A 55086-nucleotide genomic window follows, 5' to 3' on the forward strand; every position below is an offset into this window, starting at 1 on the left:
TGGGTTTGAGTTCGGTTCCTCCGGCTCTGAGTCTCCGTGGTTAAGATGAGGTCCCAAAGCGGGCTCTTTCCTGTCGCAGGCCCATCTCTTGTCAGGTGAGAATCACAAGATTACATTCAGGTTTAGCTGCGACAGGAAATTTTAATGAGGGCCAGGGGGTCAGTGGAGGCATATGAATGCCTTTTACCAGGGTGCATGCCAACCACACTACACCGCTGACTACCACTCGACCACACCTCGACCCAGACTACCCAGTGGTGTAGTTACTGTCGAGTGTGCAGGTGTTGCTACTGCACCACGCTACGCGACTTCCATCGCCCTCTGACGAGTTCAAACCCATGCCTCGTGCCCTTTAGTGGCAACACGACTCAAGAGTGGAGGGGGGGGGTGAGCGTGCTGTAGATACCGAAGACTTGCTCAAATAAAAACTCATTCAATAATTACCAACAAATAATTAGATTTTGAAGACTGCAGCTGCTTAGGTTTGGTGGCCCCTATTAAAGAAACGACGACCGTGACAAAAATAAAATTTGTCTGGAGAGCGGAGGTTCCCTAACCTGGGATGTGAACACATTGTTGCTGGCGGTGATGATTATGTGAATTGCTATCATTGTAATGATACGATTGTTTTGTTTGTATAATTACCATTCACTTCGATGGGTTGTTGTTGAGGCTCCGAGGCATTGCTAAAGAGCTACCTTTGATGTTGAATCTTTTTTGACAGCCCAAGTTGCGCGGCAGCTAAACTTAATAATCATCGTCGTAATGGTGGGGTGTGGGTTTGTGTGTGCGTATTGATGTGGTCGTGGTGCCCACATTGCCCCACTGTCCCGACCACCTGAGTTCAACTCCTGGCCGTGACAACCACCACCACCCATCATCAAATACTACGATCCCTCGTATAGCCTTAACAGACTGTTGGCCACCCACCCCCTCGTATACCGTGCTGGCCTTCATAGCTAACAGCACCAACCATCATCATTACCGCCACCATTGTCACCACCACCCTCATCGCCACCACCAGCAGCATTACCATTACCACCACTGGTCAATTAGCATCTGTCCTATGGATAACCTGGGTCCTACCATGGGAATGTGGAATTTCCACTACTGCTGGAATTTGACCAAGAAAGATGAGCATCACCAAAGGCTCATTTGTGCATAGACTCTTTGACTTAGATTTACCTGACCTGGGCCTCGCCTTGGTCGACTCGGCCCTAAATGAGTATCACCTCTTGTGGCGGTGGTGTTGGCGGCTTTGGTGTGGATACAAATTAACTACGATTAGTGGGAGTGAGACAAAGGCGGCTGGGCGTGGGGGACGTGCGGCTGTGCGTGGTGCTGGCTCACACGTGTCCCGTGAAGGCCTCAAACAGGCACCTTGCAGGCTGTGATGACATAACGTGTCCGTGTGTACGTGTCCGCGTTGATCATTGTATTAACACCCAGTGTAACGTGTTTTTGACCTAGTGTTAACATTAGCCTTTTACAAGAAAAATAAACGAATACGTATAAAAAACACAACCCCTCCCCCCCCCGCTTCAACGACGCGTGCCTTCGTGTGCAACGCAAGCCCCACCACACGTCCCAGTAAACTGCAACGCTGGGCCAAACGTTCCAACGTTACTTGGACAGAGGTCAGGGCTAATTGCGAGTAGTGGGCAGAGCGAGCGGGACCAATGTGGGCCAAAAACCCAAGTTCACCTCCCCCCCCCCCCCCCCCCGCTGGTCTCTGTGTATGGGTGGCCGTGTAAAACTGGCCAGGGCTGTGAGCTCACCACGTGTGCTGGTTAAGTCTCTCAGACATCTGCCTGCTTTCAGAAAGAAGGTTCTAGGTAGAGAAATGCTCAAGTTTAGTTTTTTGTTTTAACGGCACCCGTCGGGATATGCTCTCCTCCCCTTTGGACTGTCGAACCGGTACTTTTGCCCAGGAAAAGCCAAAGCAGCCTTGTCCATACATTCATGGAACGACGTGGATCAGCCACTGCTTCTCATACAGGTCGACCAAACCTGCAATTGTACGTACAAATGTACAGCGCTTTGTCAAGCCACTACTGGATGAGGGCCTCCCCACGCCGTATGGGTTGTGGAGGTTATCTTGCTGTACATTACCACGCTTGTCAGTGCGGGTTTGTGTGCAGCCATAACTGTACAGCACAAGCACAGATTGTACTGCAATACCCACAGCGGAGCCCTGCAGCAGCGTACAGCAACATGGGTGAAAGTGATGGCACATGCGCAGATATCTACCCGTCACTCTGGTGGTTTTCTTAAATCGTTTATTTAAATTGAGCGATGCTGTGATTGTCATGCGCCGAACACTCTTTGCATAGTATACGAGGTGGTGCTGCCCACTCGCGTGGGGGATGCGACGCAACTGAAGTGACCGACTTCAGATGTCTAGCCCCTCCCATGTGTTTTTTTTGTATGGCTGTTCCCGCACGTCATTGGGCATTGAACGAACTGAAATCTGGACGCTTTTTCAGGAACCGAATTCAAATTGCCAACAACGACGGCCTCTGCATTTGCAACTGCAAATTGCTGCGCGTTCCTCTCAAAACGGCAACCGAATTTGCCTCCTGAAGGAGCTCCCAGCGCAAAACGTCGGCACGTCGAACGGCTCGTGGGCCACAGCCACCAAACACGCGGGAGAGCTGTACGATAACGGGCACGAAAGCTGACGCGGTAGTTCGTAAGTACAGTAAAACCTTGGATTGCGAGTAACTTGGTCTGCGAGTGTTTTGCAAGATGAGCAATTTATTTGATAAACGAGCGAGGTCTTGCAATACGAGTAGTAGGTGTGTACGCTTTGTCTGCCGAGCGTCACGTGATCACAACTGATGTACGAGTGCTTTGATATACGAGTGCTTTGGATTACAAACACGTTTCCGGAACGAATTATGCTCGCAATCCAAGGCTTTACTGTAGTTCCCACGACGTCATCTTCAGCAGCCATCCTCCCCGGATGTTCAACCGCTCTCGGCGAGAGTTGCCAAACAAACCTTTTTTTCCCCCTTCATCTCAAGACGGTAATGGCGATAGGGAGGAAAAAAACAAAAATAATTTAGAAAAAAACATAACAGTAACATACAAAAGTCCGGAAACACGAGTTTCCAGAACTGTCAGCTCCAACACGGGCACGCGGGTGTATACACAGGTCAAGTTTGCGTACGAGATACCGCATACGGACTGCGACACACACATACCTCACGCGTGTAATGCATCACGCTTAACCATTCACGCGTTGCGCCAATAGCGCCTATCAAACGTGTCCAGCTTTCTCCCGACGGATGGACAGAAGGAACGATTGTGTACGGTTTCCCCTCCCCTCTCCACACCCCCACACGTTCATCCGTCTGTCACATACACAAAGGGCTGCGATTGTGATGGAACAATGCTTGGAGCTGTTGTAGCCTTACACGAGATTAACCGGGCATTATAGCCCAGGCTCTCAGCCTTGCCCTCAGCCTCACCTACTACGATGAGCTGTGGACCGAGTAGAGATACTGCCAGAACACGGTTCAAGGTTCAAACTGACCAAGGGGATGGCACTTCCCCCAGATATCCTTGGAGAGGATTGCATTCCCTGATCGTCCTGCCCTCAAATGCCATGGAAGCTGGTGGTCGAGGGTTGTAGGAAAAATAAGTGCATGTTGGTGGAGTGGCAATGACGTGGATTGTGGAGGAGGAGGAGGGAGTTTCTTGTCACCGTCAGCTCTGTGTGCTGAGGCCGCTAATTTCGCCGGCGAGTTCCGCGGCCGCCAGGATGTCGTCTTCATCGTCGATGTCTTCGTCGGACGTCCTGGAAGGGGTTGTTCAAAATGAGAATAATAAAAAAAACATTTTACTACCAGGTAAGGCCCACTGAGCTCTATATTTAGTTCTTATTCAGAAATAACCTGGCCACAAATGATAGCTCAACAATGTGGCTTACGTGGACATTTTTAGCAGCCAAAATGTTTACGTGGAGGGAAAAGCCACGACCACAAGGAGAACATGCAGACTCCAAATATACAGGCGTCGGGGTCGGGATCAAACCCATGACCGCCTGAACACCAAGCGAGGTAGTTAACATCTCGCCACCACGGCAACCCAACATAGTCGCAACCACTAACAGCACAATTACTAACGTCACAACCACTGATGATCTCGCAGTGAGTGACAACACAATCGCGAATGTGCCAACTACTGACACAGTCGCAGTGAGAAACATCACCGTCGCAAACGCAACATCCGCACCCCTTGGTGAGCTGATCCGCCTCGGACTCTTTGGCAACCAGCATCTCGTACTCCTCCATGGCGTAACGCTCCCAGTCGGACAGTTCGGGTGCGTCTCCATCCAAATCCTGCGCACGCACGGCCGCCAGCACGGAGAACGCTGACTTAAACGCTCGCTCACTCAACTGCATGCTCACTCACTAACACTGTTGGGACGAGAGATGTTAGCGAGCACCTATTAAGGCCGGCCACAGCGTGTGCACACGTAGCTCTCGTACAAGTACAATGGCACTCGTACACTCGTTCGCTCACTAACTCACTCGATCGCTCACCAACTCAATCATTGTCTCGATCGCTCATTCGCTCGATCGCTCACCGTCTCAATTGCTCACCCTCTCGATCACTCAATTACTCTTACTCCATCATTCTCTCACTCATCCGATCACTCACTTTGCATCACTTCTCACTCAATCACACTCTCGTTTTCATGCACAGGCTCTCTCGCACGATCAAAACTCGCACACTTGCTTGGTCACTCATTCCTTCTCTCACAATCGCTTGTTGGCCAGTGTGTGTACGCGTACGTGGGGGAGCAGTCGTGAAGTGGTTTAGCGAATTGCGTTACAAGCCCGGTGACCCGAGTTCGATTCCCGCGCATGACCAATAACAGTGGCGCATATTGAAACCGGTCCTGGGCTTTCCCAAGGCTGACTTGGGGAGACCAAGGCGTCCAGGGCAGGGTGTTGGCCACACATCCCTTCGTGTGCAGTGCCGGCCTTCATCGGTGCTCACTAACAGCCCTTGCCCCAGCAGTCTGGTAAAGGCTGCATGGGGAATCTTTGTGTGTGTTGACGTACCCGGGTGATGGCGAACGGCTCCCTCTGCTCGCGGTCGAGGTATTTCTCCAGGTTGAAGAATGTGTCCAGGAAAATGTGCGACATTTTACAACGTTTGAGGTCTCCCAACGTCACGCACGCTGCACGCACGCAGGCAGGTGCACGCACGCGCACACAAACATGCGTCGATAATCGCTGGTGAGTATGCAAGTGAGAGTGCACTAGTGAGTGTGTGGGTAAAATAGTGCGCTAGTGAGTGTGCAGCTGAGATAGTGTGCTAGTAAGTGTGTGGGTGAGCTAGTGCACTAGTGAGTGTGTGGGTAAAATAGTGCGCTAGTGAGTGTGCAGCTGAGATAGTGTGCTAGTAAGTGTGTGGGTGAGCTAGTGCACTAGTGAGTGTGTGGGTAAAATAGTGCGCTAGTGAGTGTGCAGCTGAGATAGTGTGCTAGTAAGTGTGTGGGTGAGCTAGTGCACTAGTGAGTGTGTGGGTAAAATAGTGCGCTAGTGAGTGTGCAGCTGAGATAGTGTGCTAGTAAGTGTGTGGGTGAGCTAGTGCACTAGTGAGTGTGTGGGTAAAATAGTGCGCTAGTGAGTGTGCAGCTGAGATAGTGTGCTAGTAAGTGTGTGGGTGAGCTAGTGCACTAGTGAGTGCAGAGTGCCGGGTGGCTAAAATGCAGCAATTTGGTACAGTTGGAGGCACAGCTGGTGTATCTGCCAGTCATCTTAGTCAACTCATGGCACCTTTATCCCATGACCTGTCAACGAGCCATCGACACTTCACGTGGCCTCCAAGTGCACCTGGCCTGACCCAGGCACTGTGGTGACAATCACTGTCACTTTGTGGCGAATGGCGGGTGTTGTTCTGGTGAGTGTGTGGGTGAGATGGAAAGCATAACAGTTTGTGTGCAAACGTATTAGAGATACATGCACCAGTGAGTAAGCGAGCTGCTGTGCACATGAGCACACTCGAGTGTGCACAAGTGAACAAGTGGGCGAGTCTACTGGGAAGTGCACGTCAGACGCCGAGCTCTTGAGCTATGAACGCGCTAGTGAGTGCAAAAGTGAGCGAGCAAGTGGGTAATTGGACAACCGTGCACATAGGATACAGCGAGTGCCCGAGACGGTGAGCAAGCCAAACACATTGTCCTGCGGAGGGAGCTGGTAGGAACGTTGGGTTGCGCGGACAATGGCCAGGGTCAACGGCGGCGTGGTGTATTCCGCTAATATGCCCGACTGTGAGGGCGGGCACAAGCCGGCGTGAGTAGGTCAAACGTTGAGTTTTATAAGGGCACCACGGGGTGACCAGCCCCTCCCCACCCAGCCCCACCCAGCCCCACCCTCCCCACCCAGCCCCTCCCCACCCTCCCCACCCTCCCCACTCAGCCCCTCCCCACCCTCCCCTCTCCACCCACCCCCACCCCTCCCATTTTTGGATGCACGACGGACGTACAGACACAATAATCCCCTGTGGGCTGGTGTAACCAGGAGGTTCCTACCAGTATAAGCATACAAGTGCAACGAGTGAGTGCGAGTGAGTGAGCGAGTGTAACACCTGGCCGAACGGGCTTGACGAGGTCGAGCATCTGGCAGACGCAGTCGCAGAAGGGCAGCGGCTCGATGCCCAGCACTTCCATGCGCTGCGCCTGCTCACTGTAGAAGTGCTCGAGCTCGTAGAGAGACAGCACGCCGTCCCCATCCAGGTCCAGGCACCGAAACCAGTACTCGATGCTGGGGGAGCCGAGAGAGCAGAGGGAATGAGGGAGGGGGATGATGCGCGTATGGAGGAAGGGGGAGTGCGAGGAAGAGACGAGGGGTTAACGTGAAGGGAGTTGGGGGAGACGATAAGAGCGACCGAGTGCCACGGGTACACGCCGTACAGTGGACGTGTGCGTTCATGCGCATGCGTGTACCTGGTGGGTGTCCGTTTGTCCTCCTCCGACAACAGGAACCACACGAAATCAGCATAGCTCATGCGTCCGGCCTGCTGTGCCATGGAGCCACTAATACCACACATATACACACACACACACGCACATGCATACTTATACGCAAAGACAAAGATCCCCAGTACAGCCTATGCAGGCTGTTGGGGCAAATGCTATTAGCGAGCATCTCTGAAGGCCAGCAGATGCAAACCTCCACAGCCGTGTACAAAAACAAACAAAGCACAATACACACGATACATAGGTTTACATGTGTATACACATGCGCATACATAGATGCACATACACAACAGTTGTATACCCTTAACTTTATACTCCATGGGGTTAAGTTTTATCAGGGAAGACCTGATAGGGAAGGCCAACAAGGCAAATACAACAACAACCGCCATTCGTCACTAAGTGGTGGTGACGTCACCACGACGCTTGTGCCAGGCCATGTGCACCTTGAGGGCACGTGAAGTGTCGAACGCCCGCTGGCAGGTCACGGGGCAGACCCAGTTGCCACGGGTCGACTGACTGAGATGACTGAGATGACTGGCTGATGCACCACCTGTGCCCCCTACTGTGCCAACTTGCTGTGCTTTAGCCACCCGGCGCTCCGCTCGTTGTTGTGAGCGTCGCTCACATACATACACACAAACACATATGTAAGAACAGTACAGCTCCTCATGGCCGTGGTTACTAATTGACGCGACGGGCACGCGTAAGGATAGCACGGGACCCAAGTGGTCGTAAATAATAATTGAGACAGGGACAGACAGGCCCAAATGAGGTGAGAGAGTGTCCGGGGAAAGGGACGTGGCCGGGACAAGGAGTGGATCAAAGCCGGCGTGGAACAGGGCTCTGGGCTGCTGCTGCTGTGGGGGAACCAAGAAACTGTCATCGCCACCGTCGTCATCTTGGAGCGGGTCGTCTTCATCACCTTGGATTGGGCACCTTGTAGTCTTGGAAGGCTAGAGTTACATATTGTCTCCGTGACGATTGTACGTCCGCTCCTGTGTAGCAAGCCAACTACGTGGGGAGCGTCGCGTAGAGTCACAGAAGTTACCCAGCTGTATATAGTCAACTCACGGTTATTCGTTTAATTATCAGTGAATCGTCGGACTTTATTCATAATAAACATATACATATAACTGAACAAGATAGTGTCTCTGAGAGCTACATTACACATACATGAACACACTCATACACACTCATATACAGACAAGATTACAACAGACAAATGCATGCACACAAATAAGTCTATTTAGAGCGGTGTAGTGTGGAGAGGCTCGCTGGCAGGAGGTTACAGGACAGTCACAGATGTTATGGAGTAACAGACTAGGGTGAATGGCATCACTCTACAATGCCAGCTCACTTAGTTATATAGGAGCATTGGAACACACACACGTACATTTCAAGACAAAGATGCCCCGTGTTTCCTATATCGACCGTTGGGCAAGTGGGTGCTATTCGCAAGCACCTATGAAAGCTGCCATGGTACATGAGGGGGTGGTGTGGCCAGAACCATGCCTAGCCGCCTCTATCTCCTCAATGCCGATGTTTACACACCACATCAAATATCCAATCAAGACCACGGTGACTTAGGGGAGGCACATAATCGGATCTGATGTTATCCGTGGCTGGGAAAATAACTCGGGTGGTTGGGTTTGCTGCTTCGTGGGCTAACCACTACCCACTACTCCCCTGATGTGTGTGCATCTACACACAGACACAAAGACAGATTCATAACACAAACTGACACAGATAACGCACGCCAAGACATCTTTGTTGAGCGGTTACGTACAGATATATAAACACACACACACAAAGTCCCACACATGCAAAGACACAACACTCAAGACACACTAAAACCTTTCCCCATTGCGGGAGTTACATTCTTGAAAACATCAGCAGTTGGCATATCCTCGATCCGCAAACTCGAAAGGCACCACCCCCCCCCCCCTCTATTGTATTTTATGTAACCCTACATTAACCCAAACGTGAAACGTGAAGTTTTTCTTTCAAGTAAAACATTATTATAATTCTCCCCAGTGTTAAATATAATTTGTACAGTCAACGTATAGAATGAAAATAAAAGAATGGCGTGTACAGTCCTGGACACGTAAATTTGAAAATAAACATGTTAATGACCTGTACAGTAAATATTACGCAGTTTAATAAAATAACTAAACATTTTAAATTACGATGGATGATGATGATGGCATGTGTATTCTTCTGCAGCAGCATTATTGTGAGCAGAGTGCAGTTAGAGCACCTGTAGAGTAACTCTTTACCATGTGTACTGTACAGAAATCTAACGTCAAAATCGTCGAGCAAAAAGGGAGCGATTGTGAACTGTACCTCAAAAATTTTGTGCAAATGGTCAAATCCACAATGGGAAAACCTTCCATGGGCAAAGTTTTGTTATAGTCAGACACACACTCAGGCAGACTCACTTACCGTGTAACCGCCCCAGAGAAGATCCTGTGAATCATGCAACTGGAAATAGCTGAAATGGGAGAAGGAAGATGCACATTAGGATGCACGTTCGTCGTACTGTGTGTACTCGCCTATTTCTTTGGATACACTTGCCACATTTTTGCAGACCTATCCACTGCTGTATGAAGCCCCCTTCCTTCAAACTGTCACCATCTTATTGGTTCTTTCGGTAAAGTCACGTAGAAGGGAAGTAATAAAATAATAAAAACAAAACATAATAAAATAATTCTCACCACGTTTCGGCCACAACGCAAGCAGCCGTCCTCAGGTGAAGACCACGTCTGTCGGGGGACGGCTGCTTGCGTTGTGGCCGAAACGTCGTGAGAATTATTTTATTATGTTTCATTTTTATTATTTTATTACTTCCCTTCTACGTGACTTTACCAAAAGAACCAAGAAGATGAACCCCTGCAGTCACGAAAGCTTTAAATCGAAACTGTCACCATCTCTTACGCTCACTTGATGCAACAATCCACCCAGCACCCGCACACGAGCCAATCTCATAGCACCATCTACGCTGTTGACTCTTTATCGGGCGTGTGCCCACTCCTTTGGCTGACATTACATCATTAAGCCTCGACCACCGGGCCATCATCCCTTCTAGCGACTGCCCAAGACCACTGACACATTAAGTCCAGAACTCAATTGAATGTGATGTATGTACGTATGTTGAACTTCTTTCACGCGGTACATAGCCGACCGTGCTAATCGGAGGTGGTGCATTTTTTCATGTAGTCAGGAGCGACTGGGCTGAGACCATCAACTCACTACGCATCTGAAACCTGAATTTGAACCCAGGGAACTGAATGTGTCTCTGACACAGCCATCATGAACCCCCAAATCTATACATGCATGTATGTTGGAACTTCTTTCGCACCATACGTAGTCCACCGTGCTAATCGGACGTGTCTAGTTGAAACGGGCGAGGCATGTGTTACCTCCGTCGCTATGCCGCGCCAGGTCGCTGGCACTGATGTAGAGGTCGTGGTCGGTGTCCAGCTCCCAGAACTTGCAGTAGATGACATAGAAGTGCTCGTACGAGAAGTATTCTGTCACCTGGTTGATGTCGTCTTCTTCCGCCACCAGCGCCAGCGTCTAGCCACGTCACGCAGCATGGCGGTGGAGGCAGAAGGAACAAAACGATTGTTCTGTGAGGTTAGTGCATCGGGCCGAGCCTTTTGCTGGCCACTTGCCGCGCCGGTAATCGACGCAACAAGCCGGCGGATGAAGCAGTTCCCTTGTAAAACACAGCATGTTGTAAGCTTAACAATCGATTCTAGTTAATCAATGTGTAGTGGTTTAACGCGCGCCAAGGGGGTTAATTGTAAACACGTGCGGGTTGGGGACAGTGGGGTCGTATCGGGACATGCTGCTGTTGCTGAGGGACAACGGCTGGACGGAGACGGCCCGTTAGGCAATTATGGGATGCAGGGCAGTGATTGGCCGGTTGTTGTTGTTGTCAGGGACAAGGTGGCGCCTGTAAGTCTGGGAATGGGAACAGGTGGCGGCGGGGGGGCCAGGGGAGCGGGGCGTTGGGGGGACGCCAGTTAATTAATTGGAAATTAATAGGGACGGGGATAAATACGGGAGCGTGAGAGTAAGACCGGGAGTTGTGCTGGGAGCTGGACGGAGACGGTCGGAGCAGAAGAAGCCATGAGAAGAAGTATAGGGTAGCAGTGGAGTAGAAGAAGAAGTGTAGGGTAGCAGTGGAGTAGAAGAAGAAGTGTAGGGTAGCAGTGGAGTAGAAGAAGAAGTGTAGGGTAGCAGTGGAGTAGAAGAAGAAGTGTAGGGTAGCAGTGGAGTAGAAGAAGAAGTGTAGGGTAGCAGTGGAGTAGAAGAAGAAGTGTAGGGTAGCAGTGGAGGAGAAGAAGAAGTGTAGGGTAGCAGTGGAGTAGAAGAAGAAGTGTAGGGTAGCAGTGGAGTAGAAGAAGAAGTGTAGGGTAGCAGTGGAGTAGAAGAAGAAGTGTAGGGTAGCAGTGGAGTAGAAGAAGAAGTGTAGGGTAGCAGTGGAGGAGAAGAAGAAGTGTAGGGTAGCAGTGGAGTAGAAGAAGAAGTGTAGGGTAGCGGTGGAGTAGAAGAAGAAGTGTAGGGTAGCAGTGGAGTAGAAGAAGAAGTGTAGGGTAGCAGTGGAGGAGAAGAAGAAGTGTAGGGTAGCAGTGGAGTAGAAGAAGAAGTGTAGGGTAGCGGTGGAGTAGAAGAAGAAGTGTAGGGTAGCAGTGGAGTAGAAGAAGAAGTGTAGGGTAGCAGTGGAGTAGAAGAAGAAGTGTAGGGTAGCAGTGGAGTAGAAGAAGAAGTGTAGGGTAGCGGTGGGGGAGAATAAGAATTGTAGGGTAGCAGTAGAGACGGAGACGAGGAAGATACGAGAGGTAGAATAGGGTAGCGGTGGAGCAGGGGAAGAAGAGGTGACGAGAGGACGGATAGGCTAGCAGTGGAACGGGAACGAGAGAGACAGTCGAAGTGAGACGGAGAAGCCGAGAGAGAGCGACGGCTGGAGTGGGGCGGAGAAGCAGAGAGGGGAGTCGGGAGAGACGGAGAGAGAGAGAGGGAGGAACGGAGCGAGCGAGGGAGCGGAGAACGCGCTGGAGAGTGGTGGCGAAATGTGCTGAGTTTGGAAATAAAGTGACGACAGAAAAGGAAGAAGTTGTCCGCGTGAAGTTCAGCACCACAAATGTATTAATCCTTACATCCATAATGGGGACGGTTGCACTGAAAAAGGTTGTGATGGTGATGCTTGTTTTGACAAAGATGATGATAGTGGTTGTAAAAGTTGGTGGTGGTTATGGTGAATGTGATAAGTCAGTGGCGATTGGTGGTGGTAATGCGGATGACGATGGTAATAACAATGTTTGTGGAGATGATAAAATTTGCGGTTATGATTACTATGCTTGTTGTGATATAACATTGATTTTATGGTGGTGGTAATTACATAATGATAATAACGATTGTGATGCTAAAGACCATGATGACTAAGGTGCTGCTACTGATGATGAATGTGATGATGATTGTGATGTTATTTACTTGAAGGAAGTTACTTCTCCTGAGCTCGTTAACTGTAATTCGTCCACTCCACGATCGGTTGACTGTGTAAAATATTCTTTGGATAACCTAGGGATAATGAACACAAACATATGCGCACACACATAAACATATCTGCACGTACACACACGTGATTGCAGGTGCATACACGCACACACACACATGCATGCACACATGCATATATGCACACCCGGATAACAGCAGTGTATAAATACATCATCACAAAAACATGTATACATACACACACAATCATAAGCATTTTGATTTAAAGCTTTCGTGACTGCAGGGATTCATATTCTTGGTTCTTTCGGTAAAGTCACGTAGAAGGGAAATAATAGATAAATAAAAATGATCACGACGTTTCGACTGCAACACAAGCAATCATCATCAAGTGTGAAATCCACAGCAAGAAAATAGGAATTTATTATTATTTTATTATTTCCCTTCTACGTGACTTTACCGAAAGAACCAAGAATAATAATAAGCATGTTGAGGGACACCCACAAAAACAGTGTTTCGGCTCTGTGTGTGTGTGCGCGAGCATCAGTCACCCTGGTCAGTTAACCCATAACATCTGGGTGTGTCCTGTGACCTATTGCACAGGTGCTGTGGTGGTGTCACCAACACTTAGTGGAGGGTGGCAGCTGTTATTCGTTTTCGTGTGTGTACGTGTGCATGTGTGGGGAGTGGCAGTGCAGTGGTTAGCGCGTTCCGCTACGAACTCGCTCACGACCAACATCGGTGACAATTATCTGAATTGGTCCTGGCCCTCGGCTAGGTCGACTTAGTGGTGAGAACTTTAAATCGAAAATTAGTGGCGAGATGTTAACAACCCTGACACCTTCTTGGTTCTCACGTAGAACGTGACTTTACCGAAAGAACCAAGAAGATGAATCCCTGCAGTCACGAAAGCTTTAAATCGAAACCCTGACACCGGTATATTTGGAGTTTGCACGTTCTCCCCAAGGTTGTGTGGATTTTTCTCCGGGTCCTCCAGTTCTTTCCTTCACATTTAGAAACATGCATTTAGAGTATTTGACTGCTATCAATTTCCACACGATAAGCCACTTCGTTGAGCTATCATTTGTGGCCAGGTCGCTTCTGAAAAAGAGCTGTACAGCTCAGTGGACCTTACCTGGTAAAATAAAAAATAGTTTAGTATAGTTTAGTTAGTACTCAGCCTTAATTGAGTAACTGGTGCGGTGTATAAACATCAGCATTGGGGAGACAAAGGTGGTTGGGCGTGGTGCTGGCTACATCACCCCCTCGTGTGCCATGTCGGCTTCGCTCACAGCACTTGTCCCAACAGTCCGTTAAAGGCTACACAGGGGATCTTTGTGTGCATGTGCATGCCCGTGTGTGCCTTACCGTAGTTATATAACGCGAGTGAAACTCTGGAGCTTCTTTTAGAAAGGCCAGCCCTGGATGAGTGTCCACAATGTCCTAGAATACATGAAAGCACTCGCCATCATCATCATCACCTGGGTTGAGATTTTGTGTCGTTTTACACGAGGCTATCTTGAACTAGGTTTTTTTCTGCATCGTTAGCACAGTTTTATAGCCTGAAAAGGGTGAATGTAACATTTGTTAAATTCTTACAAAGCCCACAGTCAACCTTTGTTCCAAGTCGCTCCTTCTCAGTTTCTGCTCTTGTTGTCTGGAATTCACTTCCTCTTGAAAATCATGCAGGCTTTGCCCTTGTTCAAGTTAAGACTGAAGACCCACTTGTTTTCATGTGAACTTAACAACAAAACATATCTTCCCCCTGTAAAGTGTTTGGAAATGAAGTTGCACTTAAACGCAACATAAATTATTTTGTATATAATTTTCAAATGCTGTATATAATCAGCTCTGATGCACGTGATTCAATGCACGTATCCTGAGCATTAGAATCGATTTAAATGTATGAATCAATGCATCACTATATGTTTCATAGCTATCATCATCATAAATATCATATACAACCATCGCTACCATCATCATCGTCGTCGTCGTCATCATCTCCAGTTGAGTTGTAGAGGTGGCCAGGTTTCTCAAGAGGTTAGAATGTTGAGCGAGCACCGCTGAGACCCTCGGTTTAAAACACATTCCTGCCGAGGGAGCTGGTAGGAACGTTGGGTTGCTCGGTCAATGGCCAGGGTCAACGGCGGCGTGGTGTATTCCGCAAATATGGCCGACTGTGAGGGCGGGCACAAGCCGGCGTGAGTAGGTTAAACGTTGAGTTTTATAAGGGCACCACAGGGTGACCAGCCCCTCCCCACCCAGCCCCACCGCTCCCACCCCCCACCCAGCCCCACCCTCCCCACCCAGCCCCTCCCCACCCTCCCCTCCCCACCCAGCCCCTCCCCACCCTCCCCTCTCCACCCAGCCCCACCCCTCCCATTTTTGGATGCACGACGGACGGACAAAATAATCCCCTGTGGGCTGGTGGAACCAGGTGGTTCCTACCAGTATTATAGTCTATGATTTAAACCGAGGGTTCTCAAGTGTAGAGAGTTAAAGGTCTCAGCCCAGTCATCAATGACTGCACAATAAAACCTATCACAGTGAATTTGGCTCGATACCTATTTTGGCTCAATGCCAACTGGGAAAATAAAAAATATCGTTTTGATCGTAATGTGACAATTTGAACGAGCGTTAATCTCTGTAGCAAGGTGACTCTGAATATGTCGCCCCTACTGTGTGGACCACACGTCATTTGAATAGATCTCAGAAGTAGCTCTGTGTTATCCACTTCCGCACCTGCACAAGGGGGATGAAGTCTTCCTGGGTGAGTCCAGCCATCCCGGGCCGAGCCAGGAGCGACACGAACCTCGCCGCGTCATCCTCACTCGCTCGCGTCACCCTGTGGTGGACAAGTTGCTGTAAGGCTCGCTCGCTCAGTCGCTTACACACACACAATCACTCATACAGACACAAAGACAAAGATCCCCCATACCGCCTTAAAAAGACTTTTGGGGCAAGTGTTGTTAGCGAGCTCCTTTGAAGGCTGGCACGGCACACAAGGTGGTGGATGGCCAACACCACGCTCGGCCGCCTTTGTCTCCCCAGTGGTGATGTTTACACACCACACGAGGTACTCATTTGAGGCTGAGTCGACCAGGGGAGGTCCATGACCGTTTCAGATAATCGTAACTGTTGTTGGCCATGGGCAGGAATCGAACTTGATTAGCGCAATGCGCTAACCACTACACTATCGCTCCCCGCTACACTATCGCTCCCCACACTCACACACTCACACAATCGCACACGTACTCACGCACACGTTCACACACACGCACTCATGCACACCCTGAACGACTCACTCATACACACTCAACCACTTACTAACTCACTCCCACGCTCACACTTGAACACAAACCCATACGCAAAAATACACTCGTCCCCGTCACCTTATGGTGGACGATGTGGCGAGGATGGGCGCTCACTTGGTCTCTCATACACATGCCCATACACACGTTTCTTCTCACTCATTTGCGCTCTCACACTTTTGCATATACACACTTGTTTTGCCAACATCGCAAATATCGCTTGCTTGTGCACATGATTGTACCCATGTGCATACTTGTAATCGTCTTAAGCGTGGCACGTAATAATAATTTAGATTTGGTATTTGCGCCATTCTCATAGCACGGGGCTATTGTGAAGTCACTAAATGTTACTGATGTTGTATAGTGTGCCAGTTGGGAGCAATGTTGGTGCTGTGTGTAATCTCAATTGAGTACTTTTCAGGTAATTTATTTAATTAGACCATGACACCGGCACACAATGGCCTACTTTTTTCCGAATGACATCACCGGATCTTTAACAGCCCTTGTTACGCCTAGTGCATGCTGGGTATGCGAGTCTTCATTTATTGTGGTGAATTTTGGGAAGGCGAGACCCTGTTTGAGCCCACTGCATGCTGGGAAGTCGAGCAGCCCTCACCGTAACCAGGTCAGGGTGAAGGTTTCCATGGTAACGAATCCAGTCTCCTCCCCATGGGCGGCGAGGAAGAGGGCAACTCTCCAGTAGGGGCAGCACCTGCACGCCTGCACACCTCGTCACAACAGGGAAAGCTCGTCAGCCAGGGTCCATCCACTGCTAGATGGAGGCCTCCCCATGCCGTTGCCATCCTGCAAGGTCTTGTGACGCTATAATCCCGCTTGCTCTTGCGCATGGATGCCATTCCATTGCTAGTCTCGTTCGTCAGCCATCGTCAAACCTTCTAGCCATAATGTGGCCTACCCAAGACCACTTACATTTTTTTTACAGTTGTCAACATGTCTCTGATTTGTGCTCTCATATTCATGCATTCATCTTTCTCTCCATTGAATTGCCAACATGAGTCTCTCCATGATTCTTTCGCAGCACAGCACACTAACTGCGATACTACCGCTCCCCATATACAGTGAACACACACAGACACACATGGACACAACGTGCCGACTCCAAAACTCACTATACACATCCTCCATGGCCCAGGGAATGCTCAATTTTAACATGAAAAAGTGCAGTAGATACCGATGATGTACGAAAAACAAAGACACGCGTGAACATGTATGGACATACACAAATAGAACACATCGACCCGTCAGCGCACCTTTGTGACATCCGTCATGTTTTCCAGATAGGCTCTCCCACCAGGCAGGGCTCCGAAGACCTCCTTCAAAGCAATCATCACCCCACTCAGATCCTCATCACTGCTAGCTCCACCGCCACCTCCTTTGCCAAATCTTTCGCCTTTGCCGACATCATCGTCACTGGACAGCAAGCTCGCGTGAAAACCCACAGCGGACTCCGCATCATGAAGCGAAACTCCAGATTCCAGATTCCGGGTTTCGTAACCGGGACGGAGACTGTTTGAATCCGGTGCAGGAGGCACAGTGGATGAGATCACAACAACGGCGCCGGCAGCACCTCCCTGCTTCTCCACTCCCTCCCGGCCTGGACTCGCCGGCTTGGGCACTTGTGCAAAGGCGATCGGAATTTGCAAATCTGGATCCGGACTGTTTTGAACGACCGCAGCTGGTGGTGGCGGCGGCGGAGGTGGCGCTGGTTCGGAGATGAGGACGCTCTGTGGCGTCGGCCCCCGCGAGTTCCATCCTCGCAGCGCTGGAGCTGGGGACTTGCGCGTCGAGGAGACTGGAGTGTGAAGAACGGATTCCCCAGGGCTTCTGAAAGAGCTGAGGCTGTGAATCCGGGAGCTCGGAGGGTGTGGGTCAGGATCCGGAGCATGCGGGAGGTGATTGTGCAGGACCGGTTCGGGTTGTGACTCCTCTCGGGTTTCCTGCGCATGAGGGAATTCAGAGATACGCATACGTCAACATCACTGTAATCGCTGTTGCCATCATTATCATCATATAATCATTGTGGTCATCATTACAATCAACAACATTTTCATCGTATAATTGTTGTCCTCATCATAACCACGATTGTCGTCATAGCATTATATCGTCAGCGCTGTCATCTCCACATTTATAATTGGAGTCTCACGAGACGCAGAGAGCGCTGTTTAGCAATCATCAGGTTTGTGCAACGTGTTCCAGCTCAATTTTGTAAAGGTGGAAAGACAAGCCATGGTGAGTTACAAGGAATAACGTTTGAAAAATCCTGCATTGGTCAAACCGGCCGGGTGTCGCCGTGTTAAGTTAGCTCTTCTCACAAAGGAAAAACTTGTAATTTCGAACCCAAGTCAAGCTTCAACTCAGCCTATTATCATCATCATCATCATCCCTCTGGTTCACTAAAATTAGTAGGAACAGGTTGTGGAAACACCAGCCCCCATCATACGAACGTGGAACATGCAAAAAGTTTCCCGTTAAAACCCGGGACAAGGATCAACCCAGCCAATCATCATGACCATCATCATAATCCCTCCTGTTCTATAAAAAAATTCAGTACCACTTTGTGGAAAAACCAACCCCCACCAGAGGACTGTGGAATTTCCACTGCTGGCATGGGGCTACAGAGATGGTATGCTGCCCCACACTCATTTGCGGAGCGAGACACATACATCTTCTTGGTTCTTTTGGTAAAGTCACGTAGAAGGGAAATAATAAAATAATACAAATAAAACAATAAAATTATATTATTATATTAATATTTCATTTTATTGCTTTATTTTCATTATTTTATTATTTCCCTTCTACACGACTTTACCGAAAGAACCAAGAAGATGATCCCTGCAGTCACGAAAGCTTTAAATCGAAAGAGACACATACACTTCACAAGTTTTGACTCATCAGCAGACGGTCGTGATGGGCACGTTACTGAGCATTGATTCAAATGTATTCTCGTACTCGTGACACACGCAACGAATCGTGCGTGCATCAACTGCACACACGAAATGGAAAGAAATTAAGAAAAGCATTACAAACAAGAGATGCTAAAAACGAGACTACCAAACAAAATCCAACAGAATCATCACCCCAAATCGTGACAATTCATCGAATCTCTAGCAGGGGGGGGGGGGTGGGAATCGGTATATGGCTAACGCACCTATAGCTGGGCTCTTTTTCTCGGTGAATCGACTAAAATTAGCAATGAGTTCTGTTTTTGCAGCAGATTACTCGGGCCCCTTTAGAAATGTCGACTGGCCTGCATCCTGCACCCCCCCCCCCAAGGCAGGAAACCTCCTACGAGACACACCTCGCGTGACGTGGCTGATGATTACGATGGCGTCACAAAACGCTGCCCACCACCACCTCCTGTCCAGTGCCACATGTGGTGACAGAAGTGACACTTTACTCAACTCATTGCTGTCCAATGAGTTGAGTAATCGAAGCCATAATTGGTCGGCTAATGGTTTACTAAAATAATAAACAAGCCAGCTCTACGATACATTTATGCACACAGGAACCTTCCAATGCCTTGCAGTATGAGTGCCAGCGCAATTAGGGTTGTTTAGCATTTTTTGATAATCGCACGCAATTAATTTTTTTCTTTATTGACGAGCTATTAGTTTGCCGACCATATTGAAATGTTGATTGAAAAGTCCAGCCCTGTGTGTGTGTGAGTCTGTTGGAATGTACCACGAGGTCAATGGTGAGCACTGCCACTGGTGCCTTATGACGTTATAACACGCAGTGCGATTTGAACGTTTGCGCGCGAGTGTGCCAATCGGTTTGGTTGTTACTACAACTGAACCGGATTCTATCATCGATTCTGTGACTTTTGTAATCGAAGAGATTCTGAATATAATTGATGAAAATTCTACTGTCAATGAACGTGCCGATTAGAGAATGCCTATTAAGGACCACTGTGAATTAATATATTGACCCCCATAGAATTCTGAACCTGGGGTCAAAATACTACATATCATCCACGTCCCCTCCCATGGTAGTTTAACACTCCAGTCACTTTGGATCATTCTCCTATTCTCATAGCTGTAATGATGTTGAGCGTTAGCCTATTAGTATTGTACCTTTAAATAGACAAAGGCTAATTTGAACAAGGTTGTTAGAAACTTTGGGTGGACACCCAAACCGTAACTGTAACCCTATATAGTATTCATACCCCAGTGTGATCAGTTATCGTTTATTTACTCTGGGGTCTAAATAATATATGCCTCCGGGTTATAAGATGCACTTTCCCCCCATAATATAAAGCAAAAGGTGGAGGTGCGCATTGTCTTCCGGTTGGTGCATGTGTGTGCACTCATATTTGTGTAATTGTATTAACACGGGGCACAAGTTTTGTAATGAGTCTTCCTTTCTGGAAGGTCTTATAATCTGGAGAATCCATAGTGTTAGGACCCCAATGGGGTTAAAACACGACCCCTACCACGGCCGTGGCTATGTGTGCGGTGAGATGCACGCACCTCGGCGCTGCGACGTTGGTAGTTGACTTTGAGGCGACCCTTGATCCTGGACGGTAGAACGAAATCGCAGCCCCTCGCCAGCGTAGCCAACTCCCCCCTCAAGTCGGGATCCTGCCTCAGTGACCGCACCCCCTGCACCGTCTCCTCCTCCGCCCTGCCCGGCCCCCTAACCGCCCTCAACCCCGGTCCGAGGTCAGCAACCTCCGACCTGCCCAGGGCTGTCCCGCCCACCCAAAACGCGCCGTTCACCTTTGGCGGTCCGACCCCCGACCCGCCGACCCTGAGCCGGTCGGATGCCAGCACCCGGGGCTGTTGGGTCACGGCCTCAGACCTCTTTAGCGCGGCCGCCCTCCAGTCAGGGCTGACCACAGAGCGGCCCTCACGCATCTCGCACGCTTCGCCGGCGAAAGTATTTTTTCGTTGAGAATAATTATGAAAGTTACGGTGACAAGACGGCTGAAGCTAGGAGAGGCAAATCGAACGTTAACTTTGTTTACACGCAGTGAAAATGGAGCCGAGATCCTCGGAGACGCTGAATGTGAAGTTGGGTTATAGAGACTCGTGGTCTCAATGGGCTCTTAGTTATAAATAAAGGTCATCTATCTAGGTCAAGACAAGGCACTATTAAAGGAACATCGGTCAAATTACACTAATGAATGCCCGGTTCACAAATTACCATTGTACAACTATCTAAAAAAGCAAATCTACCTAAAACCTCAACCTTTTGACGAGTCTGTAAGGCGCTACTACCGACCACCATCACATCAAATTACGTAAAAAAAACTCGACATCCTTTCGAGGCACAAATATCAATGACAAGAACACGGACAGCGACACCGAGTATCAGTTACTGGCGCGCGTGAAGATTTTAATTAACGTTTGAAGCAAGGGGCCGTAAAATTGGGGAAAACTTTGACTGAGACCGCCTTTTCCGTGTACAAAAGCCCCCTTAACCTGTGTGACAATCTGCCTGCATGTTATTCAATATTTAATTTCATAGCCGACCAGTGGCTGTGGTTTCATCAGGTGTGAAAACACCGGACCTCTCCACACACCCGCGTTAAAAATCCTTCACACGATCAGTGGGCTTTGCTTAGGCAAAGGTACAGCAAATTATTTGAAGCGCGGCTTCAAAGAAAACACACGAATGAATGCAGCATATGTTTATAGTATAATATTTACAAGAAAAGAAACGAGTTCAAGAGTAAAATTTTAACTCCACCACCCCCCCACTCCCACCTCCCAGGACCTCACACTCCGCTATTTGACTAATAAATCCACTCCGCGTGCCAAGCGCATAAATTCTCAATTTTCTAAACACAAACCTGACGTGTCCCTTTGACAGAAAATGCAACAAAAAACACTAAAATCATTTAAAAGTACATTCCTTGCATTTTTTTTTAAGCCTATGAAGTTTGAAGCACAAGTCGTACCGGCCGCAACCACGTACACACAAAGCAGAGCCCACGGAGTTACGTAACTGCGCCGCCACAGCACCGACACGCTGCTCACAGCTATAAAACCAAAAGCGAAGGAAGGGAGAATCACTTATCGTGAAACGCGGTTATTTGAAGTGAGGACGAGCCGTCGTTGCCCACGCGAAGCGCACGACCGATCGCTGCCGACACTCATTGACGCTGCTCTGGAAAGATTGAAATTCAGATGAAATGGCATCACAGTTAATCTTATCTCAAGCACCGATCCATTTTGGTTCACGAGTGAGCTTACGTCCCTTGGCTGTGTATCCATGCGTGCGTGCCTGCGTGTGTGCGTGTCTGTCTGTGAGTGAGTGCCCCACCAGCCTACGTAGGCTATGTGGGGGATCTTTGTCTTTGTGTTTTGTAAGTTTTGTGGTTTTAAGTGTGTAGCTGTATGTGCGTGTGGGTGGCTGTGCATGCATGTATTTGTAAGTGAGTGTATTTGTGTGTGATTTGTTTGTGATTCTTGTCATTGTGTATAACTTTGTGTGTATGTGCCTGCTTCGGTGGATATGTGCGTGCCCGTTCAATCGCTTTTGTGTAAGTATCTTTAAGTGTATGGCTATTAGTGTATCTCTATGTACATGTGTGGGTGTGTTCAAGAGATGTGTATGTGCCATTGTATGTTTGTACAAGTGGCTGTGTGATGGCATGTGGCTGTCTGCATATTGGGTCTCTGTATGTGCCTGTGTGCGTGTGATTTTGTGTGTACGTGTCTGTGTCTTTGTGCATGCACATGTGGGTGGTTGTGTGTTTGTGTACGGCTGTATCTTTGTATTTGTGACTATGCATATGTATGGTTGTGTACGTGCGTGCAAGTATGTGCACGTGTAGGTTCCAGCTAACTCCAGTTGCACCCAAAGTCTATCAGCTTTGTGCATGTATACGTATTGAAAATTGCGTGTACATTGATGTGTGCTTGCGTACATATGTGAGTACGTGTGGTTGTGTGTAAGTGCATGTGGTTTTGACTGTATTTGTATCAACTTGTGTGTGTCTACTTGCGGGAGAGTATGTGTGGACTTGTAGCTGTGTGTACGTGTCTACTTGTGGTTGTGCGTGCCTATCGCTGTGCGTGTGAATGACTAAGTACTGTGTACTTGTGGCAAAATGTGTATGGGCGCTTATTTCTGTGTGTACGTGTGGTGGTGAGTGTGTGTGCATACGTACGCACGCACAAGCACAGAGCGATTGCCAGATCTAATTCGGGTTGTTTGGCAAAACGCCTGTTGCTATTTGCGTGTTGCATGGGACAACTTCAGAATATGCATGAGCTTGCCAAAAATCAATGTGGGTGGCATGTGTGCGGGTGTGGGAGGCGATACGCGAGGTCTTCTAGCATCAAACAGCCCAGACGTTCGGTTTCATTTGGTCCGGAAAGTAGACACACGGAGGATGCCCTCAACGATTACAATAAGGCCTGCGTGGCAGACACAAGGCCCTCTGTGTTGAGACACGAGACGCACGGCACCCTGAGACATTCACAACAGCCCCGTAGCATCTTTGGGGCTTGAGAGGGCTCAGCCTGCTCGCTGCTCAAGGCTCAGCCTCCCTTTTAAATTCTAACAACATTACATGATGTTCTTTGGGTCTTTCGGTAAAGCCACGTAGATAGAAAATAATAAAAAAAATATCACGCCGTTTCGATCGCAACACAAGCAATCGTCATCAGGTGAAAAAATATAGCGGGAGAGATACTGAGGCAGGAGAAAATATTTCGTAATATTTTTATTATTTTTCTATCTACGTGGCTTTACCGAAAGACCCAAAGAATATTAATTCCTGCAGTCACGAAAGCTTTAAGTCAAGATTTGACATAATAATGGTCCTAAAGATGACGGTGATCAAAATGTATAGTGGCGATTATGATGGTGGAGATCATTATCGTCACTGTGTAGTGTTCAACATTTCTTTTAGGTTTGTCTAATATCGACGATGAGTTTTTGTAGCCCTCGCTTTAAACAAGATCATGCTACAAGGTTGGACACGGCATTCTGGGTAAAAACGCACGGCTCCATGGGTAGAGGCTCATGGCAGCCCCCCATGGCTATAGATACACAGCACTCTGGGTAAAAAATCTAGAGATGGAAAGCACTCTGGGGTGAGACGAGACACACACGGCTGCCCCCCCCTCCCAACCCAAGGAGAGACAGACAACCACCCCCTTTGGACAATGGATCCTTAACCATCTGTTCGAGTAAGACACAACATGACCATGCAAACACATTAAACTATTACACTAAAACTATTTTTATTTTACCAGGTAAAGTCCACTGAACTTTATTGCTCTTTTTCAGAAGCAACCTATCACAACGAAGTGGCTTATCATTTGGAAATTTATAACAGCCAAATAAATGCGTGTTTCAAAATTGGGAGGGAAAAGCCAGAGGACCCCGAGAAGAAACCACACGACCACGGTGAGAACAAGAAAACTCCAAATTTACAAGCGTCAGGGCCAGAATTATACCCAGGACCTCCTGCACACCGGGTAAGGGATTTAACATCTCGCCAATGAGGCACCCAGCCACCCACACACACAGTCACTACCACACAAGTACAATCATTCTCCATGGCTCACAACAGCCTGTGAGGGGAAGACAGGTGCTGTGTGAGCGCATGTGTACTTTAAAACCTGACAAGAGTTTAGTTCTGAGAGTACACCGATACGAAGCCTGCATATCTCTCGCCCACTCAATTCCTCCCTCGGGCTGGATAAGGTCGATTTGACCAGGGATGAGACCCCCCCCAACATGGACCCAGTTGCCAAATGACTGCACCCACTCTGCGATTATTAGTGTGACTCGGATGGAACCGGACGTAGTTCAGTGATGCGGTGCCGGAGGGAAGCCGGGCCCCCTTAGGTCCCTTGCAGTGGCACCACGAGCACACACGCTGGCGCCACGCTCATTGCTAGCGAGACTAAAATAGATGGGCAAAGCCACAGAGCACATTCCTTCTGACATCCGAAGCGCCTGCGTTCGTGTGTGCATGCATGCGTGAGTGTGCGTTGATGGTGTGTATGTTTGTGTGTGTGTGTCAAAGGGGGGGAGCGGTAGTGTAGCGGTTAGCGCGCTGCGCTATGAACCCAGCGACACGGGTTCGATTCCCGCTCACGGCCAACACCAGTGACGATTATCTGAACTGGTCCCGGGCCTCGCCTAGGTCGACTCAGCCTCAAATGAGTACCTGGTGCGGTGTGCAAACATTGCCACTAGGGAGACAAAGGCGGTCGGGCGTGGTGCTGGCCACCCACCCCCTCGTGTGCCGTTCCGGCCTTCATAGGTGCTTGCTAACAGTACTTGCCCCTACAGTCTGTTAAGGCTATACAGGGGATCTTTGTCTTTGTGTCAAAGGGGAGTGGTGGTGTAGTGGTTAAATCACGATGCTGTGAACCTACCAACCTGAGTTAGATTCCTGGCCATGGGCAACATGAGTGCCAAGAGATATGGGAACCAGTCCTGGGCCTTCCCCAGGTTGACTTAATGCGAGTACCTAGTGCCACGTATGTAAAGTTCGGCACTGGGGAGAGAAAGGTGGCTGGGTGTGGTGCTGACCACCCCTTAGTGTGCCTAAATAGCCTTTATAGGTGCTCGCTAACAGCACTAGCCACAGGAGTCTATAAAGGCGACATGAAGGGAATCTTCATCTTGGTTTTGTGTGCTGATAGGTGTGAACATGTGTGTGCTAATTGATGAGGGTATGTGTGTGTTAATGGTGTGTGTGAAGTGATAGTTAGTGTTTTGCATACTGATGGGTGTGTGCGAGTGTGTGTATGTTCATGCCCTGGTGGTCCCCCTCTTTAAGAAGGGGGACCGCACAGACTGTAACAACTACAGGGGCATCTCACTCCTCAGTGTGCCGGGAAAGGTCCTGGCAAGGATTATTCAACATCGCCTTGCTAGGCACGCTGAGGAGAGGCTTGCGGAGCCCCAACGCGGTTTCAGGAAAGGGCGGTCCTGCACAGATGCCATATTTTCCGTCCGTCTGTTACAGCAGAGGTGTAGGGAATTCCAACAAGACCTACATCTCTGCTTTATTGACCTGGTCAAGGCCTATGATACCATCAGTAGGCCTGGGCTCTCGGCTGTTCTTCGTGCTTTCGGAGTCCCTGACCCTCTGCTCACGATCATTAAGGACCTTCATGATGGTGAGCGGGCCCGGGTAAAACTACGTGGCCGGGAGTCAGAGCCTTTCCCTGTACACCTTGGGGTGCGACAGGGATGTCCGCTGGCTCCCACATTATTTAACATCTATTTTGACCACGTAGTTCGTGAAGCCTTCAATAGCTGTACCGGGGGAATTTCCATTTGGTACAGATACAATGGGAGGTTGATCGACGCCCGGGTGCGATCAAGGGATGGCTCCCTATTGGTCAACCACGTTATGTATGCCGATGATTTGGTAATAGCTGCTCATTCAGAAGAGGAGTTGGAGACGCTGCTGCTGAGACTGGAGCGTGCCACTAAGAGGTGGGGCCTTACCATCAGCCCCACCAAAACTAAGCACCTGCCTGGGTATTTTGTACCATCGGACACTCCACCCCCACAACTCCCAATCGGTGATGGGGCAGTAGTGGAGAGAGTGGAGAGTTTCCCATACCTGGGCAGTGTGCTTATGACCGGCTCCAGTTTAACAGCAGAGGTCTCACTCCGAATCAGTCGAGCGGAAATATATTTTTCATCGGTTGCGTAACGCTGTGTGGAAGCTACCTGGTCTGTCGCTCCGCACGAAGCTTCAGGTCTTCTCGGCCACAGTCATTCCCTCCCTTCTCTACGCTTGCGAAACGTGGACCCCCCTAATGGAGCATCTTCGCCGGTTGGAAACATTTAGGCTGGCCTGCCTACGATCCATCCTGGGTTTAACCAGGCTGGATTGTGTGAGGAGCTCACAAATCCTTGAAAGATCTGGTCAAAGTCCCATCGGTGAGCTCCTCCGGCAGGCAAGGCTGCATTGGCTGGGTCATGTAGCCCGCATGCCCAGCCACCGCATGCCTAAACAGCTTTTGTTCGGCCGGATCGAGGGGGCTAAACGGGCGCGGCACGGGCTAGAGAAGAGATGGAGTGATGTGGTACAGGAGGACGTGGAGCTGAGTGGACTTGCCGATGACTGGTACCAGCGGTGTCAAGATCGGCCTCAGTGGAGGAGGCTCGTGAAGGACGCTACTGGGCAGTTGGAGGCAGTCGCCCTCCAACAACAACGGAGGGCGGAGCGGCGACGCTCACAACAACGAGCGGAGCGCCGGGTGGCTAAAGCACAGGAAGTTGGTACAGTAGGGGGCACAGGTGGTGCATCAGCCAGTCATTTCGGTCATCTCGGTCAGTCGACCCGTGGCACCTGCTGGGTCTGTCCCGTGATCTCCTGCCAGCGGGCGTTCGACACTTCACGTGGCCTCAAGGTGCACTTAGCCTGGCACAAGCGTCGTGGTGACGTCACCGCCACTTAGTGGCGAATGGCGGTTGTTGTTGTTGATGAATTGAGTTGCCAATCGGTATTTTAATCCAAACCCTTAATACATGTTGCATTGTTTGTTGTTGTAACTGTCTAACCCACATATACTGGACATCTGTGAAAAAAAGCTTTATAGCTCATCGTATTCTTCGAGTCTGAATACAAATTCTGAAAAAGATCGATTCAACCTGAAATGCATTCCACCTGGCGTGTGGTAATTGGTTACAAACATCAGCGCTGGTGTGGTACAAATTGGCTCCCCCAGACCTCATGTGTGTACCGTCCAAGCCTCAATGGGCTAACGGCACTTTCCCCGATAGCCTACAAAGTATAATTAAGGGCTTGTTATACATGCCAGTGTGCGCGTGTGCACGTGCTGTTACCACGGACTCACGCGGTGAGACCTGGTTTTGATTATAGTCAATTACTGTACAACACAAAGCTTCAATCGCGACGTAATTTCTTCCATAAATAAACAGAAATTCCCAGGATGCAACGCAGCAAGTAACATCCTGTTTGTGGCGCCCTTCTGGCGCCAGTCACGTTACCGCAGCTGCATTGAAAAAAAAACTCTCACGCGAAGGTGGCCGTGTAGCTCAGGGCTCTGATATGCAGAGCCAGCACCACTGCGCTGCTGGGTTTTAATCCAGTCACCCCGCACATGATCAAACCGGGGTTTCAAGTACAGTGAGTTGATGGTCTCAGCCCGGTCACCAATGACCAGAAAAAAAAATCTCATCACGATAAATGTTTCCATAATGTAGGTTTGTTGGGTTAGATCGCGTAAATTAGTAAGGTTTGTCCCGTAAACAGAACATACCAAGTCATTGCTAGTGCAGCACACCGGTGTGTTGGAGAGCATATCCCCAACATTTTGTACTCAGATTGACAATCTGTACTCGGATTGTACTGCAACCCTCTGCGAGATATCATGGATTCTTCTCGTCATGACGTACCAATGATCGCAACATTGGGATGAAGTTGGGGCAAAAGAATAAAAAATAATTCAATGCACGCCACCTGAGAATGATGTCACGGAGCTGGCCTGGTGCCTGAGAGATCAAGAATATACAACCAGAACCTGAAGATATGGGTTTTAAATCCGGGTGTCAGCCACCTGGGATTAAACCAGGTTCTCAGCTGTGGTGAGTTTATGGTCTCAGCTTGGTCACCAATGAAAGTACAGAAAGACAGAACATTAGCTTTTTCACGAAATTTGGCAAAATTCCAGTTCTGAGACTTGAAAAAACATGGTTTGTCTGATACACATGGAACAATGTTTGCAGAGCCTAAAAGGTGTGCATTGATTTTTATATTCTTGGATCTTTCGGTAAAGTCACGTAGAAGGGAAATAATACAAATAAAATATAATAAAATTCTCAGAGCTCTGTTCTTCACCTGAGGACGGCTGCTTGTGTTGTGGCCGAAACGTCGTGAGAATTTTATTATGTTTTATTTTTATTATTCTATTATTTCCCTTCTACGTGACATTACCGAAAGATCCAAGAATATGAATCCCTGCAGTCACGAAAGCTTTAAATCGAAAATGTGCATTGATTATTTACCTGACCAATCCATGCATCGAAAGATCGCATGCTTTGCCATTCCTAATTACACCTCTGATTATCATGGTTGGCTACGTACGGTGCGAAATAAGTTCAACATACATACATGCGTGACCCTCTGTAGCCACTAGTCACCGCTGCATTCACCACAATGTAAAAAAATAAATGTAATTGTAACCCTAAATTGCAACAATTCATCGAATCATGAGGGCGTATAATTACACCCATACTCACAAGCACTCACAAACACACACTCGTAAGGTCTGCCTTATACAGCACACAACCTATGTGTCTGACTGTAAGTTGACAACCCAGTTGCCAACTTTGAATTGTGTAAGAAATTAATAATCACATCAATATTGTTCATGAATATGTAATGAAGCATTGATTCTTCAGCTCATGGTACACAATTAGAATTGCACTTGTGAGAATCGATTTCCAATATATGCATATTGTATGCAAATTATATGCTAAGTTTACATTTAAGCTGATTGAGCAAACTAAATTTTACAAACTAGACAATAAAGAGAATACAAATGAGACAATAATGTTTTTTTGTATCTAATCACAACCCCAAATCATGTCCATTCACAAAAACGCTGTAGAAGTGAATTGCACCATTACCTATTGCTTACCCTATCCTTTCATACTATTCCTAGCATCCTTCACAAACGCACACACACATCAATAACCCCCAACTTGTGCCAGGGTAGGTGTATTCTAAGATCATTTGAAGTATCAAAGGCACGTTAGCAGGTCACATGACAGTGCAAGGTGTTGATTGCGATGACTGGCAGATGCAACATCTGAGCTTCCCAATGTGGCACATCACTATGTTTTAGCCACCCGGCAGAGGTCGCAATCGGGTACCCGATACCCGTACCCTACCCAATACCCGGCTACCCGGGTAGCCGTTTGCGACCCTGGTGCGGCCGGGTACGGGTACAGGTAGCCGCACGTGACTCACCCCAACCAATGAGTGAGAAGGCCGTGAGTCACTGGTGAGTCACCGTTTGTCAATCATTTCCCAACGTCTTGTCTCTTCTCACAATTCAAGTTCCTAGAATCAACCCACCTGCGCCTGCAACATGGCTTCATCCCAGAGGTCGCAATCGGGTACCCGATACCCGTACCCTACCCGATACCTGGCTACCCGTACCCGGCCGGGTATCGGGTAGGGTACGGGTACACGTTTGCGACCCTGGTGCGGCCGGGTACGGGTAAGGAATCAAAACCCGTTTGCGACCTCTGCCATGAGTATGGCTCGTCTGCCCTCCTTTGCTGCTGAACTGCGATTGCCTTCAACTGGTACCAGTCACCGGAAAGTCTACTCAGCTCCTAGTTCCCCCCACACATCAGCCCACCTACTCTCTAGGCCATGCTCCACACATTTTCTACCCTATATCCAGCCAAACAGAAGCTGCTTGGGCATGCAGTGGATGGGCATGCAAGCTACAAAAAAAAACTTCAAAGACTACAAAACAACCTAGCACGTGTCGTCATTGGCCACACTCATCCCCGTCTCGACTCACTCGCCTGTCTCCGTGCCCTCAACTGGCTACCCATCGCAAGTAGGGTCACACACAAGATCGCCTGCCTCTGCCACAATGCCTTCACATCTGCCTGCCCGCCGTACCGTTCTTCATTATTGACGACTTGCAGCTCAGCACACGGCAGATGCCTGCGCAGCGCGACTCACGACCTCCTCTTGATACCAAGATCCAGGATGGTCATGTCTATGCGCCGCTTCTCGGTGGCAGCCCCAACAGTCTGGAACGCTATCCCTCTGCACATTCGCAGCATCACCTCAATCGCCTCCTTCAAGAGACACTTAAAAACTCACCTCTATAACCACGCTTTCGAGCGACTCTGATGTTGGCTCCGCGCCTCTGAGTTGCGGCCGTTACGTCCGCAAATTTGCACACGTTAAAAATTGCATTATTATTATTACATGACCCAGCCAACGCAGCCTCGCCTTGTCAGAGGCGTTCACTAATGGGAAAGTGTCCAGATCTTGCAAGGATTATTGAGCTCCTCACACAATCCAGTCTCGTTAAACCCAAGATAAATCTGTGTGAAGCGACAGGTTAGGCAGTTTCCACACAACTTTACCCAGCCAATGAAATACATATTATGACTTGATTTTAAGCTTTCGTGACTGCAGGAATTACTCTTTGGATCTTTCAGTAAAGTCACGTAGAAAGAAAATAAATAAAATAGAATACGACGTTTTTATTGCAACACAAGCAGTCGTCATCAGGTACAACTAAATTTGAGAGGGAGACAAAACACAGACATGGAGACACACACGAATACCCCTTTTACACTGGTGCATGCGAGCAGAGATAGTACGTGGCCCCTCATGATATGGGTGGTTTTCTACTGGCTGCACCAAGCCAGAACATAATGGTGATACACTCTAGCCTCACAAAACATTTGAAATGTAGCTCAGAGTCAAGCATAGCCAGGGGCGGGTTTAATGACGTATTATTTGTGTAACGTCAGTCAGTACACTGTGAAGACGGTGTCACCAATTCATCTACATGAATCTCAACTTGTTCACTACATGTAGTGTCGGCAGGCACAGCCTCAGCTTTTGCATTGGAAAAACCCCATTGCGGTTATTGAGCTGCCATTGTACAAGCGAAAAAAAGCTATTGATGACGGTGACGTCACAACAGCGCACACGTGCACACACTCAAGCCCTCCGCCGCTTACCAAATGCGTCGCCGCCTCCGCCGCATCTGCGCCAGCTGCCTGGTGGGCGTGCCGCTCCTGAGAAACTGCCAGGGCCGTGGGGCCTGACTCGGGACCCTGCAGCGCCGTGGTAAGTCTCTCCATGAGAAGCCCCATGAGGTCCTGCTTGGCCCGCACCTGTGCCTCGCCCGACAGACGGGCGCCCGAGCCGGTGGCGCCGCACTGCGCCAGGTCCGTGGCCAGGCCCTCCATCACTGCCAGCACTGGGTAGAGAGGGTGGACGGGTGGAGGGGTGGCGGTGGTGCAGTTTGCATTAGGACCAGTGTTTAAAGCAGTTATGAAAAAGGTGTGCATAAAAAAATTGTATATTACACAACAGTCTTGTAAAAGTGGTGAAAGTGCAGCTCTCATGGTTACTGCTGGCGGGAGGGGGGGCACACTCGAAATGCAAAGAGGAGACCTGGGTTAGGTTTAGAGTTCAGGTAAATGGGTTATAGGGTTGGAAGAAGTGGTGACCTGTTGTTCCAATTATAGGTGGCAATGACCAATAATAATGATGATGGCAATAAAAATAAGATGATGGTGAAGGCCTGAATATATTTGTTGCCACGACTGGCTGAAGGGCCTCCACTAGAGGGCGCTCTACAAACATCCCAGAGGGTGGACGTATCCACGCTTTACCCTGACGAACGCGACCCACTTTGGTAAACCTATTTATACTGCTGTGTAAACGGTACTCAGAGCCAGAGGGAGATTTCAGAAACTTGTAAAAAAAATAAATGCTGTACTGTGAGATCAAACAAGCGATAACTGTATTCTTAGTTCAATGTGCTGCCGCAGATACAGCTTAGTTTGTAGACGCCGGGATATTGCAAGTCAGGAATCTTGTCCTTCACAGATGGGATCAGATCACGAATTTTATGTGCTGTGTTAAATCGGACCTGGATCTTGTGTTTGTTCATGATTTTGGAAATATTTTTGGTTACCCCTGCTATGTATGGCAGGGTGATGGTTTTGCTTGGATGCTCAGATGGCTCCTTCCTCACGGTTCGGGTGATGGCTTTGCGGATTGTGTCGTCAGAATATCCGTTCGCTTTGAGAGCTTGGTGTACGTGTTTGAGTTCACTGGTTAGGTGTTCATGGTCGGAGATACATTGAGCTCTATGGTGTAGCGTTTTTATGAGGGAATTCTTCTGGGATGGATGGTGGTGGGAATCAGGTTTTAGGTAGGCATCAGTATGGGTTACTTTCCTGTAGACAGAATGGCTCATTGAGCCATCTGGTCTCTTTTCGATTAGGACATCCAAGAAAGGTAGCATGCAATCCATTTCTACCTCAATGGTGAATTTGATGGCTGGGTGTATGTAGTTGATGTGGTTGAGGAATTGGTTTAGAGCCGGCCGGCCATGTGGCCAAGATGACAAACGTGTCATCCACGTACCTCTTCCACAAGGGTCAGGCATAGAGTGGATACCTGGATGGCGTCCGTCTCAAATTTTTCCATGAAAATATTGGCTACAACCGGAGATAAAAGAGAACCCATTGGGGTGCCTTCAGTTTGTTTGTAGAATGAAGGCAGTCTCACCAGGGCTGGTACATCAGCATTCAATCCTTGTTAGACCAAATCTTCAATGATTGCAATGGTATCAGGGGCACAGAAACTTTGGTGAACAAAGAAACTACATCAAAACTGACGAGTAAATTACCTGGGGATAGTGAGAAGTCTTTAATTGACGATACCAGGTGAGCTGAGTTTACAGAAGAGGTGGTCTTACCAGTGAATGGCCGTAAGGTCTCGGACAAATATCAGGCCAGTTTGTACTGGTAGGAACCACCTGGTTCCACCAGCCCACAGGGGATTATTGTGTCCGTCCGTCCGTCGTGCATCCAAAATTGGGAGGGGTGGGGAGGGGCTGGGTGAGAAGGGTGCGGAGGGGCTGGGTGGGGAGGGGAGGGTGGGGAGGGGCTGGGTGGGGAGGGTGGGGCTGGGTGGGGGGTGGGAGGGGTGGGGCTGGGTGGAGAGGGGCTGGTCACCCCGTGGTGCCCTTATAAAACTCAACGTTTAACCTACTCACGCCGGCTTGTGCCCGCCCTCACAGTCGGGCATATTTGCGGTATACACCACGCCGCCGTTGACCCTGGCCATTGACCGAGCAACCCAACGTTCCTACCAGCTCCCTCCGCAGGAATGTGTAAGTGTCTGATGATGGTCAGGTGTCAGGCATCCCGTAATCTTGTCTGTAGAACAGGCTGCCCTCTAGTGTTATGTACCAGGTTGGTAAATATCGAAGGCTGTGTGCAAAATTAATACAAGAATGTCGTGCCATTACCCTGGCAAACAAAGCATGCTGAAACATTCTGGTGTGTTTATGTCCTCTATTTTTAATTGCATACATTCTAATACTATACAATTGGTGTGTGTATATATATCGTTTCCAGCCTGCACATATATTTTTCTGGCTGATGAATTTTCTGAAAACCTACAGAAAGTACTTTAGGCTTTTTTAGCTATATATCTATTTATGTCGATTTAATGTAAGACTCAGAGCGGTGGTGTAGTGGTTGCTCTATAAACCTGACCAACCAGAGTTTGATTTCTGGGCACAGCTGACATCGCAGCCGAGTGAAATCTAAACCGGTTTTGTGCCCTGATTTCACCAACCCGCATTGACCAGCATGGTGAAGATGGCCACACAACCCCCAAGACCGACAAAGTGTGGAGAGGCTTTCCTTTTTCCAGAAGTGGTTTGAGATATAGTTGTAAATAACTGTTTATATTTGGTTGTAAATCTAAAATGGAGTTACAAAGTTTGAGCTGTACGAGAAGAACAACAGGAGCAGGAATGATTTGTTCTGCATTAAAGCTGCAATGTCAATGTGAGGAGATGAACACTGCCACTGCTTCACTGCCAACCCCACACAACCCGACCCTATTCGAGAATGTCAACTCTTGCCTGCTTGCTCTTACAGCCATGATCCACTGGGGCAATATTAGTGCAATCATAACAGACAACGGTTACCACAGCAACTCCTAATCAGATCATAGACAGAGGCCCAGAGGCTGTCTCTGATGTCACGCGCTCTCTTAATTTTAAGAAATGGCAGATTTAAGTTCCTGCATGAGTGGGATCTGGATGGATGAAGGAGCAGCCTCCGGACTGATAACTTTCCTGGTAAGCTGAGCTTGTAATGTATTGTATATTGACTAAGTGGTGACTACCTGACTGGTAAGAATGGACTGCATTAAGAAATTCCATTGCCCAGTTGCCCACCAATGGTCACAGGTGATGGTTGCTGGGAACGACTGTCCTAAAGTTTTCTTCGTAAATAATGGCATCCCTCGATGACGCTGCTTGCTTGGCGTTAGATAGCCGAGTCCTCCGCTTAGATAAAACGCCCCATGGCACGGTTTATTACACTTTGCGAATTTGCCAACAATTACTTTAAACTCAAGAAAAATGAACATTGTAAAAATATGAATACAGTCAAACCCTCAATTATCCGGGCTATTGGAGGGAGGGGGAAATGTGGCCTGGCTAAAACAAGGATAGTGAAAAGTCAATGATACTATAAAATGTAATTTGTCCATAGAATGGGGGGATTAAGAAGTAAAATCCATCGTGTGTTTTGACTGGTTCTTTAAGGTAAATCGGTTTCCTTGTCGACGGGTTGTGCTGTCAATAGTTATTAACCATTGAGCAGTGAGGAGCAGCCTTTCATTAAACCAGCATGCATTGTAAATATGTTATTTATTTCTTTGCAAGGACGGTTAATCCACATCTTGCATACTCCACTTGCACACAATCGAGCATTAACTTCAGTAAAATAATAGCTGAATGTGCGACTCACCCTTCCCCAGCAGTTTATCTTCATCCTCGTCGTTATCGTTTCGGTCGTTTGCCTTCGCGCCTTTTGCCGGATCCAATTTAGCATTCGACTTCACAGGAGATGGTGACGAAAACTCCTTGGAAATGTTCTCCAACTCCACCAGAATCTGATCCACATCATACTCACGCTTTTCCCCGATACTTCCTGCACTTTCCACGGCCGGAAGGAGCTGTGGAAAATCAGCCGCCATGTTGGTGGAGTTGATCAACATGTGAGGCAGCTTCCCGTTATCTGCGACACCACCATCAACACTTCTGGAAGCACAATCCTCACTGGTCGCCTGTGTTGGTAGCAACAGCAAGTCAGCACCTGTATCCTGCGATGGTGGAACAATTGCCACAGAATTCGGACTAGGAGCTAGTGAGAACAAAGATGATGTTTTGTTCGACGGTTTCCTTCCTGTGAATTTTGATGTCGGATGCGAAGACGATGACGATTTCAACTCCAGCGACCGTCGTAATGGCATTTCGTTTGGTGGCAGAGGTGTAGCAGGGCGGCCTGGGTGGGACGAGGAGGAGACAACGTCTTCGTAGGACGGGGGGGCAATAGAACCAAATCCTGCTGCGGCTGCCGCGGCGACGGCACCCCCAAGGAATGCCGCGAGAAATTCAGGCCCGGCCGTGTCGGGCAGGGCCCGGTGGAGGTCAGGAGAAGACGACCCGCAACCGGCACGCACCGCCTTGCCGTCGCGCTGAGACTTCTCGTCGACACACTGCTTGATAATGTTGGTGCACCGCTTCAGGTCTTCCGAGCACTTCACCAGGATCTGCAGGCAGGCTCGGATGTCCTCTGTGGACGAGAAAGCGGCCGTCGAAGGCGCCGATGTCGTCGATGCGAACAACGACGACAGAAACTGCTCGACACTCCCGGTGTTATCTCCGCCCGTGGAGGCGCCGGCTTCCTCCAGGAGCCTGACGAGGAGACCCTGGCGCAGATACGGCAAGAGCAGGTCGAAGGCCGCATCAGGACCTGCCCTGCCGCTCGGTCGGGCCACGCACAGTGATGTCTCTGGATCTGAGATTGGTTTCATCCTCGACGCGTGTTTCACTGTCGCAGGGGCCTTGGCGTTGGAGGCTCCTTTATTCCGCCGGGGGCTCCTGCGCGCCGCGTTCGCCTGCGCTTGCTGCGTTTGTCGGGAAAACTCTTTGATTTTGCCGCTCGCCAGTTCTATTGTTCCCACAGCGACGTTAGGCCTGGCGAGGCTCTTCCGGGCAAGGACCACGTTATTCTTGGGAGCCGTGGAACCGCAATAGGAGGAGTCGCCGCTGCTGCCGATGAATAAATTAGTGAGGCCATCGTCGTTCGAGCATCGACCCCCACCCATGGCGAAGGCGGTCGCCTTCACAGGTGAGCTATGCACAATTCGTGGGGTTGCAGGGGAACACGTGCCGCGGTGCACCACCCGGCACGAAGCCACGCCGCACCAGCCCGGCGAGACACCCTCTCGAAAGCAGCCATTTTGTAGCTCATCACAGTGGGGTGCCAAAACTGGAAAAGCACCTCCAGTTTCACCAACGTCTTGAAAGTGGCCACCTTGACTGGTGGCATTGAGGGTGCCGCCAGCCCTCTGAGCCTCAGTGGTTCTGGGACTGCAGCCATGACTGCCGTCCCACTTGCCGGTGGTTTTTGCGGTGCTGGCGGTTTTGGCGGCGTTGTCGGTGGCCACACAATGGTGCACGGCACGGCTCAGCGGCGTGGTGATGCTGGGCAGGCAGGCCTCGGCGCGAGCGCTGCCGAAATGGGTCACGCTCGTCGCCACGAGCTTATAGGCGGCGGGAGGGCCGGGGCGAAGGGACGACGACGAAGATGAGGACAATGACAGGGATGACAGAGATGAGAGGGATGACGAGGTGGAGAGTGACTGAGAGAGCAGCAGCTGCTGTTGCCGCCAGTCTTCCATTATGAGAATTCCGCTTTTATTGGTTGTACGTTTATTTATAAAATTCAGAGTTTTGAACTTTTGTAAGGAAGTATTCGTTAGTGAGTTTAAATTTCCTGGTTACAAAAAGGGCGAGTACTCAAAATTATGTTATATATTTTTTATGTGATCGGCATGAATTTGGAAATTAAATGGGTTTTTATATTTATTGGGCAGGTGAAACAATATATGACATGTCTAAAGAACTACATTGTTGAAATAACTTTGAGTATGAACTAAATTAAAAGCAGTTGTCATCTAATGGGTCAGTTTCTGCATTATTTTGTCAATTTTGCAGTTCAAGTTCATTACATTGATGACAACGATGAAGACGGTAATGACAATGGCAATGTTGATGATGCATATCAGAGATAATAACTATGATAACGCTGTATATAACTAACAGAGGTCATCTTCTTCGTTTAAATGCTGACAATGACGACGATTTTCATTTCCAGTCAATTTCCAGTCGCATTTCTTCAGTTATCTGAAAATAAAATGCACAATACATTAAAATAAATGTACAGAAGGCATGTATCAAAATTATTACTCTGAAGGATATGAATTGGCATTTACCATCTCTGTTGCTGGTCTTGAGTTAATGATGGAAATGTCACATTTGTGTTCACAATCTGATCAGCCAAAAATATATTTGTATTTTACACATAACTAATGCTAGCTTCATTTTATTAACTTTTAATAAAAATGTTTTAAAATGTATTGTAACATTTCCCCAGACGGCTGCGCATTGAAATTAGTAATTCAACATTCCCATCCATTTCATTTGCCTACTCATCAAAACCCTACTTTTTGTGACAATGGAATTTTATGGGATATCCATGACAATCCTTATTCCTATAGCAGATAACCACAGGCAGCCACCATTACCCTATACAACGAAGTGGTAATCATGTGATGTGACGCCAGGCTGGATTGACTCGCGATTGGACCTTACACTCGTATCCTTCCGATTGTGAGTCACACATTCTAACCACTCTGCCGGATATACAGTAAGAGTGCCTGTATATTTAGATGGAGTCCTTTTAGTATGCAACGTGCGTACATGGGCATGCAGGCCCGTGTATCCGTCGCACAGACAGCACACTGACCCGGCCGCTGACCCTGGCCATACAGCAGCAGCAGCAAGAGGGTTTACGTCTATTTTAGAACACCGTCACCTGTTAGCACCGTATACTATTTTAACCAGAACCCCACTGTGTGTGGGGCGACGCTGCCACCGCCACACACGATGAGACGGTGTGTGTGTGCATGCAGTCTGGTGTGTGAGAGTCCCTTCACACTTGCCCCAACGCATATCATCGCTTTGCCAACTACTGCCACTGAGCCACTTTGCACAGGTCCACGGTCAACATCCTCCTGCCTGTGACAGTCCCGCAATGGTGTCGAGAGATCAAATAGGGATGAGTTGAGGAGTGACCCTACTGAGCCTAGAAATTAGAGTGTCTCCTTTCGAGACATCCAGAGTGGAAGGTGTCTCAGAAAACCTGGAGGAGAGAGTGTCTGTACTCAGGCTGCGGCAACATGGCGATGCTACGACGTATCTTAGGATGTAACATTTTCCGTAACCGTATCGTGCATTTTGCTAAATATTGCTGTATTGTGATGATCTTTTTGCTGATTTTATTTTGAAGTATCCAATCTTAACAGATGAAATATTTATCAAAATAATAAATAGACAATAATTATAACAAATTATATAATAACGATAATAAGAGTTCACAATTACAATGTATGTACAATGAACTTCTTCCGCACCGTATGTAGCCATTTTATGCAAATCAGAGGTACGAATAATAATATCACCCATCAAATTATCGGTTTGTAAAACGATTTCAGGAAAAATGTATGCAATAATGGTAATAAGAAATTGTGTTTTTTTAAGCATGTGGGAAATAAAACAGGCTCATTTTGAGTGCATTGCAGTTGAATTACATTTTAAGTAACCTTTTTTGTACTTGAAGTACATCAAAGCACAAAACGCAGACGATAAAAAGGCCAAATACCATTACAAAGGGACCCTTACATCACGCTAATCGTTGCAGCGTGAACTTTGTTTCACCACAACAACCCTTAAGAGATTTGCAATAAATACACTCGTTGCACCGTGTAGTAACCACAATCTCTTCGCAGGCCTCTGCCACTGAGTCAGCCTGCACGGGTTTCTGATATTGAGACATCCAGACGGGAGGGTGTTTCATACTGAACGCAGAGTGGTGAATGTCTGCACTGACTAAATACAGAGGAATGTCTGCAGCTGAGTCAATATGGGAGAATATCTGGGAGTAAAAGCACCCAGAGAGGGGAGTGTTGGCTATTTAACTTAGACGAGTATCTATTGCTAAGACACCCAGATGGAAAGGTGCATCTTACTGAACTGAGAGGGGAGGGTGTCTGTACTGAATACAGAATGGGAGAGTGTCTCTACTGAATGTAGAGGAATGTCTGCTGCCGAGTCATGAGCAGAGAATATCTGACATTGAGACACCTCAAGAGGGAAGCATTGGCTAATGAACTTACAGAGTAGAGTGTCTACCACTGAGACACCCAGAGGAGAGACTGTCCTTACTGAACTCCGAGGAAAGACTGTCTTCTACTGAACCCAGAGCGGTGTCTCCAAACTGAGACAGCTAAAGTGCTGATTGCGCATCTTTCAAAACCCGAAGGTTTCCTTCTGAGTCTACAGGAATGTGACCCCTGCGGAACACAGAGGAAAGGGCGCCCTCTAGCATGCTTCCCACACCCAGCTGTCAGCGGTGACCCATCCAAGTGCTAACCAGGCCCAACTCTGCTTAGCTTCTAACATGATCTGATGAGGTCAGAAGGAGCAAGACCATGGTTAGCAACCTTTCTACGCAACCCTCTCCAACTCTTGTAAACGAGACCATCCTTGTCTCTTTAGTTGTAACCTGGTTAAAACATATATAAACTTCAAGCGGCACTCACCCCACCAACAAGCCCACCTTGTGTAAGATTGTACGAGGGCGGCCGCACTATTACGGGTGTAAATAAATGGATATATTTATCTAAAGCGGCCATTATTGAGGCGGTCGCTTTTAGCTGAGACGCGTGACCGTAACACTAAACCTTGTTTACGGTGCAGATTGGACCACAGGGCAACCACGGGGGGTACCGTCGCGTCGCATCGCGTCGCTTGACATATGCCGGGCAGCCGGGACACGCAATTCATCATCTTCACCGCATCATTGGCCAAGATCAATCCAGTGCTTGACGAAGGCCCCCCCAAGCCATTACCATCCCACACGGTCCCATGAAGCAATAATCGCACGCAGCAAAGTACATTAATGTATGTAGAACTTCTTTCGCACCGTACATAGCCAACCATGCTAATTGGAGGTGCAGGGTAAGTACAAACTAAACACAAAAAAGCAGTTATAAAGAAATGAGTTTTCAATCTAGATGATTTAAAAGTGCATAGCTCCAGTGGCTTCCTAATATCGGAAGAGCGTTCCAAACGGCCTGAGAAGCGCATCTGAAAGTGCACGATGCGGTGACCATCTTTGTTCGATGGCGAGCCAAAATCCGCTGTTGCGAGGATGACCGGAGTTCGAGTGATGGTTGATGCTCCTTGACGAGATCAGCGAGGAATTGTGGTTCATTCGTGACAAGCACTTTGTCTGTACCGAGTGCGACCTTATAATGTATCGTTCATCATCAGCAAGAGCGGGGCTACTCCAGACCAGGGCTACTCAAGTTTATAATTGCATTCATTGTTTATTATTATGATGCATGTTGACCAAGGAATTCCTCAATGAGTCTCAAGAATATTGTTGAGGAGGGTCCTGCCAAGTTTTTGCATTAGAACAGGTTGTTGATATGTGTCATTCCAATCGATTGATTTGCAGGTATTAGGATGTTTGGCCAAAACCAGTTACATTGTATGTTTTCTTTTAGCTCTGGGAGTAAACTGGAGAACCCAGAGGAAACCCAGGGAGGGAAACCCAGAACAGGGAGAGGACAATCTCCAAGCAGAAAGGAGCCCAAATCGAGTATCAAACCTAGATCCGTCTTGCTGTGAGGCACAAGAGTTTTCAATGTGCCACCCTGCCGCCCGCGTTGGGCTGGTGGTGTTAGGGTTCGAGTCAGAACTAGGACTAATGACCAAAGCTACAACCTCTAAATCAGTTTATCCTCCCACTAGGCTGGAGTAAAGAGTCAGGGTTCGGATATACAAAATCAAGTGGCCTACTGGTAATAGTTGTAGTCAACTTTTATTTTTAACCCTCAGCCTACAATGACCAGTTAAGATAATATGATACATGCTCTTACTTGCAATTGTGTCCAAGGTTAAACCATAAATTTGATTTAAAAATATTACAGGTAAAACAAAGCATGAATGGTACAACATTAATAAACAAAACACTAGAAACTAAGGTCCAATTGCACCTTAAATTTTTAATAAATAAAAATTCGAGTCACATATTCAACCAAGTATTAAATTAGTAATAAATTCAAAAACAATAGAGTACAACATCGCATATCTGACCCGCTGGAGTCTGACCCGCTGGGGTCTGAGGTATCGGCAGATATGCGATAAGTTCAGATATGTGTACATCTATAGAAATAACTGTTGCATGATGCTAAAATACTACACTGGATGTGGGCGGTTAATTTGTCAAGATGAATATGTAATGGTCGGATATGCAACATTGCATTGTGTAAATTAACTATTTTAAAGCAGTTCCATTTAGTTGCATTTAGAAAAGATAATAACTTAGCATCTAAATCATCTTCTGAGGAAGGATCATTGGGAGGCGCTAAGCTACTTTGGCAGCCCTGAGCCATTGGCGGAAATTGCACATTCCTTTGGCAGGAGCCTGGCTATTCATAGGACAACCAACCTTTCCCCCCCCCCCAAGTCTGCAGCTTGTCACAAAATACAACACGAGTGAGCACCGTTGTGAATACGGGGAAAGGTGACCTCTCTTTGTTAACAGTGGAATAGTTTTGATCTAAAGCTTTCGTGACTGCAGAGATTGATATTCTTGGTTCTCTCGGTAAAGTGACGTAGAAGGGAAACAAAATAAAAATGTTCCTGCTGTAGTTTTCACACCTGATGATGATTGCTTGTGTTGCAGTCGAAACGTCGTGAGAATTTAATTGCTTTATATTTTTATTATGTTATTGTTTCCCTTCTACGTGACTTTACCGAAAGAACCAATAATATAGTGGAATAGTTGTGCGGCAATGCCAATTTGTATTACTTATTGATGTACGTGCACGTGTTTACCCAGGAAAACCTGAGTCTCAACACTCGTTGGTTTTTTCTCAGGACAATCCTGCCAGGTATTCGCAATAGGGGGTCAATGTTGCTATGTTAATTCCCTATTAAGTGTTTTGCAGGTAATTTTCCATCATTGGGATGATTGACAAATACCAGTTACATTGTGTGGGCTTTTAAAATATACATTTCACGTGTGCTCTTTTGGAAGTAACCATTCACAATCAGAGTGAGGATTCACGGCCGCGATTTGATCCAAGATTCCATTTTTTCTGCATTGTTTTTACCATCTCAGATATATTCGTACCGTTTTAGTCACTCCCTTCGTCGATAAGTAACACTATCATAATCACCTGGTTTTATTGTAATCTACTCACACACACACAATTCCACAGCTCCGATTAAACACGGTTGGCTACATACGGTGCGTAGGAAGTTCAATTGGCAGCAGAGGGCAGTGACCTAACATACATTGTTGTACTGCACTTCCATACGTGCACGCCTATGCTCCCTTCTCTCCTTCACCAACCCACGCTGAGCAACAGGGTGAAGTATGGGAAAAATATCCCATACGACCCACAAATGCTTGGGGAGGCCCTTATCCAGCAGTAGACTGATGAAACGATTGTACGTGCACATCATGAGCATACTAATACATTTTAATGCGTTTAAATTATGCATCGTTAGACACCTAATGTTTATGTATGTTACTACTGTCTCATTTCTAGAAGCAAAATAAGAAACACCTACCCAGTGATTCCAAGAATTGTAATTCAGAGCCGCAATTCCATTCAGAAATACTGTGGTGTATTATTTTACACTGTGGGAGGTATAGCGGCATCTAGCGGCTGCACGGTGTAACATGAACCCATTACACACAACATATATTAACTGTAAAACAAGAATTCTGACACAAGCACGTGTCACGAGTTTAGGACTCTGTATTAATGGTTTAATCTATGCATGCTACATTTTTATCGGTTTCCTAATTAATATCTTGCCCACTTTGAAGTGACTTTATAATAAAATAATAAACAGGGCTTTTGCCAATCTACTGCTGCATGGAGGCCTTCCCACATCACGTCGGTCATGGGGGGGGGGGGTTTGGCCATACTTCACCATACTGGTCAGTGTGGATTGGTGAATGGAGAGCCCAGGACCAGTCCAGATATCATTTGGTATTGATGTTAACAGTGGCCAGGAATGAAACTGAATTCCTTGGGCTTATAGCACAACTCCATTCCCACTGCACTACCAATAAAGTAACTTTATAAAATACATTTGTGTTGTGAATTGGGATGGACTCCGCCCATCATTCCTTTTGCGAGGATGATAAAATCAGTGCCACGTTGTGAGACATCTACAGTGGTAATTCCTATGCTTTGTCATGGGAAAGTAGAAATTTACACTGCTGGATTATGGACTAGGGTTGCCAAGAAGGGCCCCCAAAATAACCCCAGTGCATGTTTGATCTGAGAGACACCAAGTTTCTGAATATTTGCGATTTAAAACATTGGGCAACTTATGACAAAATCACATAGAATGCACCACTAAATCTCATCAGATCTCCGAAGCTAATCACGGTTGAGACTTTCTTCGGTGGGCCACCACCATGTATAAAACTGATTATTGTAGAGAGCGGGGCTTCGTGGTAGGCAATGATGAGAAGTGAAGTAAAATCCACTTTTGAACTGTACTTCTGTGCTCCTGCCTTCAACCCATGCTGACCAGCATGGTGAAGTATTGTCAAATTATCATCACGACTTTGCGTGAGGGGCCTCATCCAGCATAAAATTTTCCAAAGAGACTATCCACACAATTTGCGGAAGTTGTGCAAGTTTCTTTCCAGATTATTAAATTATTATTATTTCAGAGAAATTACTGAAACAATAAACAAAATGAGTTTCTTTGGGCAGTAAAGCACATGAAAGGCAGTCTGGGAATCCAATCTTACTTAAGATTAGACATTCCAACACTTTTAAAATAACATTTTAATCGACGTTCATGTAAACACACACAAGGGGTTTTGACCACTGTACCTCAAACCTTCCGTCTTTGCATCTTTGCACTAAATACACGAATTCCACAATCGCTTGGCATCTTTATAAAAAAAACAATATGAAGTTAACTTGCGGCCCTTTGTCTATCTATCCACAGTTGTAATGTGGGGGGGGGGGGGAAGCTCCCATATGCTGTGGGAGTTTGTTTGACCATACTTCACCACGCTGGTCAGCGCGAATTGGTGAAAGATGGGAGCATAGAAGTACAGCACAACGATGGATTTCTCTGCACTGCCCTCTGCTGTAGAACCCCAGCCGGCCGATATAATCTGTTACACAATAGGTCACCCATCCCAGCACTATCCGGGCTCAACCCTCGCTTAGTATCACGATAATGTGGTGCATTCCGCCCGATTCGCTCATGCAAGATAGCTTCATTTTAAATACATTGTTATTCCCTACATTTTAAATACATGTTAAATACATTATTATCTCCCTTAACGTTCGCGAACTAAAGTGTCTATCAAACTCAAACAAAGCATCACGATAATATCCATCGATCAAAGTGAGCGGACAACGAGCATTGAGCTCAACTGTCTGGCCAGCAATCGAGTAGAGCAATACTGATCGATCTCTATTCCACAATCCCTGAGTAGCAGTGTACGATACGATAATATTGATCAGGCGTGAGACATCATTTACTAACCCCCCCCCTCCCCCCCTGCACAGCGGTGAAAATTCTACATTTATATGACGGGACCCGGTATGTCCGGCACGACACATTATGCTTTATGCTCTTTAAAGCCGCGTTTTGTGTTTAGTTTATTGTCCTTTAACCCGCACATCCGATGAGTACGGTTCGCTACGTACGGTGCGAAAGAAGTTAAACCTACACGCGTACATGCCGACGACTACCAATAACAATCATGTCATGTTGTATGTAACTTAATTATGTTGATTATTCGCCTGTTCTTTTACAGGGATATGGATAAGTGGTTTGGAGGGGGGGGGGCTGCGTCTTATAATCCAGTGCGGGGATTATGAGAAACCACTTTTTGTATAACTTTATTGATAAACCCGGGCAAACGTTTTAGTGACGATTCTTAACATTATAGTGGTGGAGAATACGTTAATATGCATTATTATAACACGTAAATATCCACTTGCATTTACAATAAATAAATAAATACAACAGTTATGAGTGGGTCCCCTTTATCCGCCCCCACACCAAGCCCATCATCACCACCCCGTTATAACTCGACACAAATCTGAGGCAAATGTTATTTGGTATTTATTCGTTCAAAGCTTTTAATCGCGAAACTGTTGCGAAGCGACGGGCTTACCGTGTGTTAGGACGCGCCGAGTGGTTATGTTTTATGAGAGAAAGTCCGCGTTTGTATAACATTGGACATTTTAAACACGTAAGGCGCGGAAACTCGGAGTTTAAGAGGCGCGTCCCTGGACTCTACCAAGTGCCTTGCTGCACTCTGGGGGTGTCCGAGAAAAAGCCATTAGATTCGTGAACACTTTTTAACAAATATCATAGAATAACTTCTATTAACAAATAATACTGAGTATAATTAGGTATGTGTTGTAATTGATAAGTTATAGGCTCGGTATTTGTTGTATGTATTTTTTGCGAGTTGACAAACACCCCTTCCCCTGGTGTTCAGAGTGGACTGGCCCAGCTATGCGGTGACGTCATGGTGTGAATGACAACATGGATAACTTAATGATCTTCTTAATTTAACTCGGCGTTGCCCGGGGAAAAATAAATTTAAAAACTTCTCAAAACTTTAAAACACAACATATACATACACAAATACTAAGCTATTGTGAAAGCCCGGCGTGCGGTTTCTATGTCCATTCATTTGTGCGTCAATAAAATTAGAAGTCAAAAAAGTTATAGAAAGTGGGGGGGGGGGGGTAAATAGTTGATCGAAAAGGTTTCTGAAAATTATCGATCCCCCGCCACCCTCAACATTTTTTTACTCCCGTGTAGATATATATACCTAAACACCCTACATACTGCTATAGTGACTCTACAGTAGTGTCTGTCTCTAAAGTAATAACAACTGACTCAATAGTAGTATCTACTGACTATAGTAGTGACTACTTAGTCACACGACGTCACCAAAAAGTCAGACCCCCCCCCCTCAAATATGACGTTACAAAGCTCTGCCCCCCCCCCCCCCCATAAAAAAACATGCTTCAAATCGCTTTAACTATTGTCATTGTAGTGCGTATTTAATGTACCGCTGCACTCTGATGTTGTAGGAGAAAACATTAAAAAGTTTATTTAATGAAGTAGAACGTGTCGTCTATATTTATTTAAAGTTGCGCATTTTCATGTGACGTCACATTTCTCAACCCCCCCCCCCTCATCACACATCGTCACAAATGTCTGACCCCCCCCCCCCTAGGTGCATGACGTCATTTATGGACGGCCCCATAGCAGTATCTGCAGACTCTATAGTAGTAACTGCACACGTTGGGGTGGGTGGGGGAGAAGAGGAAATGACACTTTGAAGAAATACCTCAGCGTTGTCTTTTACTGGAAGGAACCTCCAGGTTACACCAGCCCACAGGGGATTATTGTGTCCGTCGTGCAGGGAGGGGCTGGGTGGGGAGGGGCTGGGTGGGGAGGGTGGAGAGGGGCTGGGTGGGGAGGGGCTGGGTGGGGCGGGTGGGGAGAGGCTGGGTGGGGAGGGTGGAGCTGGGTGGGGAGGGGCTGGTTGGGGAAGGTGGTGAGGGGCTGGGTGGGGAGGGTGGAGCTGGGTGGGGAGGGGCTGGGTGGGGAGGGTGGGGCTGGGAGGGGAGGGAGGGGCTGGGTGGGGAGGGTGGGGAAGGGCAGGGTGGGGAGGGTGGGGAGGGGCTGGGTGGGGAGGGGCTGGTCACCCCGTGGTGCCCTTATAAAACTCAACGTTTAACCTACTCACTCCGGCTTGTGCCCGCCCTCATAGTCGGGCAAATTTGCGAAATACACCACGCCGCCGTTGACCCTGGCCATTGACCGAGCAACCCAACGTTCCTACCAGCTCCCTCCGCAGGAATGTGTTTGTTTTGCATTAAAGCGAATGAGGATTTCCCCCCTGTCCCACCGATCGCGCGTGTGCGTTGCTCTGGGAACCACGACGTGCGTTGCTATGGGAACCACGACGTTTCGTGCGTTGCTACGGGAACCACGACTTTTCTTGCGTTGTTGCTACGGGAACCACGACGTTTCGTGCATGCCAAGATGCGTGCTTTGGCGCGCGCTCAGCGTAGAGTAATATAATAATTGATAGTACTAAATTGTCAATTTAACTACTTTAAAGTTGGAAATGTAAACCCCAGTTTGTGAGGTAAAAGCGTCACAAGTTGCGTACACAGACAGACGGAGAGACACAGACAGACAAAAATTTACTTTTATAGGTAAGAATTAAAATTACTTGGAATAATAATATATAATTTTTTAAAGCAATTTAAAGATAAATTTAAACTTTGATCATTACCCGATTAATTAAAATTAAAATAAAACCGAACGCGCGGTGGTAAAAAAAAACTTACGCTCGCGCGCCAAGAATCGATTCTTTAAATCGAGCAAATTAATCGAAAGTTGTAGATTTCTTTAGAATCGGCCTATTCCCGTTTAATCGATACCACAAACGCTCGCCAGACATCGATTCTCGCAAGTCCTGGATGCAGGTTGACGCCACACACTTCATAGCCATCCCCCCCCCCCCCAAATACAAAAGTCTATTTTTATACGTTTTGCATTGTGTACAGTCTGGAAGCTACTCACATGGCAAATTTCCAGTTTATTGCATGTCGGGAAGTATGCTAAACAATTCGAACAGACACACATTCACAAATTTCCCTTTTATATAAAGAGAGAAAGATATATAGAAGATGTGAGTGAGGTCCCTCGGAAGATGTGTTGTCTCTAGCAAGGGAGACCCTGGATAATTTAAAGGATGCATGGCATTGAATACTTTTTTTTCTTTACTTGTAATGTTTCAAACAGTATTTCCCGTCTATTGCATTGTATTAATAAAAATTGGAACCTTTAACAACGTGAGGTCCCTTGATATTTATTGTCGATGAACGATGACCTTGGTAAATAAATGACGCCATTCATTTGTGTGTGTGTTTTATTACTTTGTATAGTATTTACCGAACGTGACATTTAGTAGATTAGCTTTATACTGGTAGGAACCACCTGGTTCCACCAGCCCACAGGGGATTATTGTGTCCGTCCGTCCGTCGTGCATCCAAAAATGAGAGGGGTGGGGCTGGGTGGAGAGGGGAGGGTGGGGAGGGGCTGGGTGGTGAGGGTGGGGAGGGGCTGGGTGGGGAGGGAGGGGCTGGGTGGGGATGCGAGAGTGGGGAGGGGCTGGGTGGGGAGGGTGGGGAGGGGCTGGATGGGGAGGGGCTGGTCACCCCGTGGTGCCCTTATAAATCTCAACGTTTAACCTACTCACGCCGGCTTGTGCCCGCCCTCACCGTCGGGCATATTTGTGAAATACACCACGCCGCCGTTGACCCTGGCCATTGACCGAGCAACCCAACGTTCCTACCAGCTCCCTCCGCAGGAATGTGTTTAATTGCCTCTGCCATTTAGTATGATTTAGTACCCCTGTTTGCCGCCATAAGCATCAGTTGGTGGCACGGTGGGAACACTCGCGCCTCAACACAAAGAAGCCGCCTGGCTTCAGTCCCCGACTGGGGCTGCTTTCTGCGTGGAGTTTGTATTTCTTCCCCTGTGCTGCGTGGGGGTTCCTCAGGGTTCTCAGTGCTCTATTCCCCGGGGCGTCTTCGAGCGCTTTACATCTCAACACATGTTTTAAGGGCATCCCCAGTGGCAGCTGTCCCCTGTGCCTGCAAACGGGAATTCGTCTGCCAGTAGTGGGGAAGGGTGGGAGGGGGGGGCGCATGCTTGCTGCGTATAATCCCAATTGACCACGCGTTACCATATTGGTCAGTGCTGATTCAAGTTCAAGTTCATTTATTAGGTAGAGCCCTGTGAGCCATTCGGCTATTGAATCGGGCGCAACCGCAACAAACAAAAACATGAACAAGAAAACATTTTAAAGTGACTATGTGCAAACTGAAAATTCCAGAAAAAAGCACAGTACACCAACGCTGTGTGCAAAAATCCCAGTGGGATGCAAGTCAAACAACAACAACCACACGACAACTTAGATTGATGTGGGAGCATAGAAATAGAGTGCAGTACAACAACGACGTATTAAATGCACTTCCTTTCTGCTCCCCTACAATGTAGCCCCACATCCTATAACAGCTGCCATGCGCGGCGGTGGCTCATCCAAGCACGATGGGGCACTAACCGTTTCTAATTGATCTCGTGAACGAGCGTAAACCATCACGCGAACTCCGGTCATCGTCGCAGCAGCAGCGACCTTTGGCTCGCCACCGAACAAAGACGGTGGTCACCACGTCACGCGTTTTCAGATGCGCTTCTGCGGCCGGCTGGAACGCTCTTCCTTCCCATATTAGCGAGCCACTGGAGCTATGCAATTTTAAATCTAGATTGAAAACTAAATTTCTGTAGAAATGCTTTTTGTCCCATTGGAACCTCCTTTGCCAGTAGCAAAATATGAGAATAGTTTTTTTACCCTTTTATCTGGCAACACAACTGACACCTTTTTTTTACAGGACAGTGTAAACATTATCAGAGTTGTGTTTTTTGTTTGCATTCCGACTGCAGGTATTGTGGTCAATGCAAACATGACTCCTTGTAAAAAAGGTGTCAGTTTTGTTGCCAGATAAAAGGGTACAAAAACAATTATCAAATGCTTTTTGTGTTTAGTTTGTTGTCTTTCCTCCGCACGGTTGGCATCATTAGCCACGGCCAATCCACTGCTGGATGGAGGCCTTCTGCCACCACCGCCACCTCTCATGGATCCCTGCGATGGGAAATTCCACCTCTCATAATTCGCCCACGTTGCTCCGCTCCCAATGTGTAACGTCCTTCAACAGTCTCTTCTGCATTTGCAATTCTGCCGGTGTTGACTCTTGTCTCCTCTGCATGGAATTCCGAGTATTCCACCCATGCTTGTGAACTCTCTGCCCCTGCTTAAGTCCAGGCTCAAGAGATTATTCAGTTTCTTGCTGTGCCTATGACTGACCCCCCCCCCCCCACATCTCTCTCTATAAACACGGCCACTGTCTCTGTACAGCGTCTAGAGATGCAGTTGTATTTAAATACCGGTATATAAATCCACAAAGAACCACAGACTCATGCAGACACCCATAGACTTGCACAGAAAGCCACAGACTCGCACAGTGGCTCCACAGACTCACACTGATACCAACAGTCTAACATAGATTCTAGATTTGAAGCATTCGTGACTGCAAAGATTCATACTCTTAGATTTTTTTTTCGATAAAGTCACATGAAGTTCCACCTTCACCATCCTGCACCTTGGCTCCTCCCCCCTCCTCTTACCCTATATATTAATGCCCCATCACAAATAACTCCCACTACAGTTATTTTGCTGTGCTTTTTTTACACCTGATGAAGGAAGCTTGTGTTGCCTCCAAAACGTCGTGATTTCTTATTTAATTTCTAATTTTATTCCTATTATTTTTATTATTTATTTTTATTTTTACCTACGTGACTTTACCGGAATAAAAAACCTAAGAGTATAGTCTAACATCGAGTCTGAGCATAGGCGCGGGAGCAGAGATAGTGCTGCAGAGGTCATCAGTAGCTTTTACCGCACTGCCCTCTGCTGTGCACAATGAAGGCCCGCTGTGAGCGCGTAGTTATTAGTTAATTTATACTGCTTCTGAGCACGGGCCCCCAAAAAAAACGTCGAAGAAAGCTGTCTCTGGTGTGGACCAATCAGTTTCAAAGACAATGCATATATTATCAGAGTATGTTTTTTGTTTGCATTCTGACCACAATTATTGTGGTGAAGGCAGACATGATTCTTTGTAAAAGGTTTCAGTTTGGTGTTTTAACATCTTAGCACCTGTTTTGTTGCCAGAAAAAAGGGGGAAACCTCTTCTCAACTTGTATCAATCCGAAATGCAAGTATGGGTTCGGCTGCAAAAACAACGACCAATTCTCCCAGACCACAGGTGTGTGTGTATTTGTATGTGTTTGGGTGATTTATTCACCTTGTACTTTGCACTCCTATCGTGTTTTGTGTACGGTTTGTTGTTGTAACGTTCTTGCCCCAACCCCTACTGGACATATGTGGAAAAAGAGCTTTATAGCTCATCGGATTCCTCCAGTGTAAGTAAATATTCTGAATCTGCACCTCGTGCATCGGTCTGGAACGTCCCGGGATGACGTCACGCGAGATCAGGTGGGAGGTTTAGGGGAGGGGCTGTTGACGTCATAGACATTGGGGCGTTGGGCAGAGGAGCACCGTACTGACGTCATGCGACTTGGCGGTGAAGTTTGTGAGTCCAGTGGTTGGTGACGTCACGAGCCCTGGGGTGGTGACGTCAGGAAACCTGGGGGTTGGTGAGATAGATGACGACACGCGACGCTGGGGAGGTGAGGGTGAGATGTGATGACGTCAGGCGACACTCGGGGGTGGTTGGAGGAGAGGGATTGATGACGTCACGCGACGCGGTTGAACTGTAGAGGGAGTTATGATGTCGTCAAGAGACGCGGTAGTGGTGACAAGGTGTCGATGACGTCACGCACAATTTGGCGTCACGCGACAACAAAACTTTTAAATTAATTAAGATACATAAATGTGAGGATACAAATATATTGAAATGTCTAAAACAGTAATACCAAACGATAAAACCGACATATTTGTCTATTCTTTTACCGCGTCATGCTCGTCATGAATATTAATTAGGTCGTGCAGCGGCGCCATCCCATTGGCCGGCAGTGTCTGGTCACGTGCGCCTATCACGCAATCCGAGGAATTCCAACCAATCGCCAACCGTTATTTCACGCACGTGCGCGCCGGCGACCAATCAGCGCGGCTTGTCGGCAGTAGCCAATGTGGCCAAGAAAAAGGCGCGATTTTTTTTCGCGCTAAAAATTCTCCTCAGCGCCGTGTTTACTTCGCGCACAGGCAGCGAGCGGGCTTTGGTTTTTTCACTTTCGTCGAAATTTACAAGCAACATCGCGAATATTTTCGACATTTTTGAGGTAAAATCGGTTGTGTGTGCGTCTTATCGAGCGTTTAAAAACAACGGTATTCATGAATGTTACGTTTTGTTATATACTGTCCCTTGAATGCTTAGACTTTTCGCGCGAGATTATATCTAGAAATGTGGTAAATTGCTCTTCCGTGTTGCTTATCGTATTTTGTACAGATTAAAAACTTTCGCATTGTAATTTCGCGTATTTATGTATAAGTTCTGAGGAGACCGCTACGCTTGATAAATGCACATGTTTATATAAACAAACCTCTATTTGTTGCCTTGATTATTAACATTTTCTACATATTTTTGCACGTATAAAATGTGTAGATGAACGAGTTAAATATATTTTACAATGTATTTAGTGTACTTCACATGATACAATTGAACGGCTGAATCGTTCAGTAATACACCTCGTAAAGGAATTATCGTGTACAGCGCAGTACTGTACATACTTAGTTTCCCAGTAATGTATATTCACGTGTCTGTGTGTATATACACAAAAGCACACTTTTTAAACTGAGGTAACGTCTTAAGTGAAGCAAAATAATTGTATCCGGTCCGTAACTTGCATAGAAGTGTGAGTTGAATGCTCGTAAATGCCTCATAATTTATTTTATAATTCTATATTAATTTAAGCTTTATGTAATCTGCATTCAACTACTTTGACTCTAAAGCCAATAACGTCTGTTTAACAATTACATACGAACATTATTAAGTAACTTTACGCGTCTGATTATATGCGTAGCTTTCATTTAACTTTGTTAACGATATTAGCCAATTTAGGCGTAATGGTGCATAATGTACCTTGTAACTCCATAATAGAGGTTTTTTTTGGGCCACGTAAACAGAATGTGCCAATTCGTAACTAGTACAGCACACCGGTGTGTTGGAGAGCAAATCCACAACATTGTAATTGCTATAAATAACTTTTTATATGAGTGGACTCGTCATATAAATTCTAGATTTTAAGTTTTCGTGACTGCAAGGATTCATACGTAGGTAAAAAATTTGAAATGAAATAATAAATCACGACGTTTCGGAGGCAACACAAGTCTCCGTCATCAGGTGGGACCGTCACAGCTAAATTTACTGTATCAAGTGATGTGAATAGGGAAATTGTACTGACAACCACCCTACCCTGCGCATAGCATGTTTAAGTAAATCTGTATCTTTTAAAACGTTGGTTGGTGTCGTGAACACATTGAGATGATAAGAGGCACAACTGAAAGCACTGAATATTAAGTGATTGCTGCTGCTTTGACCAGGTGAAAAGAGAACACCCTCCTCTCACAGTCATTGTCTCTTCAAGGAAGACGCCGAAATAAAGGTTAGCGATGCGCCAATCATCAATCAGTAATCGTGCCCTAATGTTTACAGTGTCACTAATACACTCATTTCATCATTAGACCTCCTTTGCCAGTACTAAAATATAATAATAGGGGTTTTCCCCTTTTTTCTGGCAACAAAACTGAAACCTTTTTACGAGGATTCATGTCTGCATTAACCACAATACTTGCAGTTGAAATGCAAACAAAAAACACACTATGATAATATATGCATTGTCCTTGAAACTGAAAAAGGGCTGTACATGTACTCCGCCGCGATGTAACCAACTCCAGAACCGCACCATAACTCGTAAGCCAAGGCATTCCGCCTGGATAGTGCTTAGATGAGTGTTCACCATGCATACCAGGTTATGGTGGGCAGCATTAAAGGCAGTGCAGCAAAATCAATTGCTGTATTGTACATGTATGCTCCCATGTTCTTGCTCTTCTCCATGAACCCACACTGACCATTATAAAGAATTCTAGATTTGAAGCTTTCGTGACTGCAAGGATTCATACTCTTAGGTTTTTTCGATAAAGTCACGTAGGTAAAAAATGTAAATTAATAAAAGTAAAATAAAACAAATAAAAAAATTCACGACGTTTCGGAAGCAACACACCTCCGTCTTCAGGTGGAACCGTGTGTCTGTGTCGGGGTTGGGGTGTGTGTGTAGGGGTTGGGGTGTGTGTGTAGGGGCGTGTGTGTGTGTATGTGTGCAGGAGGCTTGTGTTGCTTCCGAAACGTCGTGATTTTTTTAATTTGTTTTATTTTACTTTTATTAATTTAAATTTTTTACCTACGTGACTTTACCGAAAAAACCTAAGCATTATGAAGAAGTATGGTGAAGGTAGATTCTCAAATCCCTCCCCATCTCTCTTGCCTCAGCGGTTGCTCATGGGCTGAGTCAACCCTCATCCAGGATTGAATTCTCAACATTTTTGATTGCGAGCTGCTCACTATCAGAGTAAACTGCCAGCGTAATGGGTACACAGCAGTTAGCCGATTGGCAGGTTGCGTCTGGGAACATGGAAGGGTAGACCAAATACCAAGAGAAGCAAGATAGGGTGGGG

At 47.3% G+C, this 55086-nt stretch overlaps 1 protein-coding gene across 2 annotated transcripts; it reads right to left on the bottom strand.

Annotated features, from left to right (window-relative positions):
* Positions 1-2246: 2246 nt before the first annotated feature.
* LOC144942261 (uncharacterized) lies at positions 2247-46018 on the bottom strand. Of its 2 annotated transcripts, XM_078869006.1 has the most exons (15): positions 45913-46018; positions 35353-37796; positions 31525-31766; positions 17097-17783; positions 16442-16545; positions 15257-15359; positions 13883-13957; positions 12497-12583; positions 10417-10573; positions 9440-9488; positions 6965-7054; positions 6607-6782; positions 5076-5194; positions 4240-4346; positions 2247-3802 (listed from the first exon to the last, which is right to left on the bottom strand). In XM_078869006.1, the coding sequence occupies exons 2-15, from the start codon at positions 37289-37291 to the stop codon at positions 3712-3714; spliced, it is 4026 nt and encodes a 1341-aa protein (XP_078725132.1). In that variant the 5' UTR covers positions 37292-37796; positions 45913-46018; the 3' UTR covers positions 2247-3711. The 2 variants fall into 2 exon arrangements, with proteins under 2 accessions (XP_078725132.1, XP_078725133.1); XM_078869007.1 differs by lacking the exon at positions 45913-46018 and having other exon boundaries at positions 35353-37835.
* Between the last annotated feature and the right edge of the window lie 9068 nt (positions 46019-55086).

The sequence above is a fragment of the Lampetra fluviatilis genome, chromosome 27 (assembly GCF_964198595.1).
Source record: "Lampetra fluviatilis chromosome 27, kcLamFluv1.1, whole genome shotgun sequence".
Taxonomy (NCBI): Eukaryota; Metazoa; Chordata; class Hyperoartia; order Petromyzontiformes; family Petromyzontidae; genus Lampetra; species Lampetra fluviatilis.

Excerpts from the sequence above, each read along its gene's own strand:
- LOC144942261 (XM_078869006.1), bottom strand. The coding sequence starts at position 37,291 with ATGGAAGACTGGCGGCAACAGCAGCTGCTGCTCTCTCAGTCACTCTCC. Across the intron at positions 10,574-12,496 it reads GGAGAAGTAACTTCCTTCAA|ACGCTGGCGCTGGTGGCGGA; the intron begins GTAAATAACATC and ends TGACGTGGCTAG. Across the intron at positions 5,195-6,606 it reads CGTCAAGCCCGTTCGGCCAG|CGTGCGTGACGTTGGGAGAC; the intron begins GTGTTACACTCG and ends GCGTGCGTGCAG.